Source organism: Lactuca virosa, chromosome 9 (genome assembly GCF_052849685.1).
Source record: "Lactuca virosa cultivar CGN04683 chromosome 9, Lactuca_virosa_CGN04683_v6, whole genome shotgun sequence".
Lineage (NCBI taxonomy): Eukaryota > Viridiplantae > Streptophyta > Magnoliopsida > Asterales > Asteraceae > Lactuca > Lactuca virosa.
In genome coordinates this window covers 271,837,975-271,910,063 of record NC_136434.1, presented here as the reverse complement: position 1 = coordinate 271,910,063, position 72,089 = coordinate 271,837,975, and the positions used below count along the sequence as shown (strand labels likewise).

Here is a 72,089-nt window from a genome sequence, read left to right as displayed (position 1 = left end):
TTTATCTTTCTGCCAAATTTGATTCTTCTCATCCGGTCTGCCATACATTGAAACTTTTCCAATGTTACAGAATTATACTTAACCTTATAAATATAACCATATTTACTAATCTTTAGTAAATCATGTCGAATTGATCTTTGTGGTGGACCTTGACCAACACACACCCAGTGTACCTAATTCCTTAGTCCTTCAATTGACTCACATATGCATGTGATCAATGAATTAGTCTCAATTTTACAAAGATGAAAATTCTCATTCATCATACAATACAACTTATATGATTCCAAGTTTCTGTCTAACTGAAGCTTGGGTGATGAGAATCTTTCCTCATTTGGTAAATTCAGACACTACCACATATGAGAGAATCAAACTCATATTTCCAATATTGCTAGAAACATACAAACATCAATTTTCCATAAATTCCATTGTAAGTGGATATAATATAAAATAAACTAAACAAAACTTTTATTTCTTTATTAAAATACGGAAAAATATTCCTTACAATGCAACTTTAAATGAAAACTATGCTATTACATATTTCCTAGCAATCTATCATAACTTTTAAGTAGTAGCTCAAAAATCCGATCCTCGAACCATGCGATAGAAATCCATCTTCGTGATTAGATTCAGCACACTCTTCTTTTAACCTTCCTTTTGCTCGATCATGCTAAACATCAAGATGCAACCTAGTCACATCATGTAATAAGAATCAACAATTAGGAACTTTAACAAAGTTAGATAGTGGACTTACCTGAAGCCGAGTCAAACATTTTGTCTCTACTTGCTTTCAAATATTTCAGGTATTCAGGGCAGCTTCGCTTCCAATGTCCCTTCTCATGACAATAAAAACATATAGACTCTTTGGGAATGGTACACGAGACAATCACAGACTTAGCCTTTCCCTTTACCTTTTGATCAACCGGGTTGACCAAGGCCGATCCCCTTCCACTGGGACGAGAAAGCTTTTCTGGACTTCCAATGTTACCATTGTCCATGTCCACGGAAGTTTGAGAAATAGATTTTCCATCAATATTTGCTTGATCATTGCGCCAAATCATTGTTGATTCAGCAGCAACAAGCAAATAAGAAAGATCTATTAGGGTTATGTCGGGATCTGTTCATATGGTAGTCTTTAATAACCTCACTATATGACTCAGGAAGTGACTGAAGAACCCAGTCAACAGCGAACTTCCTTGAAATAACAGCACCCAACATTCTCAACCTGTCAATGTGTGACTTCATTCCTAAGACATGAGTGCACACAGGTCTTCCATCTTTATGTTTCGTTTCTAGTAGAGCTTGAGTGACCTTGAACCTTTCAAGTCTTCGGGCTTGTGGGTCAGGGAGAATAAATGGAGGAGGTGGAGGAGTGAAGCATGATGTTGAGGGACATCATCTTCAAGAGGAAAGCTTGTTCCAAGCGATTTGGGAAGATCATAGTTGTCTGAACCAGACATCTACAATGGGAGAAAATCAAGTTAGTTGATTCAAGTCCTTAATATGACACCCAATATGAAATATTAAGGCTAGGACCCAACACAATATTTTATAACTTGGAAGAGGGATGCCGTAATCCAAGCTATAAAATATTTGAAGGTAGGCAAATGACGATTCACCAATTTCCACCATGAAAAACGAAATAATTTATTAGGTTTTAATTGGATTTGAAACTCCTAGATCTTTTGAGATTCATTGAACTTTTCAATGGCATGTTTCAATCTCGATTGTGCCCTCTCAAGTTTTGTGACTGGGATGCCGAGGATCACAAAACAAGGTGTGAATAACCATGCAAACTCACTAGGTACCCTTAATATTATCACCTAATCGATGTGCCGGTTAACCACACACGCTCCACCGATCTATGATAAACATTAAGTCACCCTTCGTGATCCTTACTAGTCCAAGTTAGTGTGCCGGTTAACCACACACGCTCCACCAACGACTTGGTAAGGTACAAAGTGTGAATTCCATGGACTAGCACCAAGTTCACATTTTTTCTAAAGTAACTAAGATTGGGAATTAAAATATTTAGTTACTTTATAATAATCATTATACTTTTAATGAGGATTTAAAGTCATTGTCCTACCCGTTCGGCTAACGACCCTCCACCGATCAAGGAAGCGGTGGGTGAGAGTGGACACCCATTAAGTTGCCATTTTATAGGCAACAACCTTATACCCCCCTTATAGACCGGCTTCGTGAATGAGGCCTACTAACAGTAGAACGACTTATTCTTATACATATATATAATAATTAACCATTAATGTTATAAATAGTATAAGTGTTGAATTTTAACTATTAAAACTCTAAGGGTTAGAATTAAAGTTTATTAAAGTGTGTGAAACTTTACAAATTCCAAAACTTGAGGGCAAGTTTTGTAACTATCCAAAACTTTTCATTTCATAACTTATGAATTAAAGGTTCATAAAAATGAAGACTCTTCATTTTTATGTAACTTATGTGTTTAAATGTGTGTTTAAAAGAAGTGACCTTTGGATATCCATAACTTGAGGACAAACTATGGACTCCATTAAAACATATAAATGATCAAGAATTAATCCTAAACAATTCAGCAAGTAATTCCTATCATCTTCTAAATTCATAAGAACATGAACATGATCATCAAAGTTTCAAGAATTATATGAACACATACAAAGCATGAAATTTTGATATAAGCTATTGTAAATGGATTAGAACAACCATTACACCAACTAAAACAAGTTTTAAAACACCAAAACAGTTTAGGGTAATGTTTCTAGTCCATTTCCAGCAGCAAAAGTCGAAAATCTGCATTCTGAGGCTCCTACTCGCCGAGTGCACGAACCTACTCGGCGAGTAGGATGAGTTTAGTCATGGACTCGGCGAGTCCCCCCATGGACTCGGCGAGTTCATCATGCAGACAGCAAGAAAATCGACTTTTTCCACTATTTTGCATCAAGTATCAAACAAACAAGCCTAGGCTCTGATACCACTATTGAGTTTTAAGCATTCTAACACTTCCTAAGTGTACATGCAACCCTAATAAACCTTGGATCTATGTTTGTCTAAGGTACATGCAAAATATTATTTTCCAAGGTTTATAACCTATCTAGCATGGCATGGGGTACTTTTAAACATAAAATGACTAGATGAATTACATACCTTTTGTTGATTGTTGATTCCTTGGAGTTTGAGAGCCAAGCACCAATAATGTGAATGCCTCAAATGGAAATCACAAATCACCACAAACTTGGAAAATGTATGAGAGAGTATACTAACACTTAGAAATCGGCCACTACTATTACACACACACTAGGGTGTTATTTCATGCAACATGAGCTTGTTTATATAGTGTGCATGGTTAGGGTGAAACCCTAATAACCCATGTCTTTTCCTTTCCAAGGATCCATGGGTTAAAAGCTCCATGGATCATCCATGGACTTCCACATAAGCTTAGCCCATTAACAAATGAGTATTAGCCCACACCATATAAATATAATAGCCCATGATTTAATTAGTCTTCCTTTTAATCACTAAATTAATTCATAATTAATTTAAGATTAAAACTAATTAAATAACGTGACTTTATATTAATATATTATAACTTATAATATATTAATAAATCGTAAGTATACAATTCTCATAAAATTATCCATAAACAGTTTGGGTGAAGTGCAACCCAAATGGACCATGCCGGGTCGGGTCAAGTATATACCAAATAAGTTATGGACTTAGACACCTTATCCAACATAAACATCAAACAATCAACCCAATTACCCATCCCCATTATCCTCCTTACTCTTAAGGGTCTACCCTAAGAGTCATCTATCCTGCATTCGTTTATTCCGAAGTCCCTTGCTTCCAGGGTTTATAAGACAAGCACTAAGTCCATAGCTGCCAATGCTAGTTCATAAAGCACTAATTCCATAGTTGCTAAAGTTCATTCATTGGGTACTAAATCCATAGCTACCAGTATTTATTTATTAGGTACTAAGTCTATAGTTACCAACGTTTATCTAACAGGTACTAAGTCCATAGCTACCAACGCTTATTCAATAGGCACAAAGTCCATATCTGCCGATGTTATTTATTAGGCACTAAGTCTATAGCTACCTATCTTCACTCATATCATCTTTCATCTCTCATCATTCATCTACCCATGTTTACCCAACATATTTGTAGATATAAAATACATATACAGTTTAAAACATGTATAAAATCGTTCATCCAGCATAGATAGCAAGTATACAGATAATATGCACACGTAGCACGTAATTTATATAAAATACTTCATATCTATGTGTAAAATGAAAGTAACTATGCACTCACTTGTTAAAGTTGTTGGGTATTTTGTGTTGCGTCATGGGCTTTGTTTTTGTATATCAGGATTGGGCCTGTCCACCCGTGATTATTGATTAGGGTTAAGCTATATATAGTGCATGCATGTATGCCTTAGATACGATCGTCATTATTATTATTATTGCTTTATAACCCTAAACACCTCTACAGTCGAAGTTCTTAATCGAGCTCTTCTGAGGTGTTAAAGCTTAATCATTCGACATCAGTTAAACCATTCCTGTGTTCTTTATTACGTTATTTATTGCTTTTCTGCTTAGAATCAATCGATCCTACTAGAACTTTGTTCTAACAATTGGTATCAGAGCAGGAGACTGTGTAATCAATACACATTCCTTCTATTTGAAGAATTCTTTAGGGTTTCCGCTTTTATCGAATATAAAGAAGCCGTCTTCATCCTGTTGACGGTAACTCTTGTGTTTGATAAAACCCTAATCTCAAGTTTACAGGTCTGATTCTAGCAGTTCCAAGGAAAGGCTCATCATGTCTCACGACGATTCTCAAACTAATCCCATAAACATCTCCAACAACATTGGATCCACTACAAGAGTTCCCATTCTTTACACTCAAGACTATGAAGTGTGGGCGCATCACTTTGAAGATTACGTAGTTGGATCTGAAGATAATGGTTATCTCATCTGGGAAGCTATCACGATTGGGCCGTTTGTTCATTCTGGAACGAACAGGACAGTGAAGACTCAGAAAGAATATAATCAGCTTTTGGTGGACGTAGAGAAGATTCCACAAGATGAAAAGGATAAGCTGCTATGTAACGTGAAAGCCATGAGAATGATCAGATTCGCATTGCAATCTGACACTTTTCGTTTAGTCGGTTCATGCATGACGGCTAAAGAAATCTGGGATAGGTTAAAAGAACTGTACTCAACCGATGAGGATCTAGAACACTCGATCCAAACCTTGTTGCTCTCAGAATTTGGAGCTTTCGAACAGAAACCTGAAGAGCAACTGATACAGACCTTCGATCGCTTCAATCATCTCCTCAGCAAGATGATCAAGCATGGCATTGAAAGAAAATTGATTGAGCAAAAGGTTACCTTCATGAATGGTTTAAGACTAGAATGGATGGCAGTGGTTTCAACGGTAAAAGCTCATGAACAGTTTAAATCATACTCGCTAGCGAAACTGATGGGTATTTTTAAATCCCATGAAAGCGTGGTAACCAAGGAGGCGAAGGTAGTTGCGGGTGTGGGATCGTTGTCCCTTGTCTCAAAAGGCAAAAGTATAGCAGAAGAAGAGGAGGATTCAGATATGTCTGAGTGTGACCTTACTGGCGAAGAATATGCAATGATGGTCACCAACCCAAAGAAGTTTGCACGAAAGAAGTTCCCTGCCAATAAGAACCGAAACTGGCAAGGAAGTTACATCTCTGAGAAGGTGAAAGAAGAAACGAAGAACACCTCTCAAAAGGATGACGACAAGAAAGAAAGCAAGCTTGTAGGAGACTCTGGATTCGACTGCAATTATTGTTATGGCAAGAACCACTTTTCCAAAGATTGCATGTTGAGGAAGATGGCTGAGAAAAAGGACGGTGAAGATGATGAGGCTTATTACATGTGAAAGTTGGAAGAAATAAAGAAAAAGAAGGCAACTAATAGTTCAATGAATGCCTTGATTGTGCAGGAAAATGTGGATGAAGATGAGTTCGGTGGCGTTGAAGTCTGGTCAACCGATTCTAAGGATGAAGAAGTGAGGAAACCCACACATGGAAGAGTTACGTGGCGAGAAAGGAAGCTACTAGTTCGGCTGGGAAATGTTTGATGGTTACTGCTGGAAGACCAACCGAAGGTGAGCATAAGGAGTCGAACCTGACTGAGGACAAGTGTTTTGTAGCCAAGCCCGTGAGTGAGAGGATCAACGACTGTGATCGGCTGATCAAAAAGGTACAATCCATCCTTGAATCACTTAAAGTTCCCGTAACAAATTATGAAGAAGAATTAAATGAACTAAAATTTAAATTTTCTAACTTAAGTGGTAGTCTCATGCAAACTCGCTTAGCGAACTCTAACCTAACTGACCAACTCAGCAGGGTGTCTTCGAAGAGTGAGGAGAGAAGGATGTGGATTGAGCTGAAGGAGACGGAGTTAACTAGGGATAGGGATGAGATTATTTATTTGCAACGAGACAATTTAAAGTTTTTGAAACAACAAAATGTTTTTTGCTTGATTGCTAAACGCTTATATACGAAAAAGATTCATAAGATGATCTTACCCTTCCTTGAATTTAAGGAGGATGAGGTCATCGCTGAGTGTGAATCCATAATGTCCTCAGAAGAGACTTCCATCACTTATAAAATCGGACTAGACAAGATAGAGACATTTATTGACTCTAAGGAACATAAATGTATGCTCAAAAATCTTTTAGATGAAAATGATAAGTTGAAAATTAAGTTCGGGCCCATTCAAACATTTGACTCGTCTAACGCCAAATTAATTTCAGAACACAAAATGAATATAGAAAACACGTCTGAATTTGATGAGGAAAGTGAGATGAGCTGTAACATCCCAAATTTCAGAAATATGATATAAGGGCTTAAAGTTTACATTGAGGAAGCTACTCGACGAGTAGGTGCGAGTACTCGTCGAGTCGGATCGGGATTTGGTCACGAATTAAGTGACCAACTAGCCGAGTCGGAAGCTGGACTCGACGAGTTGGTGCCGGGAAGAGAAAACCCTAATCTCAGGGCTTGCACCCTATTTAAAGGACCTTAAGTCCTCACCTCAACCTCTTTGTCACCCCTTGAGAGTCAGAAAACCCTAGAATCGTGTGTGAGCCTATGGAGTGAACTTGGAAGCTTTGGAAGGAGATTCTAGCAAAGAAGGCTTGTAAATCAAAGTGTAGAGCATCAACGGATTTGTGTAGATCCAGAATCTACTTCAGCTTGGGCACATTTTAGAGGTAACAAGCTGTTACCTTGACTCTATTGCATTTATATCTATTCTATAATGATATTTGGGGCCATTTTGGCATGTTAAGGATCTAATTCGGGTTAGGGGTCTAGATCTGAGGTTGCTACTTCAGATATAGACTTGTCTTGGTCCAGAACCTCACAAAGTAGCAGCTGTTGGCTTGTTGGTGAAGCATCATTGTCTTAAACCTTAGCCCTAGAGTGATTTGGGCTTATAACACCTTGTATTCACGTAAAGTTTGCAACTTTACGTAAGAGTCATGACCTAGAAGTGTGGATCTACAGTTTGGAGCCCCTGCATGACTCGAAAAGTCTCTGCATGAATAAAGGACTGAAGAGACTCAGCGAGTCTGTTCTTGGACTCGGCGAGTCTGTTGAAGATAGGCATGAACTCGACGAGTTGGAGGGACAACTCGGCGAGTCTGTTGAAGATTGTCGTGGACTCGGCGAGTCTGTTCTTGGACTCGGCGAGTCAGAACGCAAAACCCCAACCTCTTCTGGTTAAGACTCAGATCAGTGAGTTGAGTGGTGACTCAGTGAGTTGGTCATGATAGGACTCAGAGATCGTTAAACTCGACGAGTCATGGAGTGACTCGGTGAGTCGAGTTGTGATATAAGAGTTTTCTAAAGTTGGGAACTCGGCGAGTCAACGGGTTGACTCGGCGAGTAGAGTCAATCAGGAAGGTTGACTTTGACTGAGGACTTTGACTTTGACCAAGAGTTGACCAGTTTGACTTTCAAGGGTATTTTGGTAATATTGGTATTTATGGAATTGGTTCTTTGGTAGTGTTCAGTGGTGAAGTTCGTGTCGGTGGTCGGAACCGCTTGATCTTATCTCTTCAGTCGGCAATTGCAGGTGAGTTATCCTCACTATATCAACAGGGTCTAAGGCACCAATGCCGACCCTTTATGGTTTGTAATTGGATTATTGCATGATATGCTTACTGATTTACATCCTGGTAGTTAGGATGGTGTTATGCTATGTTAGTGACCGGTTAGGTCGATATCCTGGTTATAGGATTGTTGATATGTTTATCGATCTGTTAGATCGGCGTCCTGGTAATTAGGACGGTATTATGTTTAGTGACCTGGTTAGGGTCGGTATCCTGGTATACAGGATGATGTTGTGTTAGTGACCGGTTAGGTCGGTATCCTGGTTAGGATGTTGCTATACTATATGATCTGCTAGATCGGTTTGTCTGTCTATGGACTGTTATGTGATTACCTGTTATATGTGCACATGGTTATTTGCTTGATGTTTGGGTTGAGGCGGTCCTGCTTCGTGCTAAAGGCCAACATACCCTACGAGCGGTCCGGATAGACTGTAGGCCGTATGGCGGTCCAGTCATACAGAAGGCTCGGGATGGATCCAGATGGACTGTAGGCCCGGTGCGGGCGGTCCAGTCATACAGTAGACTCAGAGAGTGGACCGGGTGGACTGAAGGCCCGGTGCGGGCGGACCAGTCACACTGTATACTCGAGATGCATGGTTGTTCTGTATTCGTTGATATGATATGATTGTGGTTATATGAGGATGGTATTTTGGGGGCAACTCACTAAGCTTTCGGGCTTACAGTTTCAGTTTATTGTTTAAGGTTCAGCGGATGGCCGCGGGGAGGCGAAGGCGTGACCGTACACTTCCTCGATTGATGATTATGATTTCTCGGAACTCTGATGTATAAACTATTTTGAAAACAAATTGTAATAACTGAATGGTTTCAAATGATTTAAAAAGTTTTAAATTGGCTCGAATTTTATGGGTGTGACATGAGCGAAATCTCGGTGGAAGATGTGGTTGATTGCTCTGAATTTTTGAAGAGCGAAACCGAGAATGAAAAATCACTCATATCTGAGAACTCGGTTGAATATGCTCGCCTGTCAAAGGACAAGTCGAAGAAACTCAAAGAGAAAGCAATGGTCTATCAGAAAGTTCGAAGAGACTTTGGGTTCCTAAATCTGCTTGAATTTACAGGTTATAAGTGACGAGCAGTTCGATGACGAATAGTACATAGACAGTGGCTGCTCACGTCACATGACAGGAATGAGGGAAGAGCTGAGGGAGTTTCGGTCCCTTATGGATGGTGGATGTGTGAAGTATGGAAACAATTCTTATGGCACAATCAAAGGATATGGAATGATAACCAACGAAGAATTCACAATTCGAAAAGTGGCTTACGTGGAAGGATTGCAGCACAACCTCATCAGTGTATCTCAATTGGTTGTGGGAACCGGTTTGAAAGTTTCATTCGATGATGAGGGATCAGAAATTATTGAAAAGCAATCCAAAAGAGTTCTATTGAAGTATGAACGCAAGGGAGAGATGTATCCTTTAAATCTCAACCCAATTCGAGGAAAACCAGCAATATGCCTGCTGTCAAAGGCAAACTCTGAAGAAAGTTGGTTATGGCATTGACGCCTATCGCACCTGAACTTCAAAGACATTAATAAGTTGCTGCTTGGTGATCATGTTCGACGCCCTACTCTTCTCAAGTTTGATAAGGAACACCTGTGTGCAGCGTGTGAGATGGGCAAACAAAGCAGAAAGAGCCATCTTACATGTATCAATACAAAGATTGTTGAAGCTCTTGAACTTCTGCATATTAACTTATGTGGACCTTCGGCTATCGAAAGCATCGGTCGCAGTAAGTTCATTCTTGTCATAGTAGATGATTTTTCACGCTTCACCTGGGTTTTCTATTTTAAACAGAAATCAGACGCGACTCCCAAGTTGAAGGCGTTTATCAAGCAAGTGGAACTGCAGCTGCGAAAGATGGTGAGGAATATTAGAAGCGACAATGGGTTTGAATTCAAGAATAAAGATTTTGAAGATTTTCTGGCTGAAAAGGGGATATCTCCAACTTCTCGGCTCCCTATACACCACAAAAGAACGGAATTGTTGAAAGACGAAACCGTTCCTTATGTGAGGCAGCCCAAACCATGCTGAGCTTCGCTTCTCTTCCGCTATACTTCTGGGCTGATGCATTTGCAACTGCATGCTACACTCAGAACCGATCCTTACTTAACAAATGATTCTCCATCACTCCGTATGAGATTCTGAACAATCGGAAGCCCAACGTTAAGTTTTTCCACGTGTTCGGTTCAAGATGCTTCATTTTCAACTCCAAAGAGAACCGAAACAAGTTCGACGTCAAAGCCGATGAGGGAATTTTTCTTGGTTATTCACTCACTTCAAAGGCATATAGGGTTTTGAATAAACACTCCAAGCATATTGAAGAAAACTACTATGTAACCTTTGATGACAACTACACGAAGAAAGTTCAAACAAGCAAAAGTACCATGGGGGAAATATTTCCAGAATCAGGACAAGTCTCGGTTCCCATTTCCAACTTGTTTGAAGAGTACATAAGGCTATTTTATGAACCATAAAAGGCTATACACTCAAAGGCGAAAGCAGCAGACAACAAAATCGACAATCTGAAAAAGATCATCGATGAAGCTGCAAAAGATATGGAAAATGAACCTCCTAAACCGACTGGTGGTCAACCATCAACTGACCCTCCAAACAACAGCTCAATGTTCAAGGGGGAAGGTTCATCTGTACCAAAAACAACCGATTTGCCTTTCGAGGGGGAGAATCCAACTCCAACCCCAACCCATGATAGTCCAATCGAGGGGGAGAATCCAACTCCAACCGAGGGGGAGAATCCTGAACCTGACATGGGATACGCTTCGCCATATGAGGGGGAGAATGAGAATACAAATGACGAAGGTGATCAATCAGAATTTGAAGAAGAGGTAAATTTAGAGTTGGATCCTGTCTATGACCCTAATTACCCTCCTCTAACGAAATGGACTAAGGATCATCCCAAAACACAAATAATTGGTGAATCATCTGAGCGAGTTCTCACACGTTCTCAATTGAAAGCGAAACAAACTGCCTTATTCTCTCATGTTGAATTCTGCATGTTTAATTCGTTTGTCTCGAAAATCGAACCGAAGACGGTTAATGCTGCACTTGATCACGCTGATTGGGTACAAGCAATGCAAGATGATCTCCATGAGTTTGAACGTAATCGAGTTTGGAGGCTGATTCCCACTCCAAAGGATGCTTCTGTGGTCGGCTTAAAATGGGTCTTCAGGAATAAGTTGGATAAAGAGGGCAACGTCATTCGCAATAAGGCTCGGCTGGTGGTGAAGGGATATTTCCAAGAAGAAGGGATAGACTATGAGGAGACATTCGCTCCTGTAGCAAGGTTGGAATCAGTTAGAATCTTTCTGGCATATGCTGCACATAAAAACTTCGAAGTTTTCCAGATGGATGTGAAATGTGCTTTCTTAAATGGAGAACTAGAAGAAACAGTGTATGTTGAGCAACCACCTGGGTTCGTGAACGAGAAATACCCTGATCACTGCTATGTGTTGGATAAAGCTGTATATGGTCTGAAGCAAGCACCGAGGGCCTAGTATGAAACATTAACTCGCATTCTTAAAATGTTGAAATTAAAGCAAGGTTCGGTTAACCCAACCTTATTTCGAAAGAAAGAAGGTGAACATCTAATGATAGTTCAGATTTATGTCGATGACATCATCTTCGGCTCCACGAATCCTAGCTTAACGGTTGAATTCAGGAAGTTGATGGAGACTAAATTTGAAATGAGTGCAATGGGTCCAATTAACTATTTCCTTGGATTGAATATAAGACAGGGACCAGAAGGCATTTTTATCAACCAGGAGGCCTACACGAAGAACTTGCTGGCGAAGTTCGGTATGTCGGGAGATTCGAAGTTGAAGGTTCCTATGGCGTTTGGCACAAAGTTAACACCATCTCTGGAAAAACCTGTTGTTGACGTAACACTCTATCGTCAAATGATAGGGTCTCTTATGTATCTAACAGCTAGTAGACCAGACATTATGTTCTCTGTTTGTTATTGTGCCAGGTTTCAAGCAAATCCAAGAGAACCTCACATGGTGGCAGTGAAAAATATTTTTCGTTATCTGAAGCGAACCTCTTCTCTCGGTCTTTGGTACCCTGCTAGATCCGGATTCTTTGTTCAAGCCTTTTCTGACGCCGATCTTGGAGGATGCGGTCTGGACCGAAAGAGCACAACTGGAGGATGCCAATTCCTTGATGGTAAACTTGTTAGCTGGCAGTCCAAGAAGCAAACTTGTGTGTCTCTTTCAACAGCCGAAGCTGAGTACATAGCTGCAGCATCCTGTACCTCACAAGTGATCTGGATACAAAGCCAACTAAGAGACTACGGACTGAGTATGAAGAAAATACCTCTCTATTGTGACTCTGAAAGCGCGATAAGAATATGTCACAATCCAGTGCAACACTCAAAGACAAAGCATATTGCACTAAGATACCATTTCATCAAGGACCATGTTGAAGATGGAAACGTGGAAGTTCATTTCGTTCGGTCCTCTGATCAACTAGCTGACATCTTCACTAAAGCCTTACCAGAAGCAAGCTTCAATAAAATTCTACAAGGTTTGGGAATGATGGAAGCAGAGTCGGTACCGAACCCTCAAACCTCTCTCTAAAAATTAGTCAAGCGAAATAGAGCGAACGCTCGGTCTATTTCGGTTCCGGATTTTTCGGGAACCGAAATGAACCGAACGCTCGGTCTATTTCGGCTCCATAATTTTCGGGAACCGAAATGAACCGAACGCTTGGTCTATTTCGGCTCCGGAATTTTAGGGAACCAAAATGAACCGATCGCTCGGCTTATTTCGCTTCATTCTTTTAAGGTTTGATTTCGGCTGTATACTTTGTAAACTCTCTTTTAAATCATTTTCTTGCTATGTTTTCTCTTTTATCTTTATTCCTAGAGTCTTTAACATTAATTTCGTTTATTCTTGTTTCTTTTTCTGTTTTTATTATTTTTCAGAAACTTCAAAAATCCAAAAATATTTTGTTTTTATTATTTTTCAGAAAATTCCAAAAGGTTTTATCTTTTATTTATCTCTTTATTATCTTCTGTTTTTTTTGTTTTGTTTGTGTGTGTGGTTTGTTTGTCTTTGTTTATTCTCTTTACTAGGTACCAAGTACATCGTTGCTACATAAATTGGAGCTAGGGCAGGTACGACCATTTTAATTTGAACTAGTTAAGTGTCCCTAGAAGCATGTTGATGCATGTAGACCGAAGCCTCTAAGACTATGAGTAAGGCCTTAATGATTCGATCTATACCTATCGTTTCTTCCCAATCAGGCTGCTAAATTCACTCAAGTCATGATCTACCTTACTCTTCTCAAATGAGTTAAGAGTTTTCTGCTTTGTCACTTTTATATAGCAGGGGTACTTTCGGTTCCTTAACCACCTCCTCTACATTCTCCATCAACTTTCGTTTCACCAAGGTAACCCTTGAGACTCTCAGATATTACCACTGAGGTTTATGGTTACACAAAATCTATGTTTATGATCTTAGATGCGTACACCACGTGCTAAGTGAGACCCAAAATCCAGCACCAATAATGAATTGACGGTGAATATTTATATTCAAGATCTCACTTGTTACCTAACGAAATCTCATTTTATTTTTTGAGTGGTCTTTATGAAATTGTCTAACACCAAGGCATTTCTTCCCAAAAAGATCCAGTTTGGTGTTTGTTTTTGAGATTTTTATAACATCATTAGTCACAACAAATTCTATCCAACCTACTTGTTCAACAGACCACATCGGTCTCACAAGTACTTCATCCAACTTTCGGTCTTATGTTAAGTATCGATGTTCGGTTGAAGATAAGCCACCCTTTAGACCCATTATTTGAAAAGAAGCCTTTCGGTGTTTCTTTACAAACACTCGATCGTATTTTCTCGGGGAACCACACAAGCACTTCAAGTCTCTCTTGACTTTGAAGGAAGAGATTCTTGCCCGGAATCATCTGCTTCATGTCTTATTAAAGACATCACTCACATCCTATACACATTTTGCTTTATTTCTTTATTTTTGGCACACTCTTACACGAAAATTCTTTGTGATTTTCCAAAATTCTGGTTGATGTTCCTTATGGCCTGTTTAAAGTTTTTTTTGGAGCGAAAGTGGTTATTTTGATATATGAAGCGAAAGTGAATTTGAAAAGACGATATGTGGATAAGATTTTGAATCACGTCATCGGATAACCATTCATATTGGGCACGTGAATTTGAAACGGTTCCTAAACCCACGATTGATGACGTCTATCTGGGGAAACCAAGCTGTCAAATCGCGCTTTTTCAGGCGACGTTTCAGTGATCGTATCATCATCACGGAGATTCTTTCTCTCTCCTGGCAACGGTATATAAAGGGTTTCTCGCACCTATTGTACCTTCTAACCTTCTTCAAACTCTCTCAAATACAACAGGCGATCTTCAACTGTTCATCTTCTTCCTTACATCAACAATGGCGGAATCATCATCTCTTCAAGATCAAACTGCTTTATCGTCATTGCTTATGATCAAACCTAATCAGAATCTGATCATTCACCTAAACCCCTTTTTGTATGATTCGTACATGCTCCACGTTGTCGAATGTCTCAAGTACTCCCCACTGGTTATCGCTCTTACGCAGGTGGAATCTGTTCCCATGTCTCTGCTGTCACAATTGTACTCTACTATGTCTTACGACAAGAACCAAGAGAGGATCTATTTTCAAATCTTCAATCACAAGGCATCTATTTCGAAAGCCCGGTTCTGCTCCCTGTTAGGGCTTGCCGTCGATGCTTCTGTCATCTCTCCTGATTTCATCACCACAACCCAGTTGTTTATGATGTTTTATGAGATGGGGTATACTGATGTCCTTACAACAGTGACAAAGTTTAAGAAGTCCTGTTTGCCGCCACAATGGAATGGGTTACTTACTCTTATCAACAAGGGTTTGGCGGAACGGGTAGCTGGGTCAGATGGTACAAGTAAGGGTTTTATGACCATTCTCTATGGTCTCTACAATGGTATTAACCTGGATTATGGCTCTATTATTTGGTCGCAACTGGTGCAAAGTCTCAACTCCTCAACGAGACATTCAGAGATTTCCTGTGGTCGTTTTTGGACCATCATCACCCGACGGGCCATTGAGAACTTACAGATTCCAGTTATGAAAGATGCAATGCTCTCCTTTGTGGCTACTTTTCATACAAAGAAGATTATCTTCTAAGATGCCACCAAGTTTTCTCACAATGGTTCGATACCTGAAACAATGTACAGGTGTGTGTCGAGCAAAAGTCATGTGATGGCTGACTACCGGAAGCTTACTCCCAAGGGCCCAAGAGAACTGACTCCTGAACAACAGGCTGCCTTAGATGTTGTGGAAAAGCCAGCAAAGCGAAGGAAGAGGACAGATACCAAGAAGGTGGAAACCGAAGGTCCTTCTTCTAAGCTTGTCAAGTCCAAAAAGCGAAAGGCTGAAAAGGCTGATTCTTCGGCTCCAAAGAAAGTCAAGAAAATGGCAAGAAAACCAAAGGGTCCTACCCCTTCAAGCTCAGAACATGATGAGGAGCAATCGGCTGATGAGGAAGAAGAAGTTCAGCATGAAGGTTTACCAAGAGGTACTACACCTCCTCGTTCTCCAACTCCTACTGAACAACTCAATGACAAAACTCCAACTCCTCCTCCATCTCCACCGAAGACTACTGTTCCAGTTTCGGTTGCTCCAATTCCACCAACTCCTACAACTCAACCTACCACTACTATTCCACCACCACCACCAGTTAGTACAGTACCAATCTCTACAACTCCTTTACCACCTCCCATTTTTTCACAAGCAACTACCACAACTACCCCTATCTCCACCACTACAACCGAACCTCCAGTAAATGTCAACGTATCTGATACGGGGGCTAATACTAAAACCAAAACCCCTGTTACATCCAAACTTCTTTCACCCTCACCCTCAACTGATTCTGGTCCTACTCTCGGTGGTGACAATTTTGAGTTTAACTCAACCTATTACGGTCCTTATAGACTTCCCACTGATGAAGATGAAGAGGCTCCGGTAACCAAACAACAAGTGCAGAGTCTCGATGATAAGCTTGATCGATTGCTCGCCTCTTCTTCGAAGTACAATGATGTTGTGCTGAAGCCTTTCTAGGAAACTGCTTTTGAACAGTATACAGGAGCAATTGATAAATCAACGAAGGCGGTTGAAGCATCCACATCTTCATGCCAGAAGGCTACAACCGATGTTGCGGAACTCATTCACAAGTCCCAGATCTTTCTTGAATCCCTTAAGGGTCATGCTGATGCGAATGCAACTAAGGTGAATGCATCAGTTGACTCTCTCTCAAAGTCACTTCAAGGGGAGCATGCCAAATTCGAGACTGTTCGTTCTGAGATTCAAGCTGAGAACACTTCTCTTCTTAGCTCAGTGAATTCTCGTCTTGAAAAGCTCCATGCTGATTTAGCAAAGGAGAGAAAATTGATGGATGATCTTGCTCGTCAAACCACTACCGTTGAAGTCCAGAAGGTTCAACTGGCTCAAGCCGATTGGGAAATTTCTTTGTTGAAAACTGAGCGTGCCGTTTTTCGAAGTTGTGCTGGTGACGTTCTTAATATGCTGCACAATGTTCTTCATGCTCATGATCCAATTCTTACACTGACAATTCGGAATCACCTGACCTCCAAGCTTCTTCTTGCAATTGAACTTCTACGTGAAATGAAGGGTGTTTCGGAGCGATTGGTTGCTCCGCAACAAGGGGGAGAAGGTGCTCAGAAAACTACTCCTATTAAACCAAAGGTCATTGTCAAAACAGAATCGAAGGGTAATGTAGCTTCGGGTTCTGGTAATCAAGAAAAGAAGAAAGGTCTTGCTGATGAACATAATGATAGTGGTGAAGATCAAGAAACTATTGTTGATGCCCTGAAACGGATGAAAAGGGATCAGGAGTTAGATGAAAACCTTCGGGTTGCAAAGGAAGAAGAAGAGAGGGAGCGAAAGAAAAAGGAAGAGCATGATGCTCTAATTTGCAAAAAGGCTTTGTTTCCTCCTTGGACTAGGGAAACGCTGATCAAAGAAGCGATAGAGTTTCCAAGCACATACTGGCTGGAACCTGTAGCTTCGTTTGATTGTGAGAATACGAGGGACTCACAGTTTGATATGCCTATAACACGAAAGGCATTTACTTTTCACTGTTTTGATTCAACAGTTCAAGTTCCCTCATCTCACCCTCAAGTTGATCGTGAACTTATTGATTATTATCTCAAGTTCGGTCAGCCGCAGTATCTGACTTGGAGTGCACAGAAGATTACAATAGTCAAGGTGCTGAAACCTTCGCCTGCAGGGAAATTTGTTAATGTTAATTTCAAGATAACCCAAGGTTCAGACAACTCGGTTTCTATGATTTCCCTGGCAGATCTTCCTAACTTAAATCCTCATGATTGGATCTTATTGTACAACATTTTGCTCACTAATGCGAAGGAGTATGAGCCGATCATAGATCATCTGAAGAGGATGTTGGCTTCCTATGTCCATGAAGTTGCTACAATGGATCAGGATATTGCTAGTGTTTTGAAGAATAAACCAACTGTGAAGCCAACTGTAAAGCCTGTAGATGTGAACAAGATGCAGCTGGGTCAAATTGATTCTACACATCTCACAGTGATGTTCACAAGAGGCGAAGCTAACAAATTTCTTTTCGCTCTTGTTGATAAGCATCTGTTCTCAACGGACTGCTTGGAGCACATAATCAATATTATCCATCGATGCAAGCACAACAATGAGTCAGACAAGAAGAACTTTACTGACATGCTTCGGTGGTATATTACTTTTCGTCATACTCTACTGGCCATTATACCGAAGGTGTTCAAGACCATCAAGAAGTCTTCTATAGCTCAACCAAACTGAGCTCTCGGCTCCATTGGCGCAAAGGGGGAGATTTTTGGGTATTTTGTGTTGCGTCATGGGCTTTGTTTTTGTATATCAGGATTGGGCCTGTCCATCCGTGATTATTGATTAGGGTTAAGCTATATATAGTGCATGCATGTATGCCTTAGATACGATCGTCATTATTATTATTATTGCTTTGTAACCCTAAACACCTCTACAGTCGAAGTTCTTAATCGAGCTCTTTTGAGATGTTAAAGCTTAATCATTCGACATCAGTTAAACCATTCTTGTGTTCTTTATTACGTTATTTATTGCTTTTCTGCTTAGAATCAATCGATCCTACTAGAACTTTGTTCTAACAGAAGTGATGATTTCAAACTCGGGCAGCGCTTCACTTTTAACGATTCTATTTTCCTTCGACGAAACCTAGCATTATTATCGCTAAATTTTAGTCTAATATTTACCGTGACTAATTATTAGTCTTAGAATTATTATAATTATATAAGCGTTTAAACAATATTTTCCAACCACTATGTACAGACAGGGGCCAGACATAAAACACCGGAGGGCAGGACCATTTTGGCATATAGCACTTCTTAAATCCAACAACCCTATGCGGCCCTTTAAACCAGATTCCCCGTACCGCGAGCAGTTAAAAATATATTATAACGACACTTATATAACCCATAATAATAGCTCAAATAATTATTATAAGGTCCTAATAACTTTACTATATTTAAATAAAAGCTATATTAAAAATTAGGTAGGCGTATCTTACCTTAGGGGGGGGGTGGCTAGAAGCCGGGCTCTGCAGGGGCAGGACTTCCGAGCCGAAAGCTCTTCTTATCGGAGCCGTCGAGCGCTCCGGGGCTTTCTTCTAGCGCTAGGGGAGCTTTTTTTTGGGAGGTTTAGAGAGAGTGTAGAGAGAAGAAAGAATGAGAAAGGTGTGAAGAAAATGAGGGTGGGAGAGGTTCTATTTATAGGGTGAAATATGGCTGAACTTGGTGCAACATGTCACCATCTGGTGGCAAGACTTGGGGAGAAAGCAATGACCAAGATTGTGTCACATCACCTATTTCCGCACAGCACACTTCCGACTTCTAAAATCCATAACTTTCGCATACGAGCTTCGTTTTTGACGTTCTTTATATCCACGCATAGATTAAAATAATATCTACAACTTTCCTTTTGACTTCGTCGGCTAATTCTCGACCGATCTTAAATTTAACAGTAGAAGGTGACTACACTGTTAAATGTCCGCGTAAAATTCACAACTTCTACATACAGACTCCGTTGTTCATCTGTCTTTTTGTCGTTGAGTTCCTATTAATGAGATCTTCAATTCTCATTTAGGTCGCATTGGCCAAAAACCGCTCGATCTAAAATTCGAGTTTCGGGTCGTGCACTACTAGGCCAAATCTTAGAAAAATCATAACTTCCTCATACGAAGTCAGATTTGGGCGTTCTTTTTATGCACGCTCTCGGTTTAACGTATACTACAACTTTTGTTTAGATCACTAAGGACAAAAAGTCCTCTATCGTAAATTCACTATTTACGTCGCGTAGTGTCGTGCTGGTTTTGTCGCGAAACTTCGACGGGCCATAACTTCTTCGTTATAACTCGGATTTCGGCATTCTTTATATGTACGAAACCCTTGTGACATATTCAACAACTTGGTTAAGATTACTCCTTCTAAATAATCTTCCATAAAAAACTCATTTTTGATGCTCATTGTCTCTAAATTGACTAGCCCGGATCTACGGGCGTTACAGTCGATGATAGGACAATCAGGTTCGCGAGGGTTCATTGGGATTGTACCCTTTAGTTGTTCAGCGAGCAGTATCCAGTGGATTTGGTTCCTATTCCTTTACGCGGGAACAAAGTTATCGTGGGCATGGATTGGTTGAGCCCTAATGGGGCAGTGATCGATTGTGAGCAGCAACTAGTTCAGGTTCGGACCCCAAGTGGGGAAGAGTTGGTGATTCAGGGTGAGAGACCGCAACATCGGTCGGTCATGTGTTCTGCAGCGAGGGTCAGACGATACCTTCATCAGGGTTGTACATGTTTTGTCGCCTATGTCATGGATATACGGGATAAGGGTAAGGCGACCGTGGGCGATATGTCGATTGTGCGTGAGTATCCCGATGTATTCCCGGAGGAGTTTCCTGGGGTACCACCGGAGAGGCAGGTGCAGTTCAGGATCGATTTGGTTCCAAGTGCGGATCTGATAGCCAAAGCATCGTATCGGTTGGCTCCTCCTGAGATATATGAGTTGTCTGCACAGCTATAGGAGCTGTTAGACAAGGGATTTATTAGACCGAACAGTTCACCTTGGGGAGCCCCAATTTTGTTTGTGAAGAAGAAGGATGGATCCCATCGGATGTGTATTGACTACCGGGAGTTGAATAAGGTAACGGTGAAGAACCGTTATCCACTCCTGAGGATTGATGATCTTTTCGACCAACTTCAGGGTGCATCTTGGTTTTCCAAGATTGATTTGCGATCGAGCTATCATCAGATGAGGTTCAGGGACGGGGATGTGGATGTGGAGAAGACAGCTTTCCGGACTCGCTATGGCCATTATGAGTTCGTGGTGATGCCATTCGGGCTCACCAATGCTCCTGCCGCATTCATGGATCTCATGAACCGCGTATACAGACCGATGCTAGATCGGTCTATGATAGTCTTTATTGATGATATCTTGGTTTATTCCAAGACGCATGAGCAACATGAAGAGCACTTGAGGGAGATGCTGGAGACTTTGAGGGGGGGAGACTTTTCGTAAAGTTCTTAAAGTGCGAGTTTTGGTTGCGTGAGATGCAGTTCTTGGGGCACCTTGTCAACCAGAAGGGTATTCTGGTCGATCCGGCCAAGGTCGAGGCCGTGATGCAGTGGGAGGTTCCGAGGTCTCCATCTGAGATTCGGATTTTTCTTGGTTTGGCGGGTTATTATCGGAGATTTATCCAGGATTTCTCCAAGATTGTTGTTCCATTGACCCGACTGACCAAAAAGTCGGTAGCATTTCGTTGGGGGCCTGAGCAACAGCCAGCTTTTGAGACTCTTAGACAACGATTGTGCGAGACGCCGATTCTGACCCTGCCTGAGGGCGTCGATGATTTTGTGGTCTATTGTGATGCTTCGATCACAGATTTATGTGCAGTTCTGATGCAGTGGGGGCGTGTGGTTGCATACGCTTCGAGGTAGCTGAAGCCTCATGAGGTGAATTACCCGACACATGATTTGGAGCTGGGGGCGGTGGTTTTTGCCCTCAAGATTTGACGAAATTACCTCTATGGGGTTCGTTGTACTATTTACACAGACCACAAGAGCCTGAGGTATTTGATGGATCAGCCGAATCTGAATATGATACAGCGTCGTTGGTTGGATGTGGTGAATGATTATGATTGTGAGATCATGTACCGCACGGGGAAGGCCAATACGGTGGCCGATGCTCTCAGCCGCAAGGCAGTCGCGGCTCCGATCAGGGATTTATGTTTGAGGATGACAGTGATTACTCTGTTGCTAGAACGGATTCGGGAAGCTCAGGTCGAGGCTATGAAGGAAGAACGCCGGAAGTTTGAGCGGATTGTGGGTCAAGTGGCTTCCTTCGATTATGATAGTCGTGGATTGTTGAACCTGCATCGGAGGGTCTGGGTTCCTTATTGGGGCGGCGTGCGCCAATTTTTGATGGAGGAGGCTCACAAGTCAAGATTCTCTATTCATCCCGGGGCGACGAAGATTTATATGGATCTTCGCGCTGATTATTGGTGGCCCTGCATGAAGTGGGATATAACATGGTTTGTGGAGCGGTGCTTGACTTGCAGGAAAGTCAAGGACGAGCATCAACGACCTCATGGCAAGATGCAACCGTTGGAGATTCCAGTATGGAAATGGGAAGACATCACGATGGATTTTATCACGAAGCTTCCCAGGACAACGCGCAGAGTGGATTCTATTTGGGTCATCGTGGATCAATTGACCAAGAACGCACATTTTATTCCGATCCAAGAGAGTATTTATGTCGAGAAGCTAGCCGAGATTTATGTTCGGGAGGTGGTGGCACGTCATGGAGTGCCTATATCAGTAGTTTTAGACCGGGATGTTCGCTTTACTTCCAAGTTCTGGAATCGGTTTCATGACGAGATAGGCACTCGTCTCCATTTCAATACAGCTTTTCATCTGCAGACCGATGGGCAGAGTGAGTGGACGATTCAGACTCTTGAGGATATGCTGCGTGCGTGCGTATTAGATTTTGGTGGGAGTTGGGATACATATCTTCCGTTAACGGAATTTTCGTATAACAACAGCTATCACGCTAGCATTGATCGACCTCCCTTTCAGATGCTCCACGGGAGGAAATGTAGGACCCCAATTTGTTGGGGCGAGGTTGGTCAGCGAGTCATGGGGAGTACCGAAGTGGTACTCAAGACTACTGAGTTGATCCATCAGGTCCGGAGCAGGCTCTAGACAGCACCGAGTTGGCAGAAGAGCTATGCCGACAAGCGCCGATCAGACTTAGAGTTTCAAGTGGGAGATATGGTTCTCCAGAAGGTGTCACCTTGGAAAGGTGTCATCCGGTTCAGGAAGTGGGGCAAGCTGGGCCCCAGGTACATCTGTCCGTTCAGAGTTTTGGCTCGGATGGGCGGGTTACGTATCGACTGGATCTACCAGCTGAGCTTAATCAAATCCACAACACCTTTCATGTCTCTCAACTGTGGATTTGTTTAGTGGGTGATTTCACAGTTGTGCCTCTAGAGGATATTCAGGTGGACGACCGCCTGAACTACGTTGAGAGGCCAGTGGTGATTCTAGATCGGAAGACGAAAACCTTGAGGAACAAGGTTGTTTAGTTAGTGAAGGTGCAGTGGTTGCACCGCAAGGGGCCATAGTGGACATGGGAGCCAGATGAGGGAGCATTATCCAGGATTATTTGGGGCATCAGACTTCGAGGACGAAGTCTGAGACAAGTGGGGAGAATTGTAACGCCTCGTTCCTGGTATATATTTAAACTTATAATTTATTCAATTTTATAGAGCAACTCGACGAGTTGGTGTCCCCAAACTCGTCGTGTTGAAATGATATGGACAACGTATTTTAAGTGACCAACTCGATGAGTTGGCTGGAAGAAATGAAACCCTAATTACGGGGTTTTGCACCCTATTTAAACAACTTAAACCCCACAAGTTGGCCTCATTTCCAGCCTCCATTGTCCTAAACCCTAACCTCGAAACCCTGAGGCACTTTTGAGTGTTTGTGAGCTATTTTAAGTGTTTTTGCGTGTGTTCGAAGCCATTGGAAGAATGGGATGCTTGGTGATACAAGAAGGAGCTGCTAGATCTCGAATCCTTGCTTCATTTTCGACACTTTTCTGGTAAAAAGTTCTAACCTTGCTCAATATTTTATTGAATCCCTTTTTGGGTTAGTTTTGAGGCTTTTAGCCATGTTTGGGTGATTGGTGGGGCTGAAGGTCGTCCCAAGTGCTATCTCTCCAAATCTATGGTCCTCTTGAGCTGTTATGACATAAAGGTGCCAACTTTATGGTCCTAAGAGCTCCATGCATCCTTTAAGCCTTTGCTTTGGCCTTTTAAGCTTCATTTGGCCATGCATGTGAGTAAAGTTCAAGACTTTACGTGACCTTTTAGCCTTTAAGGTCCATATCTGTGTTCATGAGCTCTATCTTGAAGATATGGTGGTTTTTGGATTAAGACATAAGCCTTTTAGGATTAGGGTTTGAACTTAATGCCTTAGGGGTGGTTCTTAATGGGTAAAGTTGGAAACTTTACCCTTCTAGACGTATTATCAGTCTAGATCTAGAAGATAGGGCTTCAGTTTAAAGAATAGTGGCTTAATGCATTAAGTGGGTTGGCTGATCGAAGAACTCGACGAGTTCTTAAGGTGTGACATCCCATAATTTCTCGGGCAGAAAAGACCGATTTAATTTATGCTTTTTAAAATAAAGTCAGAGAAATCTTTTTAAAAGATGTTGCGGAATTGGTCCCCAAAACAAAACATGATAAAAGTTTATCAAAACCTTTCTTTAAGAAATATATAATTTCATTTCATATCAAAACCTCGGGATGTCATGTTCCGATACAGATCAAAAGCATAAACAAGACATTATAAGCCTTTTAACAGTTATTTACAACTACTGGCCTATAATCCAAAAAATATCTCATCATCCTCCGACTATGCTCGGGGTCCACTACCTGTAACATAAAAAGTTGAATAGGTCAGGCTTGGGAGCCTGGTGAGCATATAGGGTTTTCAACCCACAGTAATAATAAACTTATTAAGTTCATCAATCAACAATAACCCTGATTACCCATTTCCCGTTATCCTCACTTTACGTCCCTAAACACTTATCACAAGGGACCTAGCCTAAAGAATATCATCGGGATGGACACTACTGCTAAGGGGTTTCCTCAGCCGTACATGTCCTAGAGGCAACCATGAAGGGGATGGAGTACAGCGAATGAACACCCAAGTTCATTAACACCTACAGGTTGCGGGCCTGCCAGCGTTCCACTGGACTGTCTAGAAAAGTCCGTGGTCGTCATCAAAACTCCGCTAGACGACTGAATCACAATCACATCGAGGTCTCTCATCATTTTATTTCATCACACATCAACTATCTACCCATGTTTTACCCAACATATTTGTAGATAAAAATACATATATAGTTTAAAACTTGTATAAAACATCTATTCAACAGTCACCTCAATTAAACAATTAATTTAATTACACGTAGCACGTATTTTATCGAAAATTCTTCATATCTAGGTGTAAGATGAAGGTGACTATACACTCACATGATTTGATGATAATCGGGAAGCAATTCGTTTCCTAAAATGTTCGTTTCTAATAAAACCGGGAGTTTTATTCAGAAACCGGGCTCTGCAAAGGTCGGGCTTCGAAACCGAAAAGATAAATTTTTTGGGCTTCTCGGGCACTTCGTGGCGTATTCCGGGGGTTATAATCGATACCGGGGCTTTGGGGGATGTTAATATGAAGAAACGAGCTAAAAGTGGCAAATTTCCAAAAGTATCCGAGAAGGCTCGCATGCCTTCTATTTATAGGGGGTCCGAAGTCGGCTAAGGAAGAGGGGAGTCAGCAGCGAGGACACGCGGCAATAGCAGGGTGAGGGTGCGCAGGTGGCTCGCACGTGGGCTGCGCATGCGAGGGGCTCGGTGGCAGCCTCTGATTGGACCGAGGTCTAGTCCGAGGCTTCGGACGTGGCACCGTATGCGAGACTCGGACACGCCATAAGGGACACGCGTCGGACTCCTAATGGACCACTTCGGATGGCTCTGCGGTTCGGATGACTCAGCAAAATTTCGGACAGGTGGCATGATTTAAGCGAGGGTGAGGTGGCTGAAGTCCACCTATGCGAAATTCCTCGGTTTTGGCAAATTTTCTCGATTTTCGCGCCAAAACTTCTAAAATCCATAACTTTCGCATACGAGCTCCGTTTTTAACGTTCTTTATATGCACGCGTAGGTAAAATTACGCTATACAACATTCGTTTAGACTTTGTCGGCTAATTTTGACTTTAATTTTTATATTATTATTTTTAACAGACCGGGACAGGAAATCCGTTAAAAATTCATAACTTCTTCATCCGACGTCCGTTTTCGTCTGTCTTTTTACAGTTGTGCTACTATTAACGAGACCTTCGATTCTCGTTTAGGTCGTGTCGGCTAAAAATCACTCGATCTAAAATTCGAGTTTTTAGCTGTCTACTGCTAAGCCGAAACTTCGAAAAATCATAACTTCCTCATACGAATTCAGATTTGGACGTTCTTTTTATACATACTCTCGGTTTAACGAACACTAAGACTTTCGTTTAGATCACTAAGGCTAAAAAGTAGTTTATCAAAAACTCACTTTTTACGACATTTGGCACCGTGCCGGTTTTGTCGCGAAACTTCGACAGGTCATAACTTTTTCGTTATAACTCGGATTTTGGTATCCTTTATATATCCGTAATCCTTGTCATGACCACTACAACTTTCTCAATAGATATCGGCTTTATCTAATATTTATTTGTGACGCTCATTTTTATGCTTAATTAATTAAACCCTAATAATTAAGCATAAAATACATAATTCACATAATATTCACATAATTCCTTTTCATTTCTTCAAAATGAGTTACAAAGGTTAGCCTAGACTATAACGTCAATATTAATGTCTAGCCTAGAAACACGGGCATTACAATTCTCTCCCCCTTAGGATGATTCCGTCCCCGGAATCGCACATCAACAAACAAATGCGGGTAGCGACTCATCATGTCACTCTCCGTTTCCCAGGTGAGATTTGGCCCATTCGTATTTTTCCAACGCACCAGCACTAAATCGACCATCTTGCTTCGCAACTTCTTAGTCTTACGGTCAACGATTGCCTCAGGTTCTTCAATCAACCTCTTGTTTTCATCCAACCTTAATTCAGAAATGGGATTTATGTCGGGCACATATCCTATGAACTTTCTCAAATAACACACATGAAAGGTGTTATGAATACCCTCCAGTTCTTCCGGTAATTCTAGCTTGTAAGCTTAATTCCCGATCCTCTGAAGAACTTTAAATGGTCCAATAAACCTTGGACTCAACTTTCCCCTTTTACCAAATCTTATAAGTCCCTTCCACTGCAAGACTTTAAGTAAAACCGAATCTCCAACTTCGAAGGATATCGGTTGTCTTTTCTTGTCAGCATAACTCTTTTGTCGATCTTGAGCTGCTAACATCCTTTCTCTAATCACTTTCAACTTTTCAGCAGTTTGATGGACTATTTCAGGTCCCATAAACTGCTTTTCCCCAGCTTCCAGCCAACATGACGGCGTTCGACACTTTTCTCCATACAAAGCGTGATAAGGTGCCATCTTGATGCTTGAGTGGAAACTATTATTATAGGAAAATTCTACTAGAGGTAAGTGTTCATCCCAGTTACCTTGTAATTCTAGGGTACATGCTCTCAGCATATCCTCCAATGTTTGAATCGTTCGTTCGCTTTGACCATCGGTTTGAGGATGGTAAGCTGTACTCAAACACAACTTGGTACCCAATTCCTCTTGTAGACTCCTCCAAAACCTTGAGGTAAAACGGCTGTCACGATCGGATACAATCGTTAACGGAACACTGTGAAGCCTCACAATTTCCTTCACGTAAGAATTCGCAAGTTTATCCATAGACCATTTCTCGTTAGCGGCTATGAAATGCGCACTCTTAGTGAAGCGATCAACGACCACCCAAATCATGTCGTGACCGTTCCTTGTTCTGGGCAGTTTAGTCACAAAATCCATGGTAATGTCCTCCCATTTACCCATGGGTACAGGTAAAGGTTCTAAACTCCCATACGGTTTCTGATGATGTGTCTTAACCCTAGCACAAGTTACACACTCGACCACATACTTAGCAACATCGAGTTTCATCGTCGGCCACCAGTAATAGGGTTTTAGATCCCTATACATTTTCGTACTGCCGGTATGAATCGAGTACATGGTCTTGTGAGCTTCTTCCATCAGAAGATCTCTTACTCCTCCCGTCTTAGGTACCCAAATCCTATCCTTGAATACCTTCAGCCCTTGACCGTTTGTATCAAACACCAACGTTTTGCCCAAACGTTCCTCCTTCCGATCATTTTTCTCTAAAGCTTCCTCCTGAGCTTTCTTTATACTTTCCACAATTGTAGAGACAACTTCAATTCTCAACGCTCTTGGACTTTTCTTTTCAAGGTTCACCTTCCGACTGAGAGCATCAGCAACAACATTTGCTTTACCAGGGTGGTAAATTATCTCACAGTCGTAGTCCTTGAGTAACTCTAGCCAGCGCCGTTGCCTCATGTTCAATTCCTTCTGATTAAAGAGATATTGAAGACTCTTATGATCAGTGAAAAGTTTACATTTAGTACCATAAAGATAGTGCCTCCATATCTTTAAGGTGAATACTACCGCTGCCAACTCCAGATCATGAGTGGGGTAGTTCTTTTCATGCTCTTTCAATTGCCTCGATGCATACGCGATCACTTTATCCCTTTGGGTCAGAACACAACCTAACCCAACTCCAGAGGCATCATTATAAACTGCGAAGTCATCAACTCCTTCAGGTAACGAAAGAATCGGTGCTTCACACAATCTCTTCTTCACTTCTCAAAGGATTCCTTATGCTTCTCATTCCAAGCATAAGTAGCTCCTTTGTGGGTCAAAGTTGTTAATGGAGTAGCAATCGAAGAAAAGCCTTGGATAAATCGGCGATAATATCCGGCTAATCCTAAAAAGCTTCGAATCTCCGTAGGACTTTTTGGTTGTTCCCACTTCATCACAGCTTCAATCTTTGCCGGGTCAACCATTATTCCTTCTTGGTTAACCACATGACCTAAAAACTGGACTTCTTGAATCCAAAATTCACATTTGGAGAACTTTGCATACAACTTCTCCTTTTTCAGAACTTCTAGCACTTCACGCAGATGCTTTTCATGCTCCTGCTTGCTTTTCGAATAGATCAAGATATCGTCTATGAATACTATCACAGATTTATCAAGGTATGGTTTACAAACCCTGTTCATCAAATCCATGAAAGCTGCTGGGGCATTGGTTAGTCCGAACGACATAACCAAAAATTCATAGTGTCCATATCTTGTTCTGAACGCAGTCTTCTCGATATCCTGCTCTCTCACCTTTAGTTGATGGTATCCTGACCTAAGATCGATCTTCGAGAAATAGCTCGAACCTTGTAACTGGTCGAACAGGTCATCGATCCTCGGCAACGGATACTTGTTCTTTATCGTCGCTTTATTCAGCTCTCTATAATCGATGCACATTCTCATGCTACCGTCTTTCTTCTTTACAAACAACACATGGGCTCCCCAGGGTGATGAACTAGGTCGAATGAAACCTTTGTCCAATAACTCCTGAAGTTGTGTCATAAGTTCTTTCATCACTGTTGGTGCTAATCGATACGGTGCTTTTGCTAACGGCGTCGTTCCTGGTAACAAGTCGATACGAAATTCTACTTGTCGATTAGGGGGCAATCCGGGAAGATCTTCGGGAAAGACTTCCAGATAATCACACACCACCAGAATATTCTGCACCTCCTTCTTTTCCTTCTGAGCATCGATCACGAACGCTAGATATGATGTACATCCCTTGGCCAAACACTTTCTGGCTTTCATTAAGGAAATGATTCAAGAGTTTACTCTGCGTTTGTCTCCATACACCATAAACGATTCTCTCCGTGGTGGGTTTACTTTTACTATCTTCTTCCTACACAATATTTCGGCATCATTGGCGCTAAGCATATCCATTCCTAAAACTATGGCGAATCCATTTAACTCGATAGGCAATAATTCCTCGTGGAACTTATTCCCATCCAAGTCAATGAGGATGTTTTTCATACGATAGCTAACAGGTACAAACTTGCCACTAGCAATCTCGACTATTATAGCATTAACTAGTCTATCTACAGGCAAAGCTAGTTTTCTACCAAATTCATGCGAAATAAAGGAGTAATTGGCTCCAGAATCAAACAAAATTTGGGCAGGCAATTCGTTTATGAGAAAGGTACCTGAAGCGACATCGACTTCTTCTTTTGCAGCTTCAAGTGTCATCTGAAAGGCTCTCGCCTTCGGCTTTGGTGGAAGATTGGGCTTTGCTGCATCCTTCCTCTTCGGACAGTCTTTAAAAATATACCCTTCTTCATGGCACTCAAAACATACCCTCTTGTCGGACGGACACACGTTGGCATAATGCCCAGTCCTTCCACATTTGTAGCAAGTCACCCCCTCACTACATTTCCCAGAGTGCTTTTTCTTGCACTTCTCACACCATTTCAATTCGCCTCCTCCTCCTCCAAATTTTCTCGAACCACTCTTCGAGAACTTGTTCTTTTTATTGGAACCTGAAGTTCCTTCAAACTTTCTCTTTTCGCCAACTTCTGCCCTCTCCAGACCCTTCTCTCTGATCTGAATCTCAACATTCTTAGCAGCCCAAATGGCGGCTTTCAAAGTGGTTGTTTGCTTAACCATCGGACCAAAGTCCGCTGGTAATCCGAGGGCAAACTTGTTGACCTTGGAAAGTTTAGTTGGAAATAGATGAGGAACAAGCTTTATCTTTTCCGTAAAACTAGCAGCGTATTCAGTGACGCTAATCTTTCCCTTCTTTAAATTTTGGAACTCATTATTAATTTCCAGAAGATCCTGCTCAGAGCAGTATTGCAATTTCAGTTGCACCGCAAAGTCTTCCCAAGACATCTTGCTAGCTTCTCCCTTGGGCATCGAATCAGCTAGTAACTTCCACCAGCTCAACACACCAGACTTTAACAGAGGAATTGCAAGTGCGGTCTTTTGTTTGTTGCTGCACTCACAACTTTCAAACATCGTCTCCATTTCGGAGATCTAATTCATGACTTCCACCAGTGTTGGACTTCCAGATAGACACAGTGGTTTAGATGCCATGAAATCTTTGTATTTGCATCCGCGTCCATCAACTCCTTCATCCTGGTTGTTTTGTCTAACTATCGGTGGGTTGGCTTGACCAAGAGTCCCACTGTAGTTCCCTCCTACTGATTGCCCTTCATTCAATTCGGGCTGTTCAACAGGTATCGTAGTTTCTTCCTTATTCTGTTGTAGTAATTGCCTTGTCTCCTCCATTTGGCGATCCAACATCATCTGTATCATTGCTTGTACCCCAGCCATCGTCATTGGCTCAGGTGCAACTCCTACAACAGGTACTTGCTCAACTACTTGAGGTTGAGGTTGTTGATCCCTATTTCCGTTTGCATTTGCAACTCCACTACGAGTTCTTGCCATTACAATTTATATACTAAATAAGGCGAATTTAGGTCTTTATCCTCGATAGGTATTTAAATTCCCTTATCACTCCGAAACGTTTACATGTTAGTTCTAATATCGTAATCGTATGCTTAGAATCCTACACACATAAGGTTTCCAGATCCGGTCGGCAACAGACCATACATCCGAACAAATAATGGCATATATGGCAAACATATAACATTTAGCACATAAAGGCATTTTAGGCATCTTTCCTAAAATAAACTAGTGCTCGTGTCTAAAATATGGTAGACACTCATCTCACAATCATTGCTTAGCATTCTAAGTTTAAGTCTAGAAATCCTACAAATTCCTAGTACGCTTAAACTAATGCTCTGATACCAACTGTGACATCCCCTAATTTCTCGGCCAGAAAAGACCGATTTAATTTATGCTTTTTAAAATAAAGTCAGGGAAATCTTTTTAAAAGATGTTGCGGAATGGGTCCCCAAAACAAAACATGATAAAAGTTTATCAAAACCTTTCTTTAAGAAATATATAATTTCATTTCATATCAAAACCTCGGGATGTCATGTTCCGATACAGATCAAAAGCATAAACAAGACATTATAAGCCTTTTAACAGTTATTTACAACTACTGGCCTATAATCCAAAAATCTCTCATCATCCTCTGACTATGCTCGGGGTCCACTACCTGTAACATAAAAAGTTGAATGAGTCAGGCTTGGGAGCCTGGTGAGCATATAGGGTTTTCAACCCACAGTAATAATAAACTTATTAAGTTCATCAATCAACAATAACCCTGATTACCCATTTCCCGTTATCCTCACTTTACGTCCCTAAACACTTATCACAAAGGACCTAGCCTAAAGAATATCATCGGGATGGACACTACTGCTAAGGGGTTTCCTCATCCATACATGTCCTAGAGGCAACCATGAAGGGGATGGAGTACAGCGAATGAACACCCAAGTTCATTAACACCTACAGGTTGCGGGCATGCCAGCGTTCCACTGGACTGTCTAGAAAAGTTCGTGGTCGTCATCCAAACTCCGCTAGACGACTGAATCACAATCACATCGAGGCCTCTCATCATTTTATTTCATCACACATCAACTATCTACCCATGTTTTACCCAACATATTTGTAGATAAAAATACATATACAGTTTAAAACTTGTATAAAACATCTATTCAACAGTCACCTCAATTAAACAATTAATTTAATTACACGTAACACATATTTTATATAAAATACTTCATATCTAGGTGTAAGATGAAGGTGACTATACACTCACATGATTTGATGATAATCGGGCAGCAATTTGTTTCCTAAAACGTTCGTTTCTAATAAAACCGAGAGTTTTATTCAGAAACCGGGCTCTGCAAAGGTCGGGCTTTGAAACCGAAAAGATAAATTTTCCGGGCTTCTCGGGCACTTCGTGGCGTATTCCGGGGGTTATAATCGATACCGGGGCTTTGGGGGATGTTAATATGAAGGAAATATGAAGAAAAGGGCTAAAAGTGGCAAATTTCCAAAAGTATCCGAGAAGGCTCGCATGCCTTCTATTTATAGGGGGTCCGAAGTCGGCTAAGGAAGAGGGGAGTCAGCAGCGAGGACACGCGGCAGCAGCAGGGCGGGGGTGCGCAGGTGGCTCGCACGTGGGCTGCGCATGCGAGGGGCTCGGTGGCAGCCTCTGATTGGAACGAGGTCTAGTCCGAGGCTTCGGACGTGGCACCGTATGCGAGACTCGGACACGCCATAAGGGACACGCGTCAGACTCCTAGTGGACCACTTCGGATGGCTCTGCGGTTCGGATGACTCAGCAAAATTTCGGACAGGTGGCATGATTTAAGCGAGGGTGAGGTGGCCGAAGTCCACCTATGCGAAATTCCTCGGTTTTGGCAAATTTTCTCGATTTTCGCGCCAAAACTTCTAAAATCCATAACTTTCGCATACGAGCTCCGCTTTTAACGTTCTTTATATGCACGCGTAGGTAAAATTACGCTATACAACTTTTGTTTAGACTTCGTCGGCTAATTTTGACTTTAATTTTTATATTATTATTTTTAACAGACCGGGACAGGAAATCCGTTAAAAATTCATAACTTCTTCATCCGACGTCCGTTTTCGTCTGTCTTTTTACCGTTGTGCTACTATTGACGAGACCTTCGATTCTCGTTTAGGTCGTGTCGGCTAAAAATCACTCGATCTAAAATTCGAGTTTTTAGCTGTCTACTGCTAAGCCGAAACTTCGAAAAATCATAACTTCCTCATACGAATTCAGATTTGGACGTTCTTTTTATACATACTCTCGGTTTAACGAACACTAAGACTTTCGTTTAGATCACTAAGGCTAAAAAGTAGTTTATCAAAAACTCACTTTTTACGACATTCGGCACCGTGCCGGTTTTGTCGCGAAACTTCGACAGGTCATAACTTCTTCGTTATAACTCGGATTTTGGTATCCTTTATATATCCGTAATCCTTGTCATGACCACTACAACTTTCTCAATAGATATCGGCTTTATCTAATATTTATTTGTGACGCTCATTTTTATTCTTAATTAATTAAACCCTAATAATTAAGCATAAAACACATAATTCACATAATATTCACATACATCCTTTTTATTTCTTCAAAATGAGTTACAAAGGTTAGCCTAGACTATAACGTCAATATTAATGCCTAGCCTAGAAACACGGGCATTACATAAGGGAACTCGGCGAGTTGGGTTGGGATTGTCCCGATTCTGTTGAAAAAGGAGGAACTCGACGAGATAAAAGGAAACTCGGCGAGTTGTGGGATAACTCGACGAGTTGAGTCAACTCGGAGCGTTGACTTTGTATTTGACTTTGACTTTGGCCAAGTTTGACCTTTAAGGGGTTTTGAAATATTGATCGGTATCTAAGGGATTATTTCTGTTTAGGGGTTGAGTAGAGTTGTTTCCGGGGCCGGGGATTTATCCAGTTATCTTTCAGCATTCGAGGTGAGTTTCCTTACCGGGTTTAGCGGGTTGAAGGCACCAATGCGGGCCCATGTTTATGTTATGCTGATAGAATGCTAGTTGTCTTTGTGACTCTTGCATGTACCTATGTTTATATGTTATTGGACTAAGGTCTGATGTCGGGCGAAGCCCGATGACTATCTGTATGTTGTGTATATTACATGTGTATGTGTTTATATTCTTTTCGAGCTCAGCTCAATGACCGGGCGGGGCCCGGTAACCGGACGGGGTCCGATGACCGGGCAGGGCCCGATGACTGGGCTGGGCCCACTGTATGTTTGGTATGTGGTATTTTGGGGGAACTCACTAAGCTTGGTGCTTACGGTTTTTAGTTTATGTTTCAGGTACTGCTGGTTCCAGAGGGAAGAGCTCGCGATGACTGCATTGCACACACCATTGGTTTCCGCACATGATGTTTTACTCTAATTTTGTGACAATTAATACATTGGTTTTTATTTGAGATGATTGGATGTTGTTGGAATTATTATTTTATCTATTATTAAAAAACAAAATTTTGGGACCATGTTTTTGGGTGTTACACAAAACACCAACTAGACAAATGGTTCTTTAGAAGAGAAGTTCAAAAATCTCAATAACCCTTGGAGGGTTATAGATTTCGTTCAATATATATATATATATATATATATATATATATATATATATATATATATAAATAAAGAGAGAGAGAGAGATAATAGGTGGTTGTTTTGGAGAGCAAAAGAGAATCACCAGGGTTATGACCCTAACAGTCTATTCATAGTCTCCAGTTTAATTCAAATTTTCAAGGATAATCCTTACCTTTATTTGAATTAGTCCATATATATTTATCTGTAAATAAAAATCGACCCCCATCATATTTTGAAGGGTTCTGGAATATTCCAATTAATTACTAATGAATTAATTAATATTCAACATATTTAATAAATTAAAACTATCTAATTAATTACAAAATAATTTCCATTTAATTTAAATTAACAACTTATTTCTCCTAATTCCTTATTACTTATTTGGGTTATGAGGGCAACCCAATATTGTTAGAAATATTATCAAATAGTTAATGATGTTGGGCACTCAATCCAACGCTATTTTCAAGATCAATATCTTTGTGTTCATGTTGACACAGACCTATCCATTAACGACTTTATATAGCGTATCTTATGATGTGATCGTGATACTTAACATTGTAAATTATTATTTTCATAAAATATTAATTTCTAATTAAAATTGCAAGAGTTATTAATATTTATCAAGAATCAAATTCTTATAAATAATCAGTTTGTGTCTACTTGTGATTGGTGTGACCCTATAGGATTATATGTTTTTGGTAATATTATTATAAAATGATTATTGAGCATATAAATCATTCGATAACACGAACTGATAAAACGTTACCAAACACTCTCTAACCTTTCGTATTGATACTAACAAAATACTAAGTCGATGAAAGGTAACAACCAATAATATAATGACAACTAGGATAGCCCACATGATAGTCTTTTATAACCGTTTGCCTTCACTAACCCACTCCTGAAGGTGTGTTACAACTCATCCTATGTTAATAACCGAAGGAGCATTACGAAGCTCTCCAAGTTTGGCACATCAAAAACACAACCTTACAAGGTACATCTTCATATAAGATTGAGAACATGCTTGTCTTGGGACTTTTCTCTTAAAATTGCTTATATACAAATAGATAAAGATAGAGAACTTGATTTCTCAACTTTGGTTATGATATTTGAGACTTTATGTTGATATATGCCTAGAGTCTCACTTGCTTTTTAATTTCCTACTATGATGACCTTGGCTTGATCGTGGGTTTTCTCATGTGTGTATATTATCGTGTTGTGTGAATTTTGATGTCCTCATATAATAATATAACCAACGTATATGTACATATTCTTATTCGAAGCCATTGGACCCACCTTTCACAATTGGATGCTACCTTACACACATTTTCCATGTGTTAGAAATTTGATGCTCGATTGAATGGGAAATTGGGTGTTTTTTCCGTTAAAATTATTAACAAATGGTTTGTCTCATGTTGTTTTGGATTCAAGTACAAATACCCCGCTTTAATATCTTTGGAATTTTACTATCAAATAAGTTGCTTGTAGTATTAAATAGTACGTTGAAAACTTAAAATTAAGTTACTAAAATAAAAATAAAAATAAAAATACATTTATGCATTTAATTAAGTTACATATCGATCCATACTCTCCAAGGGTCATTATTCATGCACCCTTTTAAGTCACATGAGTCATGACTCACGAGTCATGTATGTTTGCATTGACTCGGGTACAAAGCAAGAATATCCCAAGGGACTTCTCCGTCCTTTCGATATTCTCAAAGGGTTATTCTGCAATAAAATAAATCTCCCTCCACCAATCAACGTAGGTAAGAGAGAAGATACCACTGCGTTTTCAGGGTGTTTTTGTGTGAGAGAGAAAGTGAAAAGAGTTGAAACTTCATCAACGACCCACTTACCATTACTATACAAGGTTCCAAAAAGCCCCTCCTCAAAGAGCCTGCCTCATTGCCATGGCAACAGCTTTCTCTCTCTAAAACACCCCCCTCGGTTTCATCGATTTCTGTCACTTGCCTTGCTCTCCCATGGCGTCGATATCGGGGTTGTGTTCATCATCATCGAATTTGATCCCAAAACCCAACTTACCATCATTACCAAGAATCCAATCGCCATGGATGATCTCGTCGCCGCTTCGAATAGAAGACAACTTAAAAATTTCCTTTTCAGGTATCAGTAGCAAGAGTAGCCACAGTTTGTTGACGCATTCGGTGGCGCGTGTTGCTCCATCAAGTCTGTCAAAGATTGCTGCAACCGGTGATGGGGTACCAGGAAAGTCAGTGGCGAAGAAAGGGTTGGAAACAGACCCGAAAGTTCTTTGGGAGAGATACACAGAGTGGTTGTACCAGCACAAGGATTTAGGTTTGTATTTGGATGTGAGTCGGGTCGGGTTTACCGACGAGTTTGTGAAGGAAATGGAGCCTAGGTTTATGAAGGCTTTCAAGGCCATGGAGGATCTGGAAAAGGGTGCAATCGCGAATCCAGATGAAGGGAGAATGGTGGGGCATTATTGGCTTAGGAACCCTAAATTGTCGCCTAATTCGTTCTTGAGGTTGCAGATTGAAAACACTCTTGAAGCCATTTCTACATTCGCCGAAGACATCATCGTGGGTAAGGTTAGTTTATTTTCTCTACCGATCTTCATTTTCTTTTATATTCAACATTTCAAATCTCTTAACTTCGATGAAGCAAACCCTACAGTTGACCGAAATATGGCAAATAGAACACTCAAATTGGGATCCCAAATATTGTTTTCATGATAATTTAATTTCTTGATCATTGATAGCAACGTGTACTTTGACTTGGAACCGACTCACTGAGCTTTGACTTTTATGGTCAAGATTATGTTGCTACTAGTTCTATAGCTACACATACACGTAAAAGTTTGCGAAATCATAAAATTGATAACTGATACGAATTTATTCTTTCAATACATATAAAATTGTGGTTTTAAAATGTTTTATATTTGTATGATTTCAGATAAAGCCTCCTTCTTCTCCAGAAGGTCGATTCACACACATACTCTCAGTTGGAATCGGAGGCTCTGCTCTTGGACCACAGTTTGTCGCTGAGGCTTTAGCACCTGATAATCCTCCTCTCAAGGTAATATTTATTTTTTACGACATAATTTTACTTCTTCTATTTTAAACTTGTAGAATAACACATAACTTTTTTTGAATGTGGACTGATTTTCAGATAAGGTTCATCGACAATACAGATCCAGCAGGAATTGACCATCAAATTGCACAACTTGGACCAGAATTAGCATCTACACTTGTAATAGTAGTTTCAAAGGTCTGAATAGATTTATTTATTTATTTTTTATTTTATTGGTTTAATAATATCAAATTGCTTAATGTTGATTCTGAATTTTGTGTCAGAGTGGAGGCACTCCAGAAACCAGAAACGGGTTGTTGGAAGTACAAAAGGCTTTTCGTGATGCTGGGCTGAATTTTTCAAAACAGGTTTTGATCTTCAGGTTCTTCTTTCTGCTTTTATTATATTTTTTTGCTCATAGGAGCATGGACCTGTATATATATATATATATATATATATATATATATATATATTACTATTCATTATATTATTATTACTACAGTACATTTATTATTAAAGAAAAAACTGTTTATGCTAATTAAAGAAATATTTGCAGGGTGTTGCGATTACTCAAGAGGGATCACTATTAGATAACACTGCAAGAATCGAAGGGTGGTTGGCTAGATTTCCCATGTTTGATTGGGTTGGTGGAAGAACTTCTGAAATGTCTGCTGTTGGTCTACTTGCTGCAGCACTTCAGGTTCTCATTTCATTTTTATAAAAAAAAAAATAAAACATTCCCTCTAATCTAAATACAAATATTAAGATGTTGTAAATTTGTATTTGTTGTATTCAGGGAATCAACATCAAAGAAATGCTTGAGGGTGCATCACTAATGGATGAGGCAAACAGGACTACTGTGGTATAGTACAATAATAATATTTTTTAAAATACAAAGCTGTAATAAACAATTCAATGAAAGTAAATTGCTATTTCTTGCATATAAAATCCGAATGTTGTTGGTGTTATTGTTAGGTGAAGAACAACCCTGCAGCTCTTCTGGCGTTATGTTGGTATTGGGCTTCTGATGGTGTAGGATCAAAGGTACTTGTAAATAGTAATTAGTAAATCATTATTATTATTATTTTTTTCAAATCTAACATTAGATTTTTGAAGTGATTACTTTTTTTTTTTTTTTTCCAAAAATGAATGATTTTTTATTTATATATTTGAACAGGATATGGTGGTACTTCCCTACAAGGATAGCCTTTTGTTATTTAGCAGATATTTGCAACAGCTCGTGATGGAATCCCTTGGGAAGGAATTTGACCTTGATGGCAATAGAGTATGCAATGAGCAAACAATTATAAACTTCCACTTTATTTAACCAATTTAGGCAATAATGTTTTATCTTCTTTTTTTCATAGGTAAATCAAGGGCTTACTGTGTATGGAAATAAAGGGAGCACAGATCAACATGCGTAGGTTTCCAGAACCATCATTATGATTATTATTATTATATTATTATTTTGATATTATTATTTAAATTTGCAATGTAACAGATACATTCAACAGCTTCGAGAGGGTGTGCACAATTTCTTTGCAACATTCATTGAAGTATTACGTGATAGACCCCCTGGTCACGATTGGGAGCTTGAACCAGGTGTCACTTGTGGTGACTACTTGTTTGGAATGTTGCAGGTAGTAAATGACCGTTTTACCCTTGTTGTGACAAGAAGAAGCAAAAGTGATGTGGAATAAAATTAGTTTTGAATTTTTTTTTTTTGTTAGGGAACAAGGTCAGCGCTGTATGCAAATGGGAGGGAGTCTGTTACAGTGACTGTACAAGAAGTGAACCCGCGGTCAGTGGGAGCTTTAATTGCACTTTATGAAAGAGCCGTTGGTATTTATGCATCACTTGTCAACATCAATGCCTACCATCAACCTGGTATTATTTAACTCTTTTTATTTTTTATTTTTAAGTCAAAAAAATAAAAAAACAATAATATATAATAAGCATACTACATCAGGAGTTGAAGCTGGAAAGAAAGCAGCAGGAGAAGTGTTGGCTTTACAAAAACGGGTTCTTTCCGTTCTCAATGAGGCCAGGTATACTGTATTATGCATATATGCTAGCAAAATGTCTTAAATACCCTTCAGGCTTCAATGCAATGATAACAAAACAAGAGGCAAATACGTAAATTCACAAGCATTTTGTTTGTATGATTTCCCAGTTGTAAGGATCCTGTGGAACCATTATCAATTGAGGAAGTAGCTGATCGGTGCCATTCCCCTGAAGATGTATGTATTTATTTATGTCATCTTCAACATTTCTATTTTGTTAATCCCATTTTGGCTCTGTTTTTTTTTAATCAAGTGCTGTTAAAAAAAAAATATTTTATAAAATATATAGGTGAGGTGTTGTTATTAACCCATACAAATCACTTTTTTTTTTATTGGCAGATTGAGATGGTGTACAAGATTATTGCACACATGGCTGCTAATGATCGAGCTATCATTGCAGAAGGTGATTGTGGTTCGCCTCGAAGTGTTAAAGTTTTTCTTGGGGAGTGTAATGTTGATGGCTTGTATGGGTAATCGTGTACCAGATTGTTCTTTTTCCTTTTCCTCATTGAGATATTTTCAAAGATAGATTCTCATTTTAATGAAATAAGATAAGAATAAATAAAAACATATTTTGCTTTTTGGAGTTGAGATCCTCTAGTTCTTTTTGAAGTTTTTTATTTTGAGAAAAATGGATTCGGGCATGTATTTTTGTAAGTGTTAGAATGCATATTTATGCAATAACGTTCGTCTTTATTTCTTATTTATGCGCACAATGGGTTTTCAGATGAATAATACAACAATGGTCATTGTATGATTATAATACCAAAATATGCAATATTCTAAGTGGAAATCCATTACCAGTTTTATGTTTATTTATGCAGTACTGTTCTATTCTTTTGCCGGTTTATGCAATATTTTTTTATTATCAATTTATCTAAAAATGCTTCCTATTCCTGAAACCTTGTGCAACTAAACGAGTAAGTCGTTAAATATTTGCATCTTTTAGTCGTAAAATAAAATGTCATTGCATATTTTGTGTAAACCATTTTGTTGCATAAATTGGGAATATAGATGTTATTTTGTCATAGATCGGGCGGTACCGCCGGTACTACCATTCTGCCTTAGCCCATAAGGGCCAGTTCAGTTTGGTCCAGGGGGTTGGTGGTCTTTTTCAACCCACAAGTAGCCGTTGAACGGCTATATTTTAATTTTTTTTTTTAAATAAATCACATTCAATCACTAAAAAAACAACACCACTCTTCTACACTTTCTAATTCCATTTAAACTCTTTCCAATTCCATTCCAACATTTTTTCTCTTCAATTTCAAATGGATTTTAGTTGTCACAAATCCGATAAAAATGCCATTGAGGTGAAAGCATTGCAATATTACCCACCGTCAGTTCATGAAACCCAAATCCTAAATTATCCCCAATACCTACAATATTAACACCAACATCAACAAATATCGGGGCAACAATCTTGTAATGAATTTGGAATCTCTCGAGACTACCCCCAGTCATAATATAATACGTTTCCACAAACTCAAAATCCATATTCCATCCTTGAAACCCTTGCGTCGTATTACATTCTCGACTCATTGCATTTCCTTGAGGCCAAAACGACGAATCATCTGTCGAAACCGAACCCATCTCTCAAACCCAAAACAACGAATAAACAACGAAACCCAAGACGAACCAAACTTCACTTCCTAAATTTTTCATTTTAAAATTAAAGAAAATCGTACTAATTTCATTCTCAAATGAGTAAAAAAACCTTTATTTCAAAACATAATCAAATCAGAGTCATAGTCATACTAAAAGCAAGAGTGTGAAAATCTCTAAAACATAACAGCAGATGCAATGCAATCACGCCACACCCTTTCCTTGCTTCCAAACAATCTGAAACATTTAAACTTGATCAGTAAGCATAAAACTTAGTGACTTCTCCAAAATACCACACACAACACAAAATATCCATACGCTATGGTAACGAGTTTGTTTCAACCCAATGGGCCTAGCCCAACTTGTATGTTTCAACCAACGGGCCTCACCCAAGAAATCATGCAAGCATACAAGCAACCAACAACATCCTACTAGTCTAGCATACAGGGACACCTAGTTCCTATATAGTATAGTGAGAAGACTCACCTGAATCAAATAGTTGAAATCAACTACTCGGAGTCCAACAAATCATCTACACGAACCGCCTAATCAATCATATGCTAAAACTCATTCTATAACCCATAACCTCCAATTTGATCAAAAGTCAAGTTGGTCAAATAGTCAATGTTTAGGTCAACGATTAACGATCTTCACGTTGTGACCACCCACTGGGCGACACAATAGTCGCAAAACCCTCAATGTCGCATCGAGACACCAAGTCAGTCGCGCCGTGAATACCGGCTTAACAACCACCTTTTACCTAAGGTCTTAATCCTTCAAGATCTGAACTCTAACCTTCCAGATCTTATCAAAATATGGTCTTAATGGATAAAGTTCCCAAATTTATCTATTCTTAAATACTAAGATCTCCCAAATCTAGGGCAAAAGGGACCAATACTACCTTCCACACCTACTTGTACTTTCCTCAAGGTCAATCTTGATTCTTCTGAGTCGCCACACTACAACCATATACCAATCCTATGCTATACATCATACATATCCTGGACTCTCCTAGGAAATCTCAACTCTCACCACTCGCAATACAAAGAACCTCAATCAACACCATTGGTTGCCTTATGCATGCAAGTTGTACATAAAATAGGATCACATAGACTGTTAAATGAAGATTCTACCCTAAGTCCATAACCAAACAAGGAACAGGAAATGAGGCTAAATCGATCATTCTAGGGCTACACAATCCTAATCGTATACAACTTTGAAAGCATACACTTAGCAAATAACTAAGCTGATATCAATTCCAAGTAATACATAACATCAAGCCCTACAAGGCTATAAGGCATCACACAAATCAGGCAATCCTATCATATGATTCCTGAAGGTATCCTTAGCCCTAATCTAGCATGCAATTCTCATATCAAGCATACTAATCATAACACATAATTATGGGTAATTTGGGAACCACTTACTTGAGCTCGGATGATTGCACGCATCACACCCCCTCTTCTTAATAAAATCATTTTTCAAAGTTTAACTCCATTTTTATTAAGACAAACTATAATTTCCGTAGTTTGAGTTCAGACACACCTGAAAGTATGCCCGAATCCATCAAACAAAGGCTCTGATACTAACTTGTAACGTCCTGAAAAAGTAATAAATTTTTTGCATTTAAAAGTCATTCAAGTCATTCATTAATTGTTCAAAACCCATATCAAATCATAGTATTAAACCATCAGAGTACAAATTATTTCAAATGTGGAAACCATGAGGGGAGGATGTTGTGCCATCACGCCAGACCCTTCCCTTTGGAACTAGATGTACCGAAAACCATAAACATAAACTGTAAGAATAAAGCTTAGTGAGTTCACCCAAGTACCACATACCACACATGAAAGAAGATAAATGCTATGGGCCAAATCATAGTCATATAGTCATTTCCTGCCATGGGCCAACCATGGTCTTTTCGTTCAGTGCCGAGGGCCAAATCTCGGTCTTGCATACAAATGCCAGGGGCCAGATCTTGGTCTTTCATATAACTGCCAGGGGGGCAGACCCTAGTCTTTCATGCAAATGACAGGGGCCAGATCCTAGTCTTCCATATTATCACAAGACATCTAACATTCTACACTACTTGCCTGATGTCCAAGGTAGAAAGGGCCAATTTATCCTTTTCTTTTAAACCTAATAAAAATATCCTAGGCCCAACCCCAAATATCATTCACAATCCAAAATGGGCCCAAAATCAGAAGTGACCTATTACCATGAAAATCTATGGTCCAAGCCCAACAAGCAAAGCCCGACGATTAAGGCCCAAAATTACCAAATCTGGACTGGGCCGTACGCCGACGTACCAATTGGTACGCGCAGCGTACTCGAACGATGTGGGAAGGATCGCGACTGAGGTTCAGTACGTGCGGCATACTGGGAATTACGCCCAACGTACGTACCCCTAAGGCAAAACCCATGTGACATCCCGGAAATTTTGAATCAAGCAAGGTCTAAATTGTAACCCCATTACAATGAAAACCTTGAAAGCTAAAAGGGCATAGGTGCTTGCACATGAAAGTGTACAATTTGGAAGTCACATCCAAGGTAATCTCTTGAAAGTAAATAAGGTTATCAAGGAAAAACTAGAAAAATGGATTTGATTAAGAACCCCGTGATATAGATATAAGAACTTGTGTTATGTTGCAACCTTGAATGCTTGGATTATAAGGCCAACATATTAGAATTTCCTATGAGCTAAGATCCTAAACACAATGAATTAAGCTAACATATATAGATATAGATGTGTATTAAGCTTTGTGGAACCATGATTGAATGCATTCTTGTCAAGACAACAATCTAGCACACCATGAGCATTTCCTTTTTGAATTAAAGCCTAGAACTTTATTTTGAATGAAAACTACCCTAGGAAATTAAGTTTGGCCGTGAACACCTCTATTGGGCCATCCTTGGCCGTAAACCCAAAGAGAAACCACCTTAGAACCGTGAACACCATCCTATGAAGGATCCTAGGGCGTAAACTCTTTAGTGGACCACATTAGGGGCGTAAACCCCTTAGGAAATTCATGATAGGGCGTAAACTCCCTTAGGGATGTGATGTTAGGGCGTAAACACTTTCCTAGGGAGCATCTTGGGGCGTAAACACCTTTCTAAGAGCATCTTGGGCGTAAACACTTAGATATTTTAAAGTGTTTACGGATTTATGAGTTGTATTTTGCCATTTTCCCATGCAATCACGGATCCTTATGAATTATCCAACAGTTCTCCAAGTAAACTTCAAATCAGTTTCACTTCCCTTATTTAAACGAGAACCCCTTTTGTTAATCCTCACCATTACCTCATTTCATTCTCTGGATACTTCATACTTCCTCTAAAAATCCCTCCCTCACTCCACTTAGCAAATAAATTAAACTCCTCTCAAGAACAAGTGGGTCTTTCCAAAAATCATTATCATCAAGGTGGTTCTTGGAATTTTGGTGAGCCATTTCGAAATCTCATAGTATTCTTACATATTATTTAATAAATTTCATCTCATTTACACACAAAGTTGTGTGTTAACCTTCTTAGGATAATTTTGGCTTCAAGGAGTTCATCAAGGGCATTTTAGTGCTTAGGCTCAAGATCTCTTCTCTACACTTCAAAAACCTCCACAAAATCAACTCAGGTGAGCTTCATACCCCCATATTTTCAAGCTTTATGTTTTAGGGGGGGGGGGGGGGGGGAATACAAGTCAAACATTGTTTATTCCACAAATAACTACAAGTTTTTCATCTTACTATTGTTTACAATTTATGGTATACTCTAGTTTTGGTATAAATATTGTGATATGTATATGTATATCAGCAAAACTAACATGACCAATGTTATAAAACCATATGAAAAGTTAAGATCTATAAACTACATGCTTTTGGAAAACTTTATTAAAAGATAGTTTTACTAGTAAGCTTTGATACAGTATAGTCATTTACAAATCTAGTTGATTTAATACCCAAGTAATATGTTTTGAATTCATATTTTTCATGCTGGAACACACCTGTACATTTATATAAAAGGGTATATAAATCATTTCAAACCAACAAGTTAAACTATAATCGGTATAGTTTGGAAACCACGAACTACATTTTCAAAGACACTTTTAATCATCTAAAGGTATAACTATATTGTTTTTACAAGAAAAAGGAGTCATAGTTCACGTAAATCTGTTGAGGATCTTGTGAGATGCATTTAGTCGTACCTACCTAGCGTATGCGGTAAGTCCTGTTAGTTATAATCAGAGTCTCCTGGAGGGAGAGCGGGAGTTTGTGTATAGATCTATACAGGGTTCACAACCCACACCTGAGCTGTTCGCTACAGTTAGACTAGGTCAGTCTAGGGTGACAAATATCTTTCGACGAAACTGACGCTTGTAAAACGGCAATCCAGGCATATCGATCATATTAGTATCGTTATAACGACTCACACACGGATAAACAAAATGATTTTTGGTTTACGGGAAGCTTATACTTCATTAGTTTTATTGAAATAAATGAAACTATAAACAATTTTATGTACGATATTCACTTCCATCAGGGTCTTAGAGTTTAAGACCACTGTTCATCTTCGGTCTTAGGGTTTTAAGACCACAACTTTTCACATAACAGAAAATATAGGATTTTCTAGGAACACATTCTTGTTAACACAAACCAAGGATAACGAACAACATGCATGCAACTATACACTGTTTTTGAAACGAGACTCACAAACTACCTTTATAAGAAAATATTGGATTTTCTGGAGTTTTACAACTTACTATGAACACAAATATTACACAGCTTTCTTACAAAAATGCTTATGAACTCGCCAACTTTTTAGTTGACGCTTTTCAAAACGACTTGTATTCTCAGGGATCTAGTAGACAGGTATCCACCACAATCGAGGCCTGGCGTCGCTGCATTATGTTATTTCTACTTTTGATTATTCATGTTTAACTTTTGAACAGAACAAGTGTTGTAAACAGTGTAAACTTGAAATTTAAATGTATGAATGTTTGGGTTGCTATGTTTCATTTATATTCAGTTGTTATGATATTGTACATAAAGTCACTCCATCCGCCCCCAGACGTTTCCGCCGTTCTGGTTTGGGGGTGTGGCAACCCATAATAAGGTCTTAATGTCTTAAGACCCTACGACAGAAATTCAGATCTGAGCTTAATAAGGCCCCTAAGGCCATAAAGTTGCAAACTTTATGACTTTGCATGGCTACAAGAAGCCCAACACTAAAAACCTAGCTTATTTAAACCTTTTCTACACCATAAAGCTGGGGACAAATAAAGATTTAAGCTTGCATTTTTATGACTTAAAATGCCCTAAAACGTCTGAAAGGACACCTTAAAGGATTTGGAGTACCTCTTACTCACCATGTAACATCCATAAAATTCAAGCAAATTTAAAACTTTTTCAAGCATCCACAAACCATTATTTATTACAAAAAGTTTTCAAAATAGTTTCATATCAGAGAATCCCAGAAATCAAAATCATAAAATGTGAGGAGGTGCACGATCTAGCCTTCGCCTTCCCGCAATCATCTGAAGTGCATAAAACAAAATCTAAAACTGTAAGCTCGAAGCTTAGTGAGTCCCTATAAAATAGCAACGCCATACAAACCAAAACAATATCATAACAAACAACATGCATATAGAGTCTTCAGTATGATTGGATCGTCCTCACCGGACCTTCAGTCTATGTGGCCCACTCTTAGAGTCTTCAGTATGACTGGACCGCCCTCACCGGGCCTTCAATCTATATGGCCCACTCTCAAAACCTTCAGCATGTCTGGTCCGCCCTCCCAGGCCTTCAGCCTGTCTGGACTGTTCTTTGGACCATCGGCCTGACTGGTACGCCCCGATAGGCCTTCAGTCTATCCGGGCCACCCATGGTATGTTGGCCTAGAGCACAAAGAAGGACCTCCTCAAACCACTCGTAATCACACAATCAACACAAAAATATCATACGATAGCTAGAATGTACAGACAATCAAACAAATCTACATATCACTAATCATAGCATTATCCTATATACCAGGATACTGATCTAACAAATCACTAAACATAGCATCATCCTATAACCAGGATACATATCTAACAGATCACTAAACATAGTATCATCCTATAACCAGGATACAATCCAAAAGGGACCGGCCTTGGTGCCTTCGACCCTGTTGATATAGTGAGAAGAACTCACCTCACAAGTAGTGCTGAATCTAGAAGATCAAACCCTAACTCTCAGCTCCGATCTCTACTGCCTACAACCGACATGTGACTTACTTCATTAAAATCCCAAATTACCAAAATACCTCTTAAAGTCAAACTTGGTCAACCATGGTCAAAGTCAAAGTCAACAGTCAAGGTCAACAGTCCATGTTGACCCAACTCGTCGAGTGCATCTAGCAACCCTTCGAGTTCCTCCAGTGTTCAGAAAACCAGGAAAAGCTCGATACAACTCGCCGAGTCACCAGAGTAACTCGTCGAGCTCTTCATCATCCTTAAAGCGGGAAAAACCCTCACCAACTCGTCGAGTTGACTAAGCAACTCGTCGAGTTTTCCTGTCTTAACGTATTCAGCCCTTTCCAGTTGAATCCAAGGCCCCAAACTACAGATCTAGCCTCTTAGGACTAAGATACCACGTAAAGTTGCTAACTTTACGTGCATGAAAGACATCAAAGGGGTTAAAACACCAAAACCAAGCTTAATAAGAGGTTTACGGCATGGAGTTGCTCAACTCCCAAGAGATAGTCCATAAGCTCATAAGAAACACCAAACAAGCCCTAATCTAGATCTCAAGCTATAAGACAACAAGGTAGGAACTTTATACCTTCTGAGACTTGCAAATGAGCTGGAGAACCTGGATCCAAAAGCTCTTCCCTGATCAATGAGACCCTAAGATGATCACTCCTCTTCAAGAACACTAAGATGCACTCCAAGATGGCCTTACAAGCTCACACTCTCACAATTAGGGTTAGGGTTTCGAATAGGGGTTGAAGGATGAGAAGGAGGCTGATCCTGGAGGGTGTAATGTTCTTTATATAACGTCACACCCTAAAATTTAGGGTTTAATGACTCTAGGCGTACGCTGGGCGTACTCCTCGTATGCTGGGTGTACATCTCCAATCACCCGCGACCACTTACTCCACCTACGCTGGGCGTACCCCAGTCTACGCTGTGCGTACTCTTGTGCCAGCCACCTTGCATGCATGGGATCTTCTTGTCACCGATTTCCATTAGGGGCTAGAATTGACAATAGCTTCAAAGTGTCATAACTCCTTCATTCTAAGTCCGTTTCCGACGAACTTTATACCCACGGAAAGGTGGCGGGAAACCCTACGCTCCCATTGACACCTCCAAGTCTAAAACCTTCCGGATAAAATCCGAGACCCATAAAAGACCGAATCGCCCCTACCCCTTTGGTCCTCGAGACTCAACCGAGTACTTTCAAACAGGGTGTTACAAATCTGTTTCTATCATTGTTGTGGGGTCTTTATCAGAAATACAAATCTTCTTACCTTCATGAATTAGTGAGTAGAAGATAAATAATTTTGAAATACATTTTACAAAGAAAATTTTTTATATTCATAAATGAATAAATGAAGATAACAGTTATATATATATATATATATATATATATATATATATATATATATATATATATATATATATATATATGTGTGTGTGTGTGAAGATACTGAAGATCAATCACCAATTTCAAAAGAAAAATGTTCCAAAACAAAACAACATAAATGTATGAATACTTGTTTCCATTCACATATGATTAGCTTTTGAATACAAAGAAAGCTAAGCCATATATTTATTCATATATGAATACAAGAATTCAATAGTTTTTTTAATATAAAACATATACATATTGAATTATTCATATGTTAATAGAAGAAAATTATAGGTGGAATACACAAGTTATTTATAAATTATAGAAGGGATATAAAAGATATGATATGTATTTTATATCTTTTTTTATTTTTATGCATTGATCGTGTTTCTCTCATTGTTGGTGAATCTTTATCGAAAATGTTAGTATTCTTACCTTCATTCAATAGTGAGTAGAAGATAAATGAGTTTGATATTTACAAATGAATATCTGAATAAAACATACATATTCATTTTCTTTTTCACATATGAATATGTATTTATATTCATATGTGAATAGAATATATATAAGTCATTTTTGTTGTATTCATATTTGAATAATGTATATATAATAGCAAATTATGTTCTATTCATATGTGAATATAACATACATATTCACAAATGAATATTTGAATAAAACATATATGTTCATGTTTTTTATTCACATATGAATATGTATGTTATATTCATATGTGAATAGAACATATATAAGTCATTTTTGTTGTATTCATATTTGAATAATGTATGTATGACAGCAAATTATGTTCTATTCATATGTGAATATAACATACATATTCACAAATGAATATTTGAATAAAACATATATATTCATGTTTTTTATTCACATATAAATATGTATGTTATATTCATATGTGAATAGAAGATATATAAGTCATTTTTGTTGTATTCATATTTGAATAATGTATGTATGACAGCAAATTATGTTCTATTCATATGTGAATATAACATATATATTCACAAATGAATATTTGAATAAAACATATATATTCATGTTTTTTATTCACATATGAATATGTATATTATATTCATATATGAATAGAAGATATATAAATTATTTTTGCTGTATTCATATTTGAATAATGTATATATGACAGGAAATTATGTTTTATTCATATGTGAATATAACATACATATTCACAAATGAATATTTGAATAAAACATATATATTCATATTTTTTATTCACATATGAATATGTATATTATATTCATATGTGAATAGAACATATATAAGTTATTTTTGTTGTATTCACATATGAATATTAGTTTTGCTTGTGTTCCAAAGTAAACAAAACATATCAAAACAAAATTATCTTCAGTATGTTCATTTTTTGTTGTATTTTAAGTAAAATCTCATCTAAGTTAATCAGATATAAATGGAATACCTATTGTATTTACCTTTTTGATTTGTTTTTGTTTGTCGTTTATATGTATGTTTCACTGTTGGTGTTGTTTCTGTAAGGGTAGGTAATTAATATTAGGAAAACATAAGCGAAATGTGAAGTAAGGTTTATATTTTGACAGAAAAGTTGTGAATAAGTATGAAAAATGAAGAGAAGATGTAAAATCATTTATATATCAACTAATAATGGATGATTCTTACAAAAATTTCAAGTAAATCAAGTAATAACGAAGGAGGGTTACGAGAATGAACGATTATCACAAAATTTGAAGTAAACAACCTAGTTTGAAGAATGAACAGTGTGAAAACAAAATTTTTAGTTCTCAATCAACTAATAATGAACGAAGATTACGGAAAATTTCAAGTAATCAAATGATAATTTTAGAAATGATTAGAAATCGTTAAAAATCGAAGAAAAAAAGCCGATGGTTACCTTTCGTAGTCAAGAGTGAGGAAATGGTTTCGTTTATGCTTTCGTCGGAAAACATTTTTCTTCGTTTTCTTCTTCTGGATGTTGAGAATCCTTTATGTTACTGAATGCTTCTACAAATGGTTTTCGTGTTATGGGGTATCGAAGAGGGAAATGATGGTTTTCTGTCGAGATTTGATGTGTGATGAAATTACTCACGTGTCCTGACGGTTTAATGATTTTGGATTATTTACAAATTTGTCACCGCTAATTAATGTATTTGGATTATTTACAAGTTTGCCACCGTGCGGTTTTAAGCTTATTAAATGATTAGCTGAGAATGGTTTTTCCATTCTCAACCTTTTTTTTCTCAATTGAACCCGAATATATAACTTTGAGCAGATGGATTATTAAAATGCTTAACTGAATTGGTTGGTGCTGTTATTCTGAATTTGCCGAAACCTCACACATTTGTAAATCTGCTATCCTCTAGCTGGTTCCGTTATGAATAACTTACGGAATATAATAATAATAATAATAAAAGCGAGAGAATTTAAATATTCCATAAAAATAATAATAAATTTGATTATATATTATAATGAAATAAAATAAGTTTAGATGGGAATGGAAGGTGGGCGCCACTATATTCATGTGACGCCTTTTGCTTAAACAAGCGGGAATCGCCATCAAGTATGTCTCCGCTCCAACGTTCGTTTCTACTTTCTCTATCATTTTTTTAGTTGCAAGCAACATAATTTATATTTTCTACATCTTTGAAAAATAAAACTTGATCTAAAGAAATAACAACCATCTTTATTTCTCTTATCTTTTATCATACTATTTTTTATTTTTATATTTTAGCAATGTTTTTTTAAATAAATTATATTTTAAAATATTTATGAAATAATAATATATATTTTTTATTAATACATATTATATTATAAAAAAACTATCCTCATTTACAATCAAATAAAACCCAACTATATTTTAAAAAATTAATTTCTTTTTCTTCCACCTAAACAATCCAATTAAATCCAAACTTTCATCCTCATTAACAACCCAACCAAATCAGTTTTTTATTAAATAAATATAAGTTATGATAGAAAAACGCATGATCCATGGTAGATTCGAATAAAATTTTGGAAAATTAATCATCGGTTGGAAAACAAAATAAAAAGAAATTAAAAATAAGAATTGAAATCGGATGTAAAAGCATGTGAAAATTATACTCTATTTATAAATAAATATAAATTATAAATTTTGATAATTTCTAATATATTTTTAAATTAAATAATCACCGATATTTCTAAATAATAAATATTATTCAAAAAAAGGTAATCCTTAAATGAATGAATGTGAAAAGATATATAATAAAATACTCTGGTAATTAGGAGCTCTTCCAGCGAACCAGCCGTTTGGGGGGGGGGGGGGGGGGGGGGGGGTTGTAAGGTTTTGAGGATTTTATCAACATTTTTTTTATTGTTTGTGACGATTGATTTGTTGAGTTATTCATAAATGACAATAGTGTTATAGATGATATTGTTTTGTATTTGAATGATATTTTTATAATTTCATATATTATATGATAGAAAATTGATGAAGTTGTTTTGAGTTTGAAATTTACATTAATATATATTATATTATTGAAATAAATCTTATATCAAACAAATAAATCAATATATTATTATTCATATAATTAACCATAATAAAATAGTAATGTGTTTCCTTTTTCATCTAATTGTTACTTTGAATTAGTTAATCTGATTATAATCTATATAATTTTTTGATCCTAATTTTCTTAAAGATTTAAGATATTGCACTAATAATCAATATAACTAATTAAATGATTAGAATATTTAATTATGTATGCAATGTTAAATAAACATATATCCAATAACATTTTATATTTTTATAAATATATATAATCAAATGGTTTTAAATGAAACACGTGTGATTATATTGTATTGTAGGACAAAAATGTTTGTAACTCAAATTTGGTTAAGAAGAAATGTGTGACAGTCGTTAAATATCTTTTTTGTAATAAGAACATATCCAGCCATATTTTCTTTTTATATTAATATTCAGAATGTAAAATAGAGTTTAAAATTGTTTATTTCCAAATTTAATCTGAAATATCATTAAAATATTTCTTATAAAAATTACTTTATTATATAAATTAAAACATGTTAAATAAAATGCCATTTGTAAACCCCACTCCATAAAATCAAATTTAATAAACTAATGGCCTTTTTCATTTTTCTTTCTGCAAAGCAAAGCACAGCAAAAAACCAAAAGTCCCTGATTTCTGAGTCATCACGAGCATCTTCTTATTTTTTGAAAATTTTAATGCCCATTTTGTTCCTTTTTATCTTCAATCAATCTGATTACTTTCTCTCTCTCTCTCTCTCTCTCTCTCTCTCTCTCTTTCAAAAATTTCCCCTAACGTCTCTTTCCATCTATACGTTCTTCTGCTAGACTGCTACACATTCAAAGAATCAAAACACTTGATTTGAGCAGCAAAAGAGTCCATTGAAACACTACTACTTCAACATATTATAGTATGACTCAGCTCTAAACTAGTAGTTTTACTTGTAACTGTAATTACTTTACCTTTCTGGGTTTCTAAGATTCAGATCTTGATGTTCGTCCTTTTCAATTTTCCTTGTAGTTGTGGTGGCTGGATGTGATTTCGCTCAAAAAGAGCATATGATGTTTACAGAAGGGCTAGATACAAATGCTCTAAGATGGGTCAAAGAGGTTGGTTATCAACATCTCCACATTGCATTTTTAAATAATATTATTTGGGGTTTTATGGAGTCACTTCAGTTTCGTCAAGTAAATTGTTGAGATTACGCTTTGCTTATTGATGTTAATTACTATTTTAATCACCTCGTATTCGATATTATCGTTGGTTATCTACAATTTGTATCTGGGCTTTTATTTATCTTTTATTCTAGGGCTTTTCAGTTAAAATCTTACCTTTTCTTCGACATAATCACTAAAGTCTCATTAAATTTTGCATGTTCGTTCTCAATTTGTATATACGGGGATTTGTTTTGCTTTTTTCTTTTTCTTGGATTCAAAAATTCAAATTTGTTATATTTTGTTTCTTGGATTCCAAAAAATTCATCATTCGCTTGAGAATTTGAATGAATTTATCGATCTTTCACCTGCACTATTGTTCATAAATGGTAATATTCTGCTCTGAATTATAATTATAGAAAATTTATCTGTAAAATCACTGAAATCTCAAATTTCTGATGGTTCGTTCTCAATTTGCACCTGAGCATTTTTAAAATTTGTTTCTTTGGATTCAAAAATTCAGAACATTAGCATTCACTTCAGGATTTGAATAAGTTTTGCTGGTTTTCCATTTTCACTTAAGGATTTGAATGAACTTTGTTGGTTTTCCATATGCAACTATTGCTCATAAAAGGTGATTTTAAATTCAAATCCTTTCAAATACAGGGATCCAACAATCCAAAAAAAGAAACCCCTCCCTCCACATCAAATCAACGAACAAGATTCGATCCAATCACTTCTAGAAACAACTCTCGAGGGTTCGGATTGCCTCAACCTTCAAAATTCAAAAATGGTGTTGTTCCAATATCTCAAGTCTTGCCAAGAGATGACACTAATTCCACTTCTGAAGACATGTCAAGTGATTCAGAAGGAGAGGTATACGGTGGAAGATACTCAGTGGATTCCTCCCCTCATGATGATAGAGTTCCTTCTGGTAGTAGCAATAGGCACCGGGATCATGATCCTGTGAAACGGGGCCCACGGTATCATGTGTACTCTAGTGATGTGAGCTCTTCGATTGAAATGAGGAATGTGGCGGATCGATTGTTGATGAGGGGAGGTGAGAGGTATAATGTGAGAAGCAGTGTTTATACGGAGGATGAGTCAGATGATTCTAGAAGCTCAGAGTTTTCAAGTACACAAGTAGGGGCAAGTATGGAAAATTTGCCACATAAAGATTCGTATGTTTCGGATGGTTATTCGTCTTATGTTTCATCACATGTTAATGGAGATACTTCTTCAAGAAAGGTACAAAATCTAGCTTCACTTTCATCTAGTTTAAGTCTTTGTGTGTTTGAAAGAATTGGAATCCGTTAAGGAAATTGGAATGGAATTCAATTCCATTCCTTTGTATATTTTTTGCTTAGTTTGTAAACATGTCAAAGGATTTGGAACGTAAATTGTCCTTTATCGATTTTTGTTAACAAATTCATTTAAAACTTGCAAAAATATTTAAATTATCATCTACTAATACGGTTTAGAAATGGTATTTCCATCATTTTGTACAAATGAGGGAGGATTGGAGTTGAATTCCATGAGTTTATTGAAGGAAAATTGAATTCCTTAACCTATTGGCTTTTATGAATTCCAACAGAAATCAATTATGTATTCATTTTTGCAATCAAACTCCGGAATGGAATGCAATTGAATTCCATTTCACTCCAATTCATAAAGAATCGATCAATTCTCTTATTTCTCTTATCTAATTTTGGTGAAAAAGGAGTTTACTTTGCTATGACTTGGTGTTGACTTTTGAGAGTCAACTATTACAGGAGTCAAATGGTAAAAATATTGAGAATCGACAAGCATCCAAGGAAGATTTTCCAAGTGCACCTCCATTTTCAGGTTCATTTGGGGAAATCAAGCAAGAGAAGGAGCATTCTCCAGTTTCTAAAGCTAATTATACTCCATCTACAGCTGACTCGGTTGACTTTGTAGCTAAGTCAACTGTAGAGAAGAAGACTCCTGTTGTAGATTTGAAAATGAGTCATAAACAGGAGACCTCAAACCCATCTAGGTTTGTTTTTACTTCCTCAAAATTTGTAAACTATAATTCATCATCATGTGATTTTCCTTAAAAAAAAAAAGCTATTTGTTTTGTCTGATGAAATGGAATGGATAGTTCTTGAAAGGATGTGATTCCTTTAATTTCATTAATTTTCTTTTCTTAGCTATGATATTATTTTTTTTCATTCCTTTTTTATTTGCAATATTGCCCATTTTTATTTATGTCATTTCAATGACACATATGAAATGACATGTATCTTTATTTTTGTAATTTCATGATGTTAATTAAATAAAGTGTATTTTTATCTTCCAAAAATAACTAGAACATATATTTTTTATTATGACCTTATATGGGTTCTAATGTAAATAAAAAATTCATTAATTATCATTATATAATTTATAACTAAAAGAGTAAAGTTAAAACTATATATATTATTATATTACACATATCATAAAAAGTTAATATAAGTAACATTACCTCTTTTTTTGATGTTTATTTATATCTTAATATCTTTTACTTTCTTTGTGATAGGAATGTTGGTGTCAAAACTGGTTCCGGTTCTTTTCCTACACGTCTTCCAACGTTTCATGCAAGGTATGTTAAATATTATACTATTTTTATTAAATTTATTAATAAAATTTACAAACTTATTTAATTTTTATTAAATTTAGCTCATTGGGGCCTTGGCATGCTGTGATTGCATATGATGCATGTGTTCGACTGTGTCTACATGCTTGGGCAAAGGGTTGCATGGAAGCCCCCATATTTTTGGAAAATGAATGTGCTCTACTACGAAGCACCTTTGGGTGAGTTTAGTTTTTGTTATAATTTATATCCTATTTATGAGTATTTTTTGTTAACATATTAAAAATATTTGATTGTACAATTTAGCAAATAATCAAATACGATATACTTAAAAAGTGCAACACTTTGCATTTTGGATATTTATGGATATGAGTAATACCAACATTGAGAGTGACTTTTGAAATATCAACTTTCATTGGATACAATTGAAATGGATATTGCATTTTCATTAGGTAAAATTGCATGAAATAGCAACATACTTTACTCTTGTTATCAATAGCAGTATGTAACTCCTAAACTTGTAAAATGTAATTTATTTTTACATTTCTTTACAGATAATAGCAATATGTAACAAATAAAGTACAATGCCTGTATTTGTAGCAAAATGTAAGTATGCTATTATCAAAAATAAAGTACATCATCCATATTGGTACGAGTAAAGTACATTAAAATACCCTTTACAATATCGATTTACAAGACTGAAAGCATTATGAATGTTTTGTGCTTGTTTTTGTACTCTTAACATTAATCTTTAATAACAGTTTGCAACAAATGTTGCTACAATCAGAGGAAGAATTGCTTGTTAAGCAATCTTCTGAAATTGATAGCAAAGGGGCTACCCAAAAACCAAAGAAAATGGTCGGGAAGATGAAGGTGCAAGGTATTGGACTCTTGTAAAAGATTATTATTACTAATGTTGCATTTGTTACATGTGGACACCACATGACATGATTGGACACTGGACAAGCTTTCTAGGGCTATATTCAATAATGAGGACGAGGAGGGTATTTCTGACTTTTGCAAACACGAGATATCAAGACAAAGAGGGTGTTTGGGATTTCATTTTGAACTTCAAAATGACTTACTGCTTATGGTGATGAGAAATGAGTTTTTTAAAAAGTGTTTGGATTTAGCTTTTATGGTGGAAAAAGTCAATAAGTCAATAAGTTGTTTTAAGGGGTATTTGTCTTTTACAACCCCAAAAGTTATAAGGAGTTTTGAAAAGTTAGAAATTCTAACTTACTGAAATCTCCTTTTTGAAGGGTTAATGAGAAGTTATTGACTTTTCAAAAAGTCAACAAGTCAATAAGTTGTTTTTAGATGAAATCCCAAACACCCTCAAAGTCCCTATCCCACCAACATCATGTCATGTGATGCATGGCATATTTGTCTTTGTGTGTTTCTTTCTTGACTTAATAGAAGTACAATGCTGACACTGTTATTCAATGGTGTAGTACGTAAGGTGAAAATGACATTGGATCCACCTACGGGATGCAACTTTTCATCAATAAAATCACCAAAAGTGAAAATGGAAACTGTAAAACGCCATTTTGCCAATTTACAAATGAAAGTGTCTTCTGGATGGAAGTCAGTTAGAAGTATTCATTTCTCTCCTCGTGTCCCTAAAAATGGTTCATTTTCTCGCCATAGTTTGGCATACATGCAAGCAAGCACTCAATACATCAAACAAGTTTCAGGCCTTCTTAAAATTGGGGTCTCAACTCTAAGAAGCAGTTCATCGAGCTATGAAGTACAAGGTTTGTGAATTTTCTATGTAATTGTTTTCTATAAGTAACTACTTGTGTTGAAATATGTTGGATTAGAGTTAGACAATGGTTTTTGTTCAAACGTGTCTAGATAAATGAGGGGTAAAATTGTAAAAACATAAGACTTAATGAAAGGTTTTTGAACTTTCTATGTAATTGTTTTTCATAAGTAACTACTAAATATGTTGGATTAGAGTTGGACAATGGTTTTTGTTCAAATGTGTCTAGATAAATGAGGGGTAAAATTTTAATAACATAAGACTTAATGAAAGGTTTTTGAACTTTCTATGTAATTGTTTTTCATAAGTAACTGCTAAATATGTTGGATTAGAGTTAGACAATGGTTTTTGTTTATATGTGTCTAGATAAATGGGGGGTAAAATTGTAAAAACATAAGACTTAATGAAAGGTTTTTGAACTTTCTATGTAATTGTTTTTTCATAAGTAACTACTAAATATGTTGGATTAGAGTTAGACAATGGTTTTTGTTCAAATGTGTCTAGATAAATGAGGGGTAAAATTTTAATAACATAAGACTTAATGAAAGGTTTTTGAACTTTCTATGTAATTGTTTTTCATAAGTAACTACTAAATATGTTGGATTAGAGTTAGACAATGGTTTTTGTTCAAATGTGTCTAGATAAATGAGGGGTAAAATTGTAAAAACATAAGACTTAATGAAAGGTTTTTGAACTTTCTATGTAATTGTTTTTCATAAGTAACTACTAAATATGTTGGATTAGAGTTAGACAATGGTTTTTGTTCAAATGTGTCTAGATAAATGAGGGGTAAAATTGTAAAAACATAAGACTTAATGAAAGGTTTTTGAACTTTCTATGTAATTGTTTTTCATAAGTAACTACTAAATATGTTGGATTAGAGTTAGACAATGGTTTTTGTTCAAACGTGTCTAGATAAATGAGGGGTAAAATTGTAAAAACATAAGACTTAATGAAAGGTTTGTGAACTTTCTATGTGATTGTTTTTCATAAGTAACTACTAAATATGTTGGATTAGAGTTAGACAATGGTTTTTGTTCAAATGTGTCTAGATAAATGAGGGGTAAAACTGTAAAAACTTAAGAGTTAATGAGGAAAGTTTTGTTTTCGTGACCTTTTCTACTAAGTCGTTCTTTTTGCATTAAGTGAAAAAGAAACAGTCATATATAGCTAACCCAATAAAACATTGTTCCCATTAAAGTCAATTAAGTAAAAAGGAAACAATGATTCGTTGTTTATTAATTTACAACAAATGTTTATAATGGGAAAAAGAATAAGAATTAAATTTATATGGTGATTCATGCAAGACTGAATTAAATAAACTAACTTATGTTTAACAATCTCTCATTTTCTTTTTGTTACTTATGCTTGTTTAGTCTATAACAATCTTTTAATAAAATTACACCTAAAATCCTTCTAAGTTTATGTTTGAATTATTCATTCATCTATAGAAATATATCATGTTTTAGGAATGTCATTGACATTTTGGATTGTTTTAAGGAGAAATTAGTATTTGCTAATGATATATACTCATGATATTAAACAGAATCATACTCATGTCTTCTAAGACTTAAAAGTTCAGCAGAAGGGGATACAATTCGAATGCAACCTGGATCTGGTGAAACCCATATATTGTATGTATTTTTTAAATCCAAAAATTTCATTATATTACTTATTATTATTATTATTACATGGTTTTGTGAAATTAATGAAATCATGAAATCACAGTTTACCAGATAGCCTTGGGGATGACTTGATTGTTGAAGTTCAAGATTCCAAGGGAAACCATTATGGTCGTGTTCTAGCTCAAGTCGCCACTATTTCTGAAGATCAGGTGACTTTTTTTTTTTTTTTTTTTTTACCATTTTACCCTTTTAGTGTGAAGCTGAATCTTTTTAATGCAGAATGACAAACTAAGATGGTGGTCTATATACCGAGAACCAGAGCATGAACTTGTTGGAAAAATTCAACTCTATATTAATTATACAACAAGTTTAGATGACAACAGCCTGAAGGTGAATTTCCCATATTATTAATATTTTGCAATGATTACAATTCGCAGATGTAGATTTAACTTGAAGAATAAGAAAGTTAGAGAAATCGGAAACTGTGTGATTCTTTAAAGTTTTCTTGACTTACTTTTTGATTGCTGGAGTCTTTTTTCATCTTTGTTGACTAAAATTTAAAGCAGTTTGACTTTGACCAAACAATCTTTTTGTATAACAGTGTGGTTCCATTGCTGAAACAATGGCATATGATCTTGCTATGGAGGTTGCCATGAAAGAGCAAAACTTTCAACAAAGAAACCTTTTGTTCCATGATCCATGGAAGTGGTTACTTACTGAGTTTGCAGCATATTATGGAGTTTCAGATGCTTACACAAAGCTAAGGTACTGATTACTGAAATGTACTCTGATAAATTACCATTTTACCCTTTCTCCTCCCCTAACCACTTGACTTTTCAGATACTTATCTTATATAATGGATGTTGCTACTCCAACAAATGATTGTCTTTCATTAGTATACGATTTGTTATTGCCTGTTATAATGAAGGGGAATACCAAAACCACCCTCAGTCATCAAGAGGTAAAAGAAATTACAAAACTCACATGTTATGATATAAGATTTGATAAAATTATTATTTCATATATGTTTTTCAATTTACAGAATAGAATATTGGGTGAGATTGAAGAGCAAATTGAAGAGATTTTTGCAGTTGTTTTTGAGAACTACAAGTCTTTAGATGAGTTGTCTCCATCTGGCATGATGGATGTTTTTAAACCTGCTACTGGAGTTGCTGCACCTGTTCTGGAACCTTCTGTGAAATTATATAAACTTCTTCATGATATATTATCTCCTGAGGCACAAAATAAATTATACAGCTACTTCCAGGTTTCTTTCTTTATATTCTCATTAAGTGTTATGTTGTTTAAAAGATATTTGATTGAATGATATTGATGACATATCTTTTGTTATTATATTATTATTATTATTATTATTAGGCTGCTGCAAAGAAAAGATCAAGAAGGCATTTGAGTGATACAGATGAATATCTTAGTGGCACTGGTGAAGGAAATTTGATGATGGATCCTGTTGCTGTTTCTACAGCTTATCAGAAAATGAAATCCCTTTGTTTAAACATCCGAAATGAGATATTTACAGATATTGAGATTCATAATAGCAATGTTCTTCCAAGGTAAAAAAAAATTTGTTATTTTATTTGTCTTGCATGGTTGAAAATTAACTAAATATAAAAAATTTTGGAGTTGAAAATTAACAAATTAACAAAGTTTCAATGAAGTGGTGTTGCAACATAAAAAAAAAGCATTTATTTTATACCTATCTACTAAAAAAAAATACTTTTTGACTTGCTATTACACTATATGCAACAATGTTTCACTTTTTTACCAATCTATGCATCAATGTTTCACTTTTTTACCTATCTATGCAACAATGTTTCACCTTTTTACCAATTTATGTAACAATGTTTCACTTTTTTACCTATCTATGCAACAATGTTTTACCTTTTTACCAATTTATGTAACAATGTTTCACTTTTTTACCTATCTATGCAACAATGGTTCATTTTTTTGTCAATCTATTCAACAATGGTTTGCTTTTTTTGACCAATTTATGCAACAATGGTTCACTTTTTTTTATCAATCTATGCATCAATGTTTCACCTTTTTACCCATATATGCAACAAACAATGTTTAACTTTTCAACTAATTTATGCTACAATGTTTGAAAATTATGCAGTTTCATCGACCTACCAAATCTATCATCTGCAATATACAGTGCTGAACTTTGCAGCAGATTGAGATCCTTCCTTGTGGCATGTCCTCCAACAGGTCCTTCTCGTCCTGTTACAGAGCTTGTAATTGCAACTGCAGATTTCCAAAAGGATCTTGCCAGCTGGAATATCAAGTAATTTTTTATTTTTCTTTTTATTTTGATAATATTTCTAGTTGTTTGCAACTTTCCACAACTTAATATTTAATTCTTTCTCAGTCCTGTGAAAGGTGGAGTTGATGCAAAAGAACTTTTTCATCTTTATATCATCATTTGGATTCAAGATAAGCGATTATCGTTGCTTGAGACATGTAAACTTGACAAGGTATATATATTATAAATAAAGAATTAAACATATTTCTTAAATTATATAAAGTTTTAATCGGATGATTGAAAATATAGGTAAAATGTTCTGGAGTGAGGAGTCAACATTCAACAACCCCGTTTGTGGATGAAATGTATGAGCGCCTTAAAGAAACTTTAAATGATTATGAGGTCATTATATGCAGATGGCCTGAGTATACATTTGCTTTGGAGAATGTAAGTCATTAATACTATTATGATTCCTCAATTTTAAACTATGTTAAATGCAAGAAATAGTAACATACTTTCATTTATTAGTTTCTCATAGAATCCTACCTTCATTTCTTTTTATTATACAATGAAAATTTCACTGGTAGATGTTTAATGTACAATATTGGCCTTGATAAATATTAAAAAGACATGAAAGTACAAATAAATTAAGTACATTGCTATTTCTTGTGTTTTGCCCTAAATAGAACTATACAAAAATGATGTTGACATTTAGTTGAGTGTTCATACTTGGCTTTTCATTACATATTTTAATCTTCAACCTTGTGAAAATGCTCAAAAACAATATATACTAATTTGCAAAAATCGGTGATTTTCGATAAAAACAAATTATAAAAGAAGGTGGTAATCCGAATTTATAATAATTTTAATTTGGTTTTTGGTAAATAGGCGATTGCAGACATTGAAAAGGCAGTTATTGAGGCTTTGGACAAACAATATGCAGATGTTGTAGCACCTTTGAAAGAGAACTTGACACCAAAGAAATTTGGCTTAAAGTATGTCCAAAAGCTTGCAAAACGAACTACAAATCCTTATATCGTGCCTCCTGAGGTTTGTCTTGTCTCTATTTTTCTTTTTTCTATAATTTAATTTTTACCCTACATTTCTTACATGGTATTATTAGACAAGCTACCTACGGCTATTTTCTATAATGAAGATGATGAGGTCTTTTTGTTTGGGACAAAGAATTGCAACTCTTATCCCATTGACATCAGTTACAGTCCCAGTCCAATCCGTGCATTTTTCTAGTCTAAATGTATATCTTATTGTGGAGATGTTTTTTTTTTTAAAAAAAAAAAAAAAAAATCTAATAATGTTTGGGTTGATTTCGTGATTTTTAGCTTGGCATATTCTTAAACTCAATGAAGAGAATGTTGGATGTTTTGCGTCCTAAGATTGAAGTTCAATTAAAGTCATGGGGTTCGTGTTGTATTCCCAATGAGGGAAATACAGCACCCGGAGAGCGTTTAAGTGAAGTCACAGTCATGCTTAGATCCAAATTCCGAAACTATCTTCAAGCAGTTGTTGAGAAACTTGTTGAGAATGTCAGTGTCTAATCATTACTTTTATGCATTTTGTAAGAACAATAGTTATTATTATCGGATTTTTTTTAATCATTTTTATATGATGCAGACAAGGCTGCAAAATAGTACAAAACTAAAGAAAATTCTCCAAGATTCAAAAGAAAGTTTGGCAGAATCCGAGATCCGAAGCAGAATGCAACCGCTAACAGAGCAACTTACAAACACCGTGAATCATCTCCATTCTATCTTTCAGTCTCATGTTTTCATTGCCATTTGTCGTGGATATTGGGACCGCATGGGACAGGTAACCTCGCATTTACTATTCTTAAAATCTCCTAGCCGGGCCCCACTTTGATACTGGAATTTTTTTTGTCTCGCCCAAAAGGCGCAACAAGAGGGGACAAAAAAATTGCACCTTTTTAGTCCCAGCTAAAAAGGTGCAACGAGATGGGACAAAAATTGTAACTTTTTTGTCCCACCAAAAAAGTTGCAAGATGGGACAAAGACTGCAACTTTTTTGGCCCACCAAAAAAAGATGGGATAGGGCTTTTCTCAAGATCTCTCGTCTGTCCAAAAGACATAAATGCCCTTTTCATGATTATCATTGATAAAAAGCTCTAGAAATTTTGTCCGATAACGTCTTGTGTAACTGTGTTGATGTTGCTGCAGGATGTTTTGAGTTTCCTTGAGAACAGGAAAGAAAACAGATCATTGTACAAAGGCTCAAGAGTTGCTGTATCTGTAAGTAGATTTTTATTCTTCTTTTTAATTATTATTAATTATATAGATACGTTATATGTATTTTTTTTTTTATTATTATAGATTTTGGATGATACGTTTGCATCACAAATGCAAAAACTACTTGGCAATGCACTTGAAGAGAAAGACATTGAACCACCAAGATCCATCATTGAAGTCCGGTCAATGTTATGCAAAGATACAGGCACTTCTACACACAAGAAGAACACTTACTTTTATTAGTAACAAATTGTTCTTGTATATAATAAAAGAACGTTTATGCATATTACAAATGATCATTGTTGAGATCTTGGTCAACATGCTCACTTCCTCTATTTGTCATTTGAAATCTTTAATTCATTCGTTTTTTTTTGTAACTACATATAACAATTATAGAAATCGGTTCCGTATTTTATGCATTCCAACTATATCTCAAATTGAAATTTACTTTATCAAACTATGAGGCTGTTTGGTAGGATTTGAATTTTTAAGATTTGAATTTTTAAGAGGTCTAAATTTCTAAGAGGGTCTGAATTACTGTGATGAATGATAAAAATGACCATTATACCTTTCTATATTATTTTTTGCTGAACCAACTTCTTGAATAATTACAAAAAAATATAAACACCATACAAAATCCAAATTAAACACAAAATACAAATAAAACATAAATATTTTCAAATCGACAAAAACATGTCTCCAAATCAAACATTTCAACCTACAAATTCAAATTCAACAAAGAAACATATAAGCTTATCCTATTTATTTTTGGTGCTTAAACTCATGAACCTAAAGTGAAACATTCATTCACTTGCTTTCAATGAAGATATATACTAAACAGTTATTCTCGATGTATCTTTGGTAAAAAAAAAGATATAGCTATCAGAAACATGAAAACTACAATAACTCAATTGCTACTAATTCAACAAAACCGATTCTAGAGTACATATCATTCAGAGTCTTTACAATAATGTGTTGTGGACAAGAAAATGCATAATGGTTACTTTTTTTTTTTAATTTTTATATTAACAATTGGTTTTCAGTAACTTTTAGTAGATCTATTTGAACTTGGATTTGGGAAGATGTTTATCAAAATGTAGCTGACAGTGAGTTTATACCTACACAATTTAGGTCATTTGACCCACTTAAAATGAATTTTTTAGTAGAAGTTATAAAAAATAATAATTTATGACCTATCTTAAATTTTTTAAAGGATCTATCTTAATGTTTTGGAAAAAAAATAGCTATATTTTATATTCCAGTAGTCCAAATGTCCAATTTACTTAAAATATAATCCAATAAGAAATAGTCCAAAACTACTTAAAATAAAATAAAGGAAAAATACAAAAAAAATAAAAATAAAAAGAAATACGTCACAATAATTATTACATTTTTAACGGATTGTAATAGACGGATTGTAGCGGCTTGCTCTTATCTCTTCCCCCGGATGTCACCGGATATCACACGTTATCAAACGAGTCATTGTTCCATTAGTGGTGCTTCTTCTAGATTTTCTTTACAGTATTGACAACGATGTCTTGGTGCATTGAGTATTATTTGACATAACTGCTTTTTTATTTCTCTTGGTAATTCTGCAAGATGCTTGGTGAATTCTTCAAATGGTTCATAATAACTGAAAAAAAACACCATTTAAAACTCCAACAATATATGTTAACATGGTTCAGGAATAGATTTAGTAATAGGAAATAATTTCCTTCAATTATATCAACCATTTATACAAACAAACGATCACATAAGTCTTAACCACCCCATAAAAGGTGTTATAAAAACTGCTATTATCAAACATTATGATTTTATAAAAATAATAAACAAGAGGTTGATTTTCAATTACGAATATTACTAACATTAGTAAAAGAAATTGCTGAAAAACAATTAGAAGTATGTAATGAAAACCATGTAGATCATTTAAAAATAAAAATGATCAAGAGATTATAATATTATTAAAAAACCCTAACTATAGTTAGTCTAGTATAAAAGCAATAATGACTGTAATAATGTCTAGTATGGCTAACAATAGTTAGTTCATGAAAAGAATAATGACTGTAATAATGTCTAGTATGGCTAACAATAGTTAGTCTAATTTGTCGTTTGTAAAATATTTTCCTATTTAAGGCTTGTTTCAGTAGTACAGACCCAATACTACATTTCATACATATCCATACTTTCCTCAAGAATCATCCCGAATCATCCAGGTCACCTTCTCAAACTGGTACTCTAAGTACTCTCTAAACAGCGCAACTAAACTCACTGAAGCACTTCCTAGGCTCTCCTAGGTTTTCGACCTCACTCTGCCATCAGTTGCTGAAGAACTCCCCATAATGTCAGTTAACCACCTCATGAATACAATCACATGCAACAAAGCTTAGATAATCCTTCGAGTAAAAGGCTCATCCCTACAACGGTTGGACTCAGACAAGAGTTGCGCAATAGGGTCAAACCCATCACTCTAAGATTATTCAACCTTCGTCACATGTGACGTAACATATTTACTTAACAATTAAATCACATCACTTAAGAGTTCTACAAAGCAAAAAGCAAGCAACATTCGTGCAGTAACACTCCAATCCATAGACTGATCAAGAAGGCTTCTTAAGCTTACTGACTACCAGCATCTTCGCTGCACTAACATTCTTCCTAGATCCTTCTAGGGCAACCACCACACTATTTCCCCACTATCAGTTATAGAAGGAACTCCCTAACACACTCTAACTAGCTTACAAATACAATTACATATTGTAACATCCGGATTCCCAGGTATCTTATTTTAAGTATTTATATTGAATTTTAGAGAGGGACTCGGCGAGTAGGCGCTCAGACTCGCTGAGTGGGATCGCGCATTTCTGGTCTGATTTAATGAAGGACTCGACGAGTCGATGCGTGGACTCGGCGAGTCCGCGCTGTTAAGTGAAACCCTAATTCTCGGGGCCTGTGCCCTATTTAAAGGCCTTTATAGTTTAGAGAAGCAGATCTGACCTCAGAAGGTCATTTGAGAGTTGTTATGGGAGCAACTCGCCGAGTCCATAAGTGGACTCGACGAGTCGAGTCGGGGTTGCCCCGCGATTCGTGACAGGTGTAACCCGTCGAGTGGAAGGATGACTCGACGAGCCAAAAGAGGCTGAAAGGATTCAGAGGACCCGCATGGACTCGCCGAGTCGCCCTTGTGCACTCGACGAGTCGGGTCAAAGTTTGACCGTTGACTTTCGTTGACCTTAGGGTTCTGGTCAAGACTGATTCAAGAGAGTTCAGGGAAGGGTAGAATGGCCTTCTACCCAATTTGTAGAGATGAGATCACGAGAGAATATTGATCGGTGATGTTATTTGAATAATAGGAGGAGGCTAAGTCGGGACATTGAGCACGAAAGTTTATCCGACTTCATTGAGGTGAGTCTTCTCACTATACTGTACCTGGAAGGGTACCTATGTGTGACCGGAAGGTCTTATATGCTATGAGATGTATGAGTTGTATGTTGTTATGTGATATGTATGTGTTATGTATGTTATGTACGATAAGGACCGGAAGGTCAAGTGGTTACGGACCGGAAGGTCGATACGGGTAGGACCGGAAGGTCTTCCGGGATTCGGGACGGAAGTCCCCTGAGACACATGGATCGGAAGATCCTACAGAGTTATGGCCTGGAAAGGCGTATGTGTTGTATGTGGTATCTTGGGGAACTCACTAAGCATTTATGCTTACAGTTGTTATATTATGTGTTTCAGGTACTAGTGATGATCGCGGGAAGGCGCCGGCATGATCCGTACACACTTATAGAGTTTATGTTATTGAGATTCCGGGACATGTTTTATTATGACACAGTGGATACATTATGTTTTGTGATTATCGTGTGATTGAAAGTATGGTTTAAAAATGAAAAATTGTTTTGGAAATTTACGTTGTTACAAGTTGGTATCAGAGCCTTGGTTTGAGGGATTCGGGTGCATCTTCAGATGAATCTGAACTCAAACTGAGGAATTGAGAAAGTTTTTCATAAAATAAACAATTTTTTTTAGAGAGTAAAAGATTTTGAGAAAGGCAGAAGGAAGCAGTGTGTACGATCAGTCAGCGCCTGAACGGTGATTTCCCAAAATACCCTTACATTATGTGTTATGAGATATGTTATGATATGATATGCATGATAGAGTTGGCTAGGTATTCATATTAGGACTAGAGTGGCCTGATTTTGTGATGCCTTAGCCTAGGAAGGATTTTGCTGCTATGTGATGCTTGAGAGCGAGTAGGTAGCAGTGAGGAGCTGATGAGGGGTCTACCAAGGGTAGCCTATGCCAGTGAGATATAGAGTACTTGTGATCTGGGATCCAAGGAGGAGGACTTAGGGTGAATACTGATGCGGTGTGGACGGTAGTATAGGGCCCGTACTACTGAAGACACCGGAGCAATACGCATTCTAAGTAAGAATCCTTTGGGTACTAAGGAACAAGTAGGGTTGAGTTATCGAGTGCAAGTATGCTCGAGCGAGTCTCTGATATTTTTATGTTGTATTTCAGAGACATCATGGTTGGGGCACGTCACAGACCTGAGCCGAGTGGCGTGAGTGACGAGGAGCTTCGTCAGATGATCCACGATGAGGTGGCAGCGGCGATTCGAGCCGAGATTCCGGAGATGTTTGGGTCTATCAAGACCACATTGATTGAGACTTTTGATGAGCAGTACACAGCGGTGACTGAGGCTGCGGTTGCTGCAGCTACTGCAGCTGTAGCTGCTGCCAGACCTCAGGGAGGTGACTCGTTGTTGCTTCGAGAGTTCAGCAACACGAAGCCACCAGAGTTTGACGGGACGCAGGATTCGATCGCTGCGATGAGATGGATTTCTGATATCGAGGGATGCTTCTACACGTGTTCATGTCCGGAGCATCTAAGGGTACGGTTCGCGTTGAACCAGCTTCGCTTGGGAGCGAAGGATTGGTGGAAGTTCGTGACGGCGAGCTTCACTCTTGCAGAGATTTCAGCGGTGACCTGGGAGAGGTTCACCACCATGTTCAGAGATGAGTATGTTCCCCCGGTGGAGAGGGAACGATTGGTTCAGGAGTTCTTGACCCTCAAGCAGGGTACTGATTCGGTTACTGTGGTTACCAGGAAGTTTCATGAGAGGGCGATGTTCTGCCCTGAGCAGGTGTCTACTGAGCAGGCACGCATGAGCCGGTATTTGGGCGTTTTGAGGAGGGATATTCGGGAGTTCGTGTCGAACTCGACTTACCAGACATTTGCTGAGCTCCAGGAAAATGCCCGGAAGAGGGAGATTGAGTTGGAGACTCAGGCCAGGGAGGAGGACGAGTCTCAGAGGATGGATCGGCGGCCGACACAGTCTCAGCCGACAGCCAAGCGGGCAAAGTCCGATGATACGAGATCTGGAGGCCAGAAGGGTCGCACTTGTGGGAAGTGCGGCAAGGGACATGATGGGGTCTGTCGATCAGGTGCTTGCTACAAATGTGGCAAGGAGGGGCATATCGCCAAGGATTGCCCCAAGGGATTTATGGTTTGCTTTCATTGCAACCAGACTGGCCATCGGAAGGTCGAGTGCCCGCAGTTACATCAGGGATCAGCACAGGGATCTGCCCCTGCTGCTAGGGTTACCGAGGTTCGGCCAGCGAAGGCCGAGGCACCGAAGGCTCGCGGGAGAGCTTTCCAGTTGACAGCGGAGGAGGTCCGTGCAGCGCCCGATGTAGTGGCTGATATGTATTCTTATTTATTTATGCTGAGATGAGATATTGTGCTTATATGATGATATGCGTAGGTACTTTTCTTGTGAGTTCTGTACCTGCCTTAGTGTTATTTGACTCGGGTGCGAGTCGATCATTTGTGTCGATAGCGTTTAGTCGACACATCAGTAGCAGACGAGAGGCGTTGAGTCGACCTCTGCGAGTTTCCATAGCTGACGAGCGAGCGGTGTATGCTACGGATGTGATACGAGGATGTGTACTCGAGATCTTCGGTGTTGAGTTCCCGATAGATCTGGTCCCGATAGCGATGGGGGACATGTGTGTCATAGTGGGCATGGATTGGTTGAGCCGATTTGGGGCTGTTATAGACTGCGAGCGACAGTTGGTGACGATACGAGACCCTAGTGGGGGAGTACTTACGGTGTACGGCGAGGGTACCCGATGTGGGTCGGCGATTTGTTCAGCTGCCAGAGCGAGACAGAGTTTACAGCAGGGCTGCAGCGGGTTTGTAGCCTATGTGATGGACGCACGAGAGGCCGCTGGGAGGCCAAGTTCGATGGATGACGTTCCGATAGTGCGTGAGTTCCCAGATGTTTTTCCCGAGTAGTTGCCGGGTGTGCCTCCCGAGAGGCAGGTAAAGTTCCGCATCGATTTGGTTCCGGGGGCAACGCCTATCGCCAAGGCGCCTTATCGCCTTGCGCCGCCAGAGATGCAGGAGTTATCCTCGCAGCTTCAGGAGCTGCTGGGGAAGGGGTTTATTAGACCGAGTAGTTCCCCTTGGGGAGCACTGATCCTTTTTGTCAAGAAAAAGGTGTTGGATTAATGTCTAAGTCCATAACTATATTTGGTATGTACTTGACCCGACCCGACATGGTCCATTTGGGTTGCACTTCACCGACACAATTTATATGGATAGTCTTTTGAGAATAGTATATTTATGATTTATATTAATATATTATAAGTTCTAATATATTAATATGGAATCATATTATTTAATTAGTATTGATCAAGAATTAATTTAGAATTAATTAAGTGATCAAAAAGAACTAATTAAATATGGACTCTTATATATATGGAATGAGCCAAGTTCATTTAGGTTGGGCTAAGCTTTCATGGATGGTCCATGGAGCTTTTAACCCATGGATCCTATGTAAATGAAAGGTCATGGGTATTAGGGTTTACATGGATGTAACCCTAATCCTCCATAATATATAAAGGGGTCCTTGGCTCACAAAATTGACACAAGTGTGTGAAAATAAGAGTGGGCCGATTTTAGTGTGCATACATATTCTCTCAAGTTCTTCCAAGGTGTTTTGGTGATTTGTGATTCCATTTGAGGCTTCCACACTATTGGGGCTAAGCTCTTAAAGCTTGAAGACATCAAGCTACATCAAAATGTATGTCATCTAACTAGAACTTTGTAGTATAGGTGCTTCATAATATGCTAGTTAGGATGAAACCTTGGAATAGTTAATATTTGCATGTATAATAGAGAAAACATAGATCCAAGGTTTATAGGGTTGCATGTACACCATAGGAGTGTTAGAATGCTCAAAACCCAACAGTGGTATCAGAGCCATGGGTTGTTTTCTGTTATATTGATGCAAATGTTTTATTTTCAAGTTGAAAAAAAGGAAAAAAAAAACATGACGTTTGTCAAATTTTAAGATAATTACTTGTTTTGTGAAAAACGAATTATTTGTAAAATTTGAATCATTTTTTATATGAGTTGAATTAGGTCAAATTTAGTAAAAGATAAAATGATATGATTATTTTATTAGTTTTAAAAGTTTGATCTAAATGTTTTAAGGAGTTACAAATTTTGTCATAAAATTTTGGAGCTCAAAAGTTTTCTTTTTTAAAGTTGTGATCTTAAGAGTTTTGAAACTTCCATAAGTTATGGATATGAAAGTTTTTTTTAATAAAAAAAATTGATTCAAAGTTTTTATGGAGTTACAAAACTTGGTGTTAATGTTTTTAAAGAATTCCATAACTTGTTCTTAAGTTATGGAACATGGAAAGTTTCATCATAAAACACCATTAATTCCATAAGTTATGGAATCCAAAGGTTTTCAAGAGTTACAAAACTTGCCCTCAAGTTTTGGAATTTGAACAAAGTTTTTTATGAAAAAAAAGGAATTGAATTCTAAGACTCTTGGGTTCATAACTTAAACAATTAATTAAATGGTTTTAATTTTGAATTTAATAATTGAAATTATGATCTTTTGTTGAATAGTTCAAATTAACTCTTATGGACTTTATTGATAGTTAATTAAAGCGTTTAATTAAAAGAGTTTTATTAAATCCATAAATAAAGATATGGTTTGAGTTTAATTAAATTAAAAGTTTAGTTTAATTATTAGATTAAACCACTAAGTATTTTAAATGTCTAAAATACACCCTTATACTTTATAGTATTATAAGTTAATAATATATATGTATAAGAGCAAGTCAGTCTT

At 37.6% G+C, this 72,089-nt stretch overlaps 2 protein-coding genes across 2 annotated transcripts; both read left to right on the top strand.

The window, feature by feature from the left end:
• Positions 1 to 36,246: 36,246 nt before the first annotated feature.
• On the top strand, positions 36,247 to 40,146 carry PGI1 (phosphoglucose isomerase 1). Its single transcript, XM_079070768.1, has 14 exons — positions 36,247 to 37,011; positions 37,376 to 37,498; positions 37,592 to 37,690; positions 37,777 to 37,860; positions 38,049 to 38,192; positions 38,289 to 38,354; positions 38,468 to 38,536; positions 38,670 to 38,777; positions 38,860 to 38,912; positions 38,994 to 39,132; positions 39,223 to 39,379; positions 39,462 to 39,540; positions 39,666 to 39,732; positions 39,895 to 40,146. The coding sequence occupies exons 1-14, from the start codon at positions 36,424 to 36,426 to the stop codon at positions 40,027 to 40,029; spliced, it is 1,911 nt and encodes a 636-aa protein (XP_078926894.1). The 5' UTR covers positions 36,247 to 36,423; the 3' UTR covers positions 40,030 to 40,146.
• Positions 40,147 to 53,020: 12,874 nt separating this feature from the next.
• LOC145136614 (uncharacterized) lies at positions 53,021 to 64,381 on the top strand. Its single transcript, XM_079070725.1, has 23 exons — positions 53,021 to 53,186; positions 53,297 to 53,385; positions 54,097 to 54,678; positions 55,203 to 55,447; positions 55,970 to 56,032; positions 56,110 to 56,244; positions 56,785 to 56,903; positions 57,478 to 57,780; positions 59,335 to 59,422; positions 59,517 to 59,622; positions 59,693 to 59,803; positions 60,015 to 60,178; positions 60,254 to 60,374; positions 60,456 to 60,680; positions 60,791 to 60,984; positions 61,548 to 61,715; positions 61,800 to 61,905; positions 61,983 to 62,120; positions 62,562 to 62,723; positions 63,014 to 63,217; positions 63,306 to 63,500; positions 63,866 to 63,937; positions 64,019 to 64,381. The coding sequence occupies exons 2-23, from the start codon at positions 53,335 to 53,337 to the stop codon at positions 64,175 to 64,177; spliced, it is 3,711 nt and encodes a 1,236-aa protein (XP_078926851.1). The 5' UTR covers positions 53,021 to 53,186; positions 53,297 to 53,334; the 3' UTR covers positions 64,178 to 64,381.
• The last annotated feature ends 7,708 nt before the right edge of the window (positions 64,382 to 72,089 follow it).

Excerpts from the sequence above, each read along its gene's own strand:
- PGI1 (XM_079070768.1), top strand. The coding sequence starts at position 36,424 with ATGGCGTCGATATCGGGGTTGTGTTCATCATCATCGAATTTGATCCCA. Across the intron at positions 37,691-37,776 it reads TTGTAATAGTAGTTTCAAAG|AGTGGAGGCACTCCAGAAAC; the intron begins GTCTGAATAGAT and ends ATTTTGTGTCAG. Across the intron at positions 38,193-38,288 it reads TACTTGCTGCAGCACTTCAG|GGAATCAACATCAAAGAAAT; the intron begins GTTCTCATTTCA and ends TGTTGTATTCAG.
- LOC145136614 (XM_079070725.1), top strand. The coding sequence starts at position 53,335 with ATGATGTTTACAGAAGGGCTAGATACAAATGCTCTAAGATGGGTCAAA. Across the intron at positions 54,679-55,202 it reads GAGATACTTCTTCAAGAAAG|GAGTCAAATGGTAAAAATAT; the intron begins GTACAAAATCTA and ends CAACTATTACAG. Across the intron at positions 56,904-57,477 it reads CGGGAAGATGAAGGTGCAAG|TACGTAAGGTGAAAATGACA; the intron begins GTATTGGACTCT and ends TCAATGGTGTAG.